Genomic DNA, 55319 nt, shown 5'->3' with positions numbered 1-55319 from the left:
CTTAACATAATTTTTATTTTTATTTTTCAATGGTCAAATCCAAAATCTTTAATTTATGGTGAAGAAATATCTATCCCACCACAATCATCTAAGTAGTACTTTGATCCCTTCGCCTTAAAATAAGTACTTATTACCTTAACAAAATTCACGTCCATTAAGAAATTATTAAATTCAATGTGTACTTCATTAAACCATCTTCGTCTAATAAATGTCCTTAACATAATGCTTGTTATTGTCAAAATGACACTTATTTTGAAACAGAAGAGTAATATTTTCCAACCGAAAAATATATTTTGTTTGCACAACATATGTCATGCCGGTTAAGACCATTTGTTCCTTGTCTTAATTTTATTAAAGGTAATTAAAGATTGAGTAGAAATTTAGATTAACAGGAGAAAGGGATAGCTAACTAGCTAGCTTGTGAAGCGAGCAAACAAAGAATTAGCCTTCTTAACTAATCATTTAGAAGTCAATATATGCTATTCTTTAATTAGATTACCAAGTCTTCCAATATTAATTAGCAAGTAATTAATTGATGTTGAGATGTATATAATTATTAATATGAGTCAACCAGATGTGGTAAGCATGAATACTCATGAAGTCATGATATAATCGCCATATATCTCACCTTGTTCTGATTATGCGCATTAAGTTTTAATCAATTAAATGACATTAAACAAAGTGTATTAGTAATATTTATATTTGTAATGCTTGTATTAGTTATTCTTACAATAGTTATTGAGAGATTATTTCTTATACATTGTTTGATTTGGTGAATTAAAAATAACATGCATCAGGACTCTTTGCTAAGAAAATATATTTAATTGCGAAAATACACTCCACAAATATGATGGAAAAGATGTAGATTTTTTTTAAAGGTAGTTGTATTTTAGCCATGCTAATGCATGCATTAAAGCTTTTGCATTACTAATATCATACCATGAATTTTCATGTATTTATAATACACGCCTTAATATACATAAATTGAAAAAATATACCAAATACGATACTACTAATACATAAAGCTAACACATGCATTATTTTCTTAATTCACTCCTACCAAGTATGCAAATTGTTTACATTATGAGTGTATTATTATTTTATTCATATTTTTAATTTCTTCGTGCAATTTATGAGAAACTAAAGCAATTCAAGATTTATTTCTATACCACAGAAGGACGTATAATAAATTAGGTTACTTTTTTTTAAATTGGATATCTCAATTTTGAGCTAAACATAAAAAATTTCTTTCAGGAAGCGCAATCTGAAATTGAATTTTTATACGGATATCCAATTCCTAAAAACAAAAAAGGATTTATTTCTGTAAACATAAAATTCAACGGTCCAAAAACTATAATTACTGAAGTCGTTCAATTATCACTCTGATTCTCCTACTCTAGACTTATTCCGCACGGCATATCATGCACCCACGCGCACGATTCTCATCTTTTGACACACGCCCACGCAGAACTGTAGAAAGTTTTTGTTTAAAAAAAATTCATTTGATATTCGGAGTCTGAAACTCCGGCTAAAATAAAATCACGCATCACAGGGCCATTCAAAAATATTGCTCATAATAAAATTTTCTTTCATATTTAAAATTTAAAATTTAAATTCAAAAGTTCTAAAAGCTCCACCAGTGCACTAGACCCCATTTTGGTGTGTTGAAAGTTATTCCCACTTCCACCCCAATTAACATTCCCATCTAGAATTGACTTTCCTAAAATACCCCTACTCACTCCTTAAATACAAAGATGCAGTTTTCTCCCAATCACAGCAAACTAATTTCTTCTCACCAAAAATTCCAAAGAGAGAAGAATGAAAGCTGGTGGCTATTCGTTCTCGTTCAAGAGGCTAAACAAGAAGAGTGTCGCCGGAACTGTTGGTTCTGAAGTAGGTACTGATGCCGGAGACCATCATGATCCCTTAACTCAGCTGCCGCCGCAGCAGCATCGGCAGTCGTCGTGGCGGTGGCGATTCAAAAATCTGTCTTCTGGATTGAGATGGAAGAGTAAAAGGCTTTACAAATTGCGATACTGGTTCATTGATTGCTTCCTATTCAAGATTGTTTCTGCATTTGAAGCCATTTTTCTCGTCTCCGCTTTGGCTTTCTTCTACCTCTGCTTCGGCTGCCATATCTAAATTCTTCCATAACTCAAAAAACAGCAATTGATAGAGTAAATTAACAGTTAGGAAGTGGAATTCTGAAGAAAAGTTGAAATCTTTGAGATCATTGGAGGAGCTTAATTGCTAATTAATGCTTTAATGGTGTGAAATTTATCATTAGATTTATTTTTCTTACTTTTTTTGTTGAGGTTTTTGTAAAGATTAATCGTATAGAGAAAGTTAGTGGACTTATTTGCATTACTAACTTAGAGATTCTTTTATAATGTAATCTTAATTATTACTCTATTCTTTTCTTCAATTAGTCCTAGATTTCTTCTCCTGGTTTTTGTGCTTCCCGTCTCTTTCGATCACGATACAATGCTTATTGGAATAGTTTGGTACATGGAGAAAATTTCATATATTTAATACATGAAACCACGATGTATATATATATAATCAAATTTTACAATTTATTTAATATAATATAGATAAAAATAATTTAAAATGGACAACATTCTAGACAAGTTCAAGTGAAATTGGAAAGAAAAAATTGGAATTAACGGAATTTGGTTTCCCCCTATGATGAGATGGATATCCGGTAGATGATTAGATATGACATGATGTAAATTCTGGTTAATGAGAATATGACCAAGGTAGTGAAAGGTTGTTCGTCCCCTTTGAGGTAGATTTGGTGCATGGTAGATAGTATTAATACTATTATTTTAGTTTCTTCTTATTCTTTGATTATCATATTATTTTACTTTTATGGTGTATTACACTTTCTCTATTATTCGCTATACCTTGTTCTACCGATGCATCATCTTTTTCAAAGTTGTCTTGTTATAGAATCAATCCTTTTGATCAAATCATACAAATACTATGAGTATTCTATTGCTAGGTTTTCCCTCCTCTTGTTCCCTTTTTAAATAAATTTTGCAGCTGTTTTTTTTGGGGGTTGGGGGGTTGGGGGTGGGGTTGGTTTCAGCTGACCCTTGCATCTCCAATGAAATATACTGTGCTTTACATATACACGTTTATTGTTATGTCATAAGCACCGGATTAGATAGTAATATAATATAATTTCGTGAAGGAGTCTAACATCAACTAAAAATACAGTTTTGTATTAATAAATGCAGACAATGAACAACACTTCGTGCGAGGATGTTCTATGTTGGAAATCTCAGTGGAGAAAGAAAAAAGAGGGTCATAAGTTCCAAAATGCTTAGTAAAACAAAATAAAATCCATGTCTTTTGAATTAAAACTTATAAAACCTTTTTAACAACCAACCAAGTAAATATATAAAATCAAGAAGACAGTCCTATGGTGTATATAAATATATATATATATATATATATATATATATATATATATATATATATAATTAAGGTATTAATTCATCATTGAAATCAATAGACACCACTACCATCTAGTTTCAAGATTACCATAGGTTTTTCCTGACAAGCAAAACTACGTACATTTATAAATATATATTTTTGAACTGTAATATTATCGTGCTAGATACATATAACGAATAAGCAAGGAAAAATGGTCCAATAAGTATATAATTTTGCATAGTTTCTAACATAATTTCCAATTAACCCCCATAAAATAAACTTAGAAATATTGAATTGAAGTCGTTAATTTTGAGTAGCCATGAAAGTAGTTTCTCCGAAATGGTAATATGTTTGAGACAAAATTCACTTTATAAGTTTCTTTAAAAGGAGACTAATGAGCTATCTTAGACCAGTTCAATTCAGATGCCATGCATATTTTTTACAATTTTTTCTAATGATATATGTGGGGTTTACATTACAACTAGTCCAATTATTGATGAACGGACATATGCTTTATAGACTACAGGAGTAACAAACATGACATTTTATGGTCCAACGGCCATCTACAAAAAGAGCAAATGGCTCTTTATATGACAGCTAACTATGACTTAGAATGTGTCTCCGACGGATCTAGAGATTAAAGATCATAAATTTATGTGAACTTAATAATTTCTATTGAAAACACATGTATGGCACACGTGCATAAGAAATTCACCAAATTATACATTTGATTATAAATTTTGTTATTGTTATATTGTTAGTCTAAAATTATTATAAAAAAAACTTTAAATTTTGAATATGTTAGTCTAAAATTATTATTAAAAAACTTTCAATTTTGAATATGTCACTAACTCATGATCTCGTATATGGTCCTCTTATTATGTTGTGTTTTCGTTTTAGAATACGTACGTATTAATTTGACCGGCTCAGCAAGTTATTAAATCCCTTTTATAATCAAGTCATATGTTGTGTAATCACTTCTTGGGATAAAGTTCTTAGATATATGTTCACTGTTTCATATATCTAATTAGTAGATGTTGCTTAATCCTGTTGTTGTATATATTAAAATGAGGATTAGTATTATTTATTTACTAAATGGTCTGGTAGTTGGTGGAAAGATTTAATTGGACTGACCGAGTCCAAGAAGACTGTTATATCCGTTGAGGACATATATTTTGTTAATCCAATTGGACAGTAATTAGTGCTTAATTAGAATAGTGAAAAATTATTTTGTACCCATTAAAGAAGCTGCAAGAGATTAGATTATCAAAGTACAGTTGCCCCCTTCAAATTTAGTCCACGCTCAATTTTGATCAAATAATGAAATGAAGCTCTTATTTGGCCATAAATTTTGAGAGTAGATTTTTAAAATAAATAAATTGAAAAATATTGTTTGATCATGAATTTGGTCAGATTTTTTTAAAAATAAATAAATATCTCTTCAGGAATTTCAAATTCCAAAAATTGGCCAATTGTTGGATGAAATTTCATCTTCACTCACAAAATTTTGATTTCCCCCAAATAAAATTTATGATCAAACATAACTTGAAATTTCAAAAATTATATTCGAACACAATATTAAAAACTCATTTTTCAAGTTTCAACAATCTCTGACGAAATGCAGGCAAAGTATTTTTAAAAATACCTTCTAAGTTGAAAAATAATGTAGAATTGACTAGTCCTTGTTAAATTTTAATTTCATATAATTTATTGGATATATTAGCAAATGAGTGAATGGTTGATGACATAACTCGTACTTCGAGCTAAACTTCTTAAGTTTTATAATTACATAAAGTCAAAGTGTATATGATTGATAGCTTTGGAAGGTATCCATCTTCTTATACGAAAAAATTTACTGTGTGAGGGATAAATATGATGTCGCAGATAAAAGTTGTGTGAGGCTCCATTCATATTATGCCAAATAGATTTTTGGGTCCCATTTTCAGAAAAAGGAACAAAGTCCCCTCTCCTTACCTTTTTTAGTTTTTATTCTTTGGTTCAACTTTTCCATCTGTTCTTTTTGTAATTGTTTCAAAATTTACCTATTTTTCACACCTTAATATTTTATTTCTAGAAAATGTGAAATTTAATATTTCTGTCATGCCCCAAAAGGGTACCCTAAAAGTGGTCGGTATTTGGAGATTATTGTTGGCTCCAAGCGAACTACTTGGTCCAATCACTCATTCAATCATTCAGCGGAAGATTCAAGTCAATATAAATTTAATTCAAGTGGGCATTTAAAACATCTTCATCAATAAGTAAATAATAGATTTAAAATACTCAAAGTATAATGTACTCAATGTCATAAACTTAATAATAAAAATTATTGTCTAAAAACAGATTTTGAAAGAATCCTTCTACTCAACTCTACTCTATCTATGAAGCCTCTAACTGACTCATACGCAGGTGCTGAGACAAGTCCACGGCTACCTCAAAAAACTACTAAATAATAAAGGAATGACCGGAAAGAAAGGAGCTCCTTTGAATGTAAGGATGTCTCATCAAAACTGGAGAAGTAGATTCTCAATGATGCGTCTGTTGATGATCTCAAATACCTACGTCTGCATCATAAAACGATGCAGGCCAAATGACGTCCGTACGTGAAATGTATAAGTATGCAAGATAGCTGAAAAGAAACTTACACAAAGATACTCAACTCAACTCTGAAAATAACTTAACTCAATAAAGATGCAAGTTCAAAATATGCAATGTCTTTCAATTGACTCCATCATAGTTTTTCAAATCGACTCAATTGTATGCAATCTCAATCAAATCAAATCATTCATTTTGTATTATTATTATGGAGTTTCTCTAACCGACAACCATCACCATATGAGAGAGTGATGTACAACGAAGTGATGTCGTTGCCACACCCGTCCAATACTTTGAAGGTAAGGGACGAATCACTATCATTGGATCCATAATCAATCAAAGTCTATCATTTTGGGACTTAAGACGTTTAATCCTCCATCATACGCTGACTATGTAGTTCATGAGATTTGAGTTATGTATACTCTTACTCAAATCAGTGCTCAATACTACTCCCAAAATATATGATGCTCATATTTATCAGGTAAAATATTCAAATCATCTCATCTGGTCTCATTGGACCCTTTTCAAAACTCATTCTTATCTCAAATCATCATACTTCTTCATATTAAAAAAAATATGCTATCAAGCTCAATCAAATATCCTGAAAACTGTATCTCAAACAATCATTTATACTCAAAATACTCATGTCCGAAATAATATAAGTTTATGAACCTTTCAAACTCAACTCATGCTCGACTCGTGCATATTTAAGACATTCACAAATCATGCTTTAATACTTAATAAAATCATGAATGACTCAAGAACTCAATTCATATGAAAACTCAAACTCATTTAAAATCAATGTTCATGCCCAAATCATCAAGTTCTTTTAGTAAAATATATTTTCAAAATCATTCACATCTCTTCAAAACTCATTCTCGATTTCAATTTATCATGTTTGAAAATAGACATCAAAAGACTCCTTCATTTCAATAAAATACTCACATCATTTATATTCAACAATTCTCATTCTCAAAATAGTGATTAGAGACTTCTTAACTCATACTCAAAATAATAGTTAAGAAACTTGTCAAAATAATGCTCAAAAAACTCATCAAACTCATGCTCAAACTCAATAAAGTATACATAGACTCAGTTTAAAATCATACTTCGTTTAATGCATGTAAACCATTCTCATCAACTCAAAATAAATGTTTGTTAATATAATGATCATCAACTCAACTAGGATTCATGTGAATGAAATCATGAACAACAATCTCCAGAATTCAAGGCGTAGAAACAAGAATAATCTCAATGCATAATTATATAGAACTCAATGAACGAAGAAATTACTCATTCGGAATTCAAAGAAACTAGGGCTAAAACTCAACTCAACTATTTAACGATAGAATTTAGATGTAGGGCGCGTGGACGAACTCAATCCAACGCTATGATTAGCCTTACATACCTAGAAGATTGATATTACAATCGAAACTCGAAAACACTAGCTTGTCTCGAAGGAAACCTTTGATCTTGAAATCTTTGTGCTTGATCTCGAGAAAAGAAACTCTTTTATCAAGTTCTTAGAGTGGAAGAACTTGAGAAAACTTTGTATGAAAATTGTCTTCGTATCTTGAATTTTTCAACTTGAAAGCCTTGGGTTCTTGATAAAGAAGAGGAACCCTAGGTTAGTTTTGAGAGAGTTTTCTTGAGACTAGATTATTTAGATTGATGATATGAGAGGAAAACTAGTTAGTTGGATGATATACTTAGTAAAAACACTAAAAAATGACTTAGAATAGGGCTAAAAAGCTTGGAAAAGGACCAAAATAGCCCTGGAGAACATGCAGGACTTTTCTGAGGATTTGACTCATACGGCTCGTAGAAAACTCTATGGGTAGTAGAGTTGAGTCGTAACTCTTTTGGGTTCTGACAGCCTCTAGTAAAACGGTCATAACTTTTTACTCCAAATTTGGAATGAAGTAAATTTGGTGGCGTTGGAAAGAGGACTCAAATACATTTAATTTGATAGGTGATAGGCCACCTACTTCTTTATATTCTAAGAGATATGATCATTTGAAGTTGACCCAAGTAAAATCTTTTACTGAAACTCAATCGGTAAGAAAACTTTCAACTCGACTTTGTGGTAGAGGATCCTTATGACCTTAATTCATCTCCAAATCTATTTTCACACTATAGAATGAACCTTCACACATGTACACAATTATGAATCATTTGGTACAACCCCATACCCTTATGAAGGATGGCTCGGTCTTTGCTAAAAAAATAATTGGGGTGTTACAATTTGTTGCCTAATTCATCCTATTTTTAATATTTTGACATCATTACCTCAATTCCATATTACATTACTAAAAATAATTATTTAAAATTATATATTAATCTATAAAATTAAGATATACTAATAAATCAAATCATTACCATTGTCTCTTATAATTAGTTTTTCTTGAAAGTGTAAATAAGATTTATAAAGTTGCGAAAGAAAAAGTTAATAACTAGTATAAAAAAAATCAAAGGGGGTATAAAATTATTTTATTTTATTGTTCTCTCAATAATTAAATAATTTCAAATTCATTATATTAACACGATAAAATTGCAACTCGAAGTATTTTTCATATTTTAATATCTAAATTAAATTTTAAAATAATCGAAATCAACTTCGAAGATCAATTAGTGAATTTTGATAAGCAAAAAAAAAAAAGACATGAATCAAAATCAATTTATGTAAAAAATAATTATGAGATTTTCACCTAGACATTTTTTATATTTTCTATAAAATATATTCACCTAATTAAAGCTTATAGATTTCAAGACATTTTTCATAATTCAAGAAAATTATAGTCACCATAATAAAAAATTGATCCAACCCAATATATGAACAGTTGTACTCAAATTCATAAATTAATCACATAAAAAATCGATCAAAATTCCCTGCATAAAAAAAGGAAAAAGAGAAGGCCTACAACTAATTGGATCGGCTAGCCAATACCCTCAAAAACCATTCTCCAAAAACAATACGGTACGATATGATACAATACAATATGATACATTATAAAATAATACATAATAACCATCCAAACAAAGTTTTTGTGAGAAGTTAATTGAGGTAGAGTAATAATAAGTCATCAAATTCAGCAATTAGTTACTTTGGGTGGTAAAGTTAGTTATGTGAATTCAAGTAAGGCGTCAATTTGTTAGATTTGGGCAGTTGATGATCACTGAGATCATATTTTTATCTCGGAATAAGTCTCTCTACCCTATAAAAATAATAGGTATAAAATTTGCATACCCCAAACTCTATTTGTGGAGCTACCGTTGGGATTTTATTGTCTTAGTATATTTATAAAAGTTATACTATTGAACATGTGATTCCATGTTCGTTGTTAGATGTTTTTTAATAGTTGTTTAGTAATTAACTTTTCTTGCAACTTATGAACTTTTGAATCACAATTTAAAGATTTTTTTTTGTATAAATTAAAATTTATTTGAGAAAACATTAGATCACTTTTAAAAAATTAAGTTATTGCGGATGTAAGAATGACATCTAATATCTTGTCTGTAAGATTAAATAATATATAACTAAATATTAACATGAGTTTGACAATTGTCCTTGAGAATAAAAGACATAAGACAAATCCTAATAAAATCCACAAGTGGATATGGACTAAAAGGATACCATTCAAAAAGACTCTTATGAGTTGAAGACTATGGAAGTTTAATGATAGAGTGAGAAGATGGGGTATTGAAGGGCCACTAAGATTCTGATGTTGTGAACACCGCGATCAGGAGAGGATGTCTCATGTGTTCCTCAAATCAGATTTTACTAACATGACATGCTTCTATTTTTGTTCCTTTGCAGGTTTGAATATAGCAGGATTGCCACTGAGAGAAGTTATAATGTTGTGGTGGGGAGCAAATAGCAAACCAAGTATGAAATCATACAATAGAGCAATACCAAGTTTTTAGTAAGCGTTTAGCCCCAAGTTTCCACATATTCTTGTTAAGTTATTTTTGGGTGAAATTTTATCATGTGTTTGGCTATAAATTTTTTAAAATTTTGGTGAAGTTTCAAAAAATATATTTTTTACCCATAAGTTCTAAAAATTATTAAAAATACTCATAAGTTTGTGTTATTATTTTATAATGAACATGTTCCGTTAAAAAAAACTTATAACATAATTGATAACTATCAACGGAATAACAATATAGACAAGAACAATACATTAATCGAATTAAAATAAATGGTTCTTTTTTCCCAATCTTGTCACTCAAACTATTTTTTTCGGAGAAGGTAATAATGAACTATTCTTTTATAAAATCTTCTCACATTCTGCGAACAAGACCCTACCACCTTTCATTTCTAAATCAGATGACCGAGAAGACAAAGAAATATTGTTACTCTGAGTCGATTGTTCATCATTTTCATCAACGATCATATTATCACTTTCATATTCAGTGAATATTTTATCACTGCTTTGATTTTCACCCAAATTATTATGTACTACGGCACAAGCAACTATTATTTTCACCTGCATATCTAAGTCATAGTTGTTCATGCCTTGTCGTAATATTCTGAATCTACTTTTTCATCCACCAAATGTTCTTTCAATTACATTACGCAAAGAGGCATGTCTATAGTTAAATAACTCTTTGCCATTCTTAGGCTCTCTTTCACTTCCCTTGTAGTCTTGCAAATAATATCACACTCCTTTATACAGGGCAAGAAATTCTTTTGTGTTTCAAAGACCGGCGTTAATAACGTAATATTTTTCTACAATTTTTTTTAAAAAGTAATTCAGATCATACTTATGTTTTTCTTGATTTCTTCCTTTCTAAAATACTAAAAAAATGAAATTACTAATTTACATATCATGTGGTGGAAAATGGAAGTTATTCAAAAATAAATAGTCTGATTATTTATTAATAGATAGAGATATTATTTAATGGTGTTGGTTGGCCACATTAATGGAATAAGTTGGTAGATAAATATTGGTCGGAATTAATAAATAATGGGTGTTTATAAAATATAAAAGTTTAGATAATTTTTAAATTTTTAAAACTTCCCAAATTCTAGGTAGCGTTTGGCCTCAACTAGTTTTTGAAAAAAACTTAAAAAATATTTGGGAACTTGTGTTTGTCCATACAATTTGTCATTACTTGGCAAATATTTTTGGCAAAATCCCCAAGTTCTCAAGTTCTAAAAAAAAGTAGAACTTGGGAACTTGGGAAGTTTTAAAAATTTAAAAATAACCCAAAACTTTTATATTTTATAAAAATATCAATCATTTATTAATTCCAACTAAATATTTATCTATCAATTTACTCCACTAATATGATCAACCAATACCATTAATCCCTCTTAAATAAAACTTATCTATAAAAATATTCACCGACCCTCTTAATTCTTGATCATTAAGTACATGTCAAATAAAACGATTAATGTATTATATATAATGTTATTTTGTTGTTGTTGATTGTTATCAATTATGCTATAAAGTATTTTTTTAACGGAACATGATCATTATAAAATGATAACACAAATTTATGGGTGTTTTTAATAATTTCTAAAACTTATAGGTACAAAATAATGTTTTTTTGAAATTTCACTAAAACTTGAGAAAACTTGGGGTCAAACACATGGTGCAATTTCACCAAAATTTCTACCAAAAATATTTGGGAACTTGAGGCCAAACGGTGCCCTAGTTTTTTCTAGAACTTTGGATGTTAGCCAAATATATTTGACAAATTACATGGACAAACACTAATTCCCAATGTTTTTCATGTTTTTCTCAAAAACTATTTGTGGACAAACGGTATAATATGGTTTCAAAAACTCAAGTCTCCTTGTCCTATGCGCCATCTATGTTAGTAGAGACCATGTCAAGTTTAATATGCTTTTCTGCATTATTAGACTTGTACTCAGATTTCTTTTCTATATGTTGAGATTGCTATTAAGACTTATCTTCCGCATTTAAGTTTATTTTCGATTGTTTTGAATCTTAAGTTATGCTAAAAGCCTTGTTTAAGGTCCCTCAAGATCCTATTTACCGTATCACGTATAGAGTGTAATTTGGACCGTGATAATATGAGTCTAGTTTAGAAAATCCTAAAATTAAGGGAAGTGTTTACGAGGACAACGACTCGGGCATTGTCTAGCTTTGTTTATTTTTTATTCTGTTATGTTTAATGAATTTGGGCAATAGGCCCAAATGAGTTATGTAATATTTGTTGAGTTCAATCAATAAAAGCCTGAAAGTTTGATTATATTTTTGGGGAAACTTACATAAATATGGTATATTAAGAAAATATTTATCATTTATAGCAATAATAATTTTTTTCACTTGACACTTATAATACAGTTTTAATACAATTTTAATACATATTAGCGAGAATAATTTATAAAACTCATATAATACAAGTTTTATTCATGGATAATGTATTTATCACACACTTTAATACACTTATAATACATTGCGTTAATTTTTTATCAAACAAGTATAATATATTTTAAAACACTTATAATACATTTATATTGCATGCATAATTCACTTTTAATACATGACAGATATATCATAATATTGCAATGTATTGGTATAGATGGTAATAAATAAAAAATATCGCTAAAAGCAGTAATTATTTATTAAAAAGTATTCTTCCTAATAATTTTTTTTTAAAAAAGGATTCTATAAGCCCCAAAAATGTCCCAGAGGATTACATTTAAGGGCTATAATTGCCATTGACAATTTTTAAATATATAGACAAAATCTAAATGGTGGTTAAAAATGGGACATTTGTGTAAATCATCATTTCTCTAGTCATATATATATATATATATATATATATATATATATATTTTATTTTTTTTTGTTTTCCACCTACATTGGAGCCCAATCAATCTAGATTTGCACCGTGTAGAGCTCTATTTGGGGAGAAGCTCACCCTATCAAGGATTTCTCAATACACATAAATCGAATCCGAAACCTCTGATTAAGAGAGGAGTGGCCTCACTCTCATCCACAACACTACGTCTATTGATGGTCTCAGGTATATTGTTTCTTCTTGTAAGTTGTTTCTTTCGGAATTCAGACCCTTTCCACCTATTAACCCATTCTAAAAGAATAGCCCAAAGTAGTCCACTCAAAATAGCCCACAAAATAGTGTGTGAGGCGAAACTAGCCCAAGTCCCCTTCACTTTCTCAACTATTTATAGTTAAGGGAAAATGACACGAATTAGCAAATATATACTAATTAATTAATATACATAGCTATAATTTACGCTAATTTCCACTTGTGGGAAACCCTTTTCATTAATTAATATACATAGTTACAATTTTCCAGAATTTGTATAATTAAGTTTCCAATTGTATGAATTTAGAATTTATTTGTATAAATTCATAATTTCCTAATTGAATAAATTTAGATTTTCTATATATTTATCCTACAATGTATATAATTATAATATTGATGTATTTGATTTGTATAAATTCTGAAAAATTTCTAAAATGTATAAATACATAATTATTATATATTTACCCTGTTTGTATATTGCCAGTTAATTATACAAATGAATTTGTATATTCGCAGCGAATTATACAAACAACTGCTGTAACTATATTTACAGAATATAATTAACTAAATTATAATTATTTCAGCCTATTAAGATTTTTATAATCGCTATTTGTAAAATTTTCAGTATAGTTAATGATGAAAATTAGCATAATGCTATAGGGTTAATAAGTTAAATCACATACAAGTATGGAGAAGAAATCAGGAATCATAATTAATCAGGTTATAACATGAGGAGGAAACTCAAGGTTGACCTTTGGTATGCATTTGAACTAAATTTAAGTTAAATCTAAATGACGAATCAATTCTAATTGTATTTAGATTTTTTATTTTATTTTTTAAAAAAAGAATACACACAGTCGAAAATTATTGAGAAGTTGCAACAATGACAAACCCATTTTCCCATTAATAATGTACTTTCCAAACAAAGGATTAATCTGGTAATTAATTACTGTATTAATTAATGTGAAAGATTCCCATAACCTGGTCGTCGTTAAACGAAGACCCGACAAGTAAACCCACTCCAAAACTCCCTGCAAAACCCTAATCATATATTTTCCCCAATTTTTCCCGCTTCAATCATCCACAGCTCTCATACTTGGTCTTCACTCTCAATCTGATGGTCTTCCTTGGTTTGCATTTTTCACCTGAAAATGTTGCACTTTCTTTCCCTCCTCCTCCTCCTTCTTCTTCTTCTACTACCACTGTCTTCTCCTTTTCCGGCGACTGGTCCTCACATTGCCGATGTCAACATACTCTTGCCTCCCAAAATGACACACCCAGTTGAGTATAGACTTCAAGGAAGTGATGGTTGCTTCAAATGGTATGTGTTTAATTCCAATACTCTATGGAAGTTCGAGTCAGTTTGCTTGCACCTCGACTAACTCATCCTTCCAAATGTAACTTAAGCATATATGAGAAGATATCAGTTAGCTGTAAGAGTATAGGTGGTATGTTTGAAGGAACTATTGAGCTTAGTTTGGTGTGCGATGATAGGTTTCAATCAACTTTTGAGCTATGTAGGCAGTCTCTTAGCTATGTTCTCTGCTTAGTTCTTGAAGTTTATGCTGGTGTTTTTGTCTGTTGCTGATTGTTATCTTGTCTTGCTTTCTTTTCGGAGCTGAGGTTTTGAGTAGGCAACTAATAGCAAGTTCTTGGGTGTTTCAAGAGCCATGATAAGTGAAGTTTGAATAGTTTATGGTTACACAGGATATCAATAGTAATCAGTAACCTATATTACTGTGTGTTTACTTTATTATTAAGGAAGGGTATTAGATGCAAAAGCAAAAGCTCTAGTTCCCCAAAATAAACCTGAAAGTTTCAGGCTTGAATAATGTTTTTCTTTTTCTTTTTTATGATCTATGTTTCATAGAACAAATCTCATGCCATTATAAGCTTATTAAACACTTTAAAGTCATGATTCATCACCTGATTTTCTATTGTCAAGTTATACTCAGACATCTTAAATTGTGAAAAGTTGATGCGGGTATAACTTTTAAGTAACTTTTCTTATGGATTTGTACTAATAATTTCTCTCTGTTTTCCGTGTGTCTGCTTTTTGGGTTTAGGACATGGGATCATCATGATATTTTAGCGGTGCTGCCTGAGTACAATGTCAGTAGTCAATGCTCTACAAGTGCCCGCTTGAAATCAATTGCCCCTTATAGTGGTCGAAAGGAGACTGCTGTCTATGCGACAGATGTGCACAGTGGAGCTGTTATCCGATGCAAAGTTTACATTGACATCTTCTCTAGGATCCAGATATTCCATAGTTCTGTCAAACTTGACCTTGATGGCCTGGCTACTCTACGTGTCCGTGCCTTCGATACTGAAGGTACTTTTCTGCTCTAATAGCTTATCTCTATTAGTTTTAATTATTACCGTAGTTCTTGGATAGAAAGACAATCATTTGATTTCCTATGAATAAAAGTGTGCTAGATTTCATAATTTTAAATAGCATTTGAAACAAAGAAGACAGTCATTTTCTAGCTTATTAGAGTGTATATTTCTCTCGTCTTGTTCTTCAAAGCCATCATTTAAAATTGCACTTATACTGTGCAATTCCCTTCCCAATGCATAACAGTCTTTGGTTGTTACCCTACTCTTTCGATAACCTTAGATGTTTTTAGAAATTTTGTCTCAGACTCTTCAACTAAACATAACTTTTTGCTACTTTAGGCTGGGATCTTCAGTTCATGTTTTTTACAAGTGACTGATCTTCATATTTATACCGGAACCATATCCTGAACCAAAAAAATTGTTTTATATCTGATATGCATTGTGTGGTTTCACTTTGTTCCTATCAGCTTTCGCCTTGTCTAAAAGTAACTCGTATTCTTCCCTGTTTTAAAGAGGCTTGTTTCTTATTGTTTGATGTGTTCCTAAATTCTAAAAGGGAAAAACACGAGATGAGGTGTAAGCTATATGTGTCCTGATTATCGCTGGAAAATTTGAAGTACAAAAGAAAAACTAATTATACAGAACTAAATTATATATTGTATGTTATCATAATTTTTTTATATATATTATCTATATGAAAAAGTACATAATGCATTCTGGATCATAAAAAGTGGAAAATCACCTCCAAATCCTATTCTTTTTGTCATTTGACTTAAAATTCTTAAGGATCAAAGGGTCCTACTTTTGCCAACTAGTTCCTAAGATGTTCTGAAACTAATGGGGGGAGCCCGATGCACTAAAGCTCCCGCTATGCGCAGGGTCCGGGGAAAGGCCCGACCTCAAGGGTCTATTGCACGCAGCCTTACCTTGCATTTCTGCCAGAGGCTGTTTACAAGGCTTGAACACGTGACCTCCTGGTCACACGGCAACAACTTTACCAGTTACCCTTTTTTCCTTCTTTTATCTGGTGGGTAGATTAGACAAACATTAAAAACCAAGGGTTTGAAACAGTGCTGCAGACACATCTAGTAAAGCAACCAAAAAGCTCATAGAAGTACCTGTAGGTAGTAAATGTACAAGTTTTCTCCCAATTTTTTTTATGTGAGCATGTTGAGCAACAATAATATCTTATTCTCCGATGAATCTCCATACAAGTGTTATTACTATTTTATTTTCTCTTTTTAGTGGTAATAATCCTGATTGTTTAATATGCATTTGCTGAATTTTCAGAGAATGTTTTCTCGTCTTTGGTGGGCATTCAATTCACGTGGGACCTAATGCCTGATACTGATGGATTGCCTCATCACCTGAATCATATCCCTTTGAAGGACTCTCCATTGAGTGATTGTGGTGGATTATGTGGTGACCTTGATATCCAAATAAAGCTTGAAAATAGTGGTGTATTTTCTGATCTTTATGTTGTAAAGGGGACAGAAATTGGCCATGAAATAGTGTCTGTTCATTTGGCTGAACCATCAGTTAAATATATGGGAGATAAAATTGTCCTAACTGTGGCAGAAGCTATATCACTGGAGCCTCCTTCACCGGTTTGTGTCCTTATTGGTGCAGTTGTTCATTATAGTCTTAAAGTTATCCGTGGGAATATGCCACAACTTGTAACCTTGCCTTCTGCCTTTCACCGATGGTCTGTTTCAAACTCCTCAGTTGCTCAGGTAGACAGGATGGTGGGTACTGCTAAGGCTTTGAACTTGGGAATGACAACAGTCACTGTTGAAGATACTAGGGTGGTTGGTCATACACAAGTGTCTTCTTTCCATGTTATCCTCCCAGATTCCTTATCATTGTATATATTACCTCTATCACTTTCTGGTGATCATATAGAGGGAATTGAACCAATACCCTCTGTGGCACGCTGGTATGTAGTTTCTGGTCGGGAATATCTCATTCAAGTAAGGATTTTCTCGAAAGGAACATGGGCACAACAAGAAGTTTACATTACAGAAAATGATGACGTTAACTTACATGATGACCCATCAGAAATCTGGAGTATAATTCCTTCATCCAATCGCGTTGGAGAGAAGGGGATGTCCAGAATCCTAAAAGCTCTCTCATATGGTCTGGGAAAATTGACAGCGACTCTCACATATAGCACTGGACATGAAGAAACAAGGGAAGTTCTCAAGGTTGTTCAAGAAGTTATGGTTTGTGACCAGGTGAAGTTCAGCATGGAAGGTGTCTCCGGCAGTATTACTCTTCCTTGGGCACCTGGTGTTTATCAGGAGTTGGAGCTAAAGGTTACTGGGGGCTGTGCAATGGTGTCTGGTGACTACAAATGGTTCTCTTCGGACATGGCTATTGTGTCAGTATCTACTTTTGGAATCGTCCAGGCAAAAAGACCTGGAAAAGTTACTATAAAGGCAGTTTCAGTTTTTGATTCTCTAAATTATGATGAGATAGTTGTTGAAGTGAGTTTGCCTTCTTCAATGATAGTACTGCCTAATTTTCCGGTGGAGACTCCTGTAGGTTCATATCTTCGAGCTGCTGTGACATTGAAAACATTGGATGGTGACTTATTCGACAAATGTGATGCTTTTACCTCATCGATCAAGTGGATAACTGGAAATGACGCTTTCATTGTTGTGGATGCTGGTGAGACCTTCATTTCTGAAAAGCAAGAAAATCTTCCAATTGGTTTTGAGAAATATGGCCCTGCATGTGCATGGACCTATGTCTATGCTGCTAATTCCGGTCAGACGATGCTACATGCAACATTGTCAAAAGAATTTGAACATTATGATCACTCTGCCGGTGGTTCTGTTGTTCTGCAAGCAACCTCACGTATTGCAGCATTCGTACCACTCATTCTGCACCCTGCAAGTGATGGAAACCAGTTCGGTGGTTATTGGTTTAATTTGGTTCAGGCTGAAGCTGATAACCGCTTAGAGAATATGGAGCATCTATATCTTACCCCTGGTACATCTTTTGAAGTGATGCTTCGTGGTGGACCTAATCGATGGGACCAGGGAGTTAAATTTGTTGAATCCGTGGAAAGTGAAAGTTTGGATGACCACAATCTTATGGTTCTAAATGGGTCTCTAGTTAATCAAGAATTTACCAGCTATGGGAGCACATACAAAATCAAGTGCCAAGATGTTGGGATCTTTAGGCTTCTTTTCAAACGTGGGAATTTAATTGGAGAGGGGCATCCTCTGCCTGTTGTATCTGATGTGCAATTGTCACTCACATGTGGTTTCCCATCATCTATAGCATTAATAGCTGATGAAACTGTTAACTCCGTTGAAGTGATCCAGTCTGCAGCTCAGGCTGACCGTGGCAGTGGAAGGATTCGTACTACCCCTGTCACAATAGCAAACGGGCGCACAGTTCGACTATCAGCTGTTGGCATTAGTGAGACTGGAATAGCTTTTGGAAATTCATCTTCTCTTACTTTGAAGTGGGAGCTTAAAGATTGTGATGATCTGGCATTTTGGGATGATATCCACAACTTAGCGATGCTATCAACTTGGGAGAAGTACTTAGTCTTGGCAAATGCAACTGGACTGTGTGTTGTACGAGCAACAGTTACTGGATCTGTTGATTCTGTTAGCCATCGTCACTCTCTTAAACATTTTCTAGGCTCTGAACATGATCTTACAGATGCTATACGTTTGCAACTTGTTTCATCCCTAAGGGTCTATCCAGAATTCAGCTTGTTGTATTTCAATCATGATGCAAAGTTGAATCTGTCAATTACTGGAGGAAGTTGTTTCATTGATGCTGCAGTAAATGATACACAAGTTGTGGATATAATTCAGCCTGCTTCAGGCTTACAGTGTGTACAACTACTGGTGGCTCCTAAAAAGTTGGGAACTGCCCTTGTGTTGGTTCGAGATGTTGGGCTTGCTCCACCTCTTTCCGCTTTCTCTGTGGTTCAAGTTGCAGATATGGAATGGATCAAGATTACATCTGGAGAAGAAATGAGTATTATGGAAGGGAGTTCACTATCCATCAATTTTCTTGCTGGTGTAAATGATGGAAATACTTTTGATTCTTCGCAGTATGTTTACATGAATATTCGTGTTCACATTGAGGATCATATAATTGAACTCATCAATGAAGATGATCTTTCCTGTTGTGATGATGGATATGTGAATGTGCCTAACTTCAGAATACGGGCAATACGCCTTGGAATTACCACACTGTATGTCAGTGCAAAACAGCATACTGGACATGAGATACTGAGCCAGCCAATTAAGGTAGAAGTTTATGCACCACCTAGAATTGATCCTACTGATATTTTCCTTGTACCAGGAGCTTCTTACATGCTTACTGTCAGAGGAGGCCCAAAAACTGGTGCATATATCGAGTTTGTCAGTATGGATAATGAGGTTGCAAAGGTCCACACAGCCACAGGACGAGTTTCTGCAACATCACCGGGAAACACTACCATAGTTGCCAAGATGTACAGGAATGGAGATATCTTTATTTGTCAGGCATATGGCGAAGTTAAAGTAGGTGTTCCTTCTTCAGCAATGTTAACTGTTCAAAGCGAGCAGCTAGCTGTTGGCCGTCAAATACCAATATTTCCCTCCCTGTCCGAGGGAAATTTATTTTCATTTTATGAACTTTGCAGAAATTATAAGTGGATTATTAGTGATGAAGAGGTGTTGAGTTTCCAAGCAGAAGACAGCTTACATGGTAGAAATCATAGAATGCATTTGTCCAGTGAAAAAGGCAATGGGCTGACAGGATATGTGGGTGACAATGACCTTGGTTTTATTCAAGTATTGCATGGAAGATCTGCGGGGCAGACGGATGTTACAGTTTCTTTCTCCTGTGATTTTGTTGCTTACAAATCTTTTTCAGAGTCAAGATCATATACTGCATCTATTTCCTTGTCGGTGGTGTCCGAGCTTCCACTTTCTCTTGGATCCCCAATTACTTGGATTCTCCCTCCACATTATACCACGTCTGCTCTTTTGCCTTCAGCTTCTAATACTTTCAGTAAAGGGGTTCCAGGTATAGGTAAGGTTACTTATTCTATATTGGGAGACTGTAGAAGAAAAGCTGAAATGGAGGAAGATGATCCTATACTCATTGATGGGAGCAGAATAAGAACAAAAGAGAGTGGCAATCTTGCATGTATTCAAGCAAAAAATAGGTCAAATGGAAGAGTTGAGGTAGCCTCTTGTGTGAAGGTTGCTGAAGTGACTCAAATACGTTTCATGGCAGAAAAGTTGCTGGTTCACACATTAGCAATTGGTGCTGAAATTGATGTTCCAATCAAATATTATGATGTGCTTGGAAATCCTTTCCTTGAGGCTCATGATGTTATTCCTTTTGGAGTTGAAACTAACTACCATGATGTCATCTCTGTTGAGGATGCAGTTGATGGAAATGGAAATGTCCATCTCAAAGCAATCAGTTCTGGTAGAGCTCTTGTGCGAGTAGGTTTTGCCAGTGAACCAAAGAAATCTGATTATGTGGTGATTCTTGTTGGTGCTCATTTGCATCCTCAGAATCCAATCCTTCACCCAGGGAGTGGTCTTAACTTCAGCATAGAAGGTCTAAGTGATCAAGTATCTGGTCAGTGGCTTACTAGTAATGCAAGCATTGTGTCTGTGGACCAGCTATCTGGACATGCCAAGGCAATAGGGGAAGGTTCTGTACAAATTATCTTTGAGAGTTCGAATATGAAAGTGCAAACTACAGTTACTGTGTCACAGCCAGAGATGATATCTGTTGATGCTCCCAGAGAAATCCTGACAAATGTGCCGCGTCCCGCAGATGGATATAGCTTTCTTGTAAAACTGAATGATGCTCTTGGCCACAAGAATAAATCTGCTAAAAACAGGGCAATTTTCTTGTTTGATTGCGTGGTTGATCCACCTTATGTTGGATACGTGAAGCCGTGGGTTGATCTTGATACTGGTAATTCATATTGCCTTTTCTTCCCTCACTCTCCAGAACGTTTGGTACTCGCCACTCCAAAGTCAGGAGACATTAAACAGGATTTAGCTGTTACCATCAAGGCATCACTCATAGGAGAGCAGAATATCTCAGGATCTGCGTCAGCACTTTTTGTTGGAGGTTTCATCATTCTGGGAAAAGAAGGAGATTCATTGCAGTTAAATCTAACCCCACAATTTAACAGGAGTGTCCTAACTGTTGTAGGAAACACAGATGTGAATATCTACTGGCATGATCGGGAGCGGCTAGCTATCAGACCCATACATGGAGAAGATTCTCAAGGAGGAAGTCGTGCACATTATGAGGTCAGAATTCGCAGAGCAGAGAAGTTTAAAGACAAACTGATTTTTACGCTCCCAGCAACTGGTCAGATTATGGAAGTTAATGTTAACTATGAACCCGAAGAGAGAGGAGCAACAACTGCTAATCTTAATTTATGGGCTACTGCAGCAGCTTGTTTCATTCTGCTGATAGTCACAGCTACTATATTCATTTCTTACTTGGACCAACCTGTGAGATCCAGACCATCTGCTCCTCCTGGCACACCAAGTGTAGCAGCACCTGCAACTCCTGAGCGGAGCAGTCCTGCTGTAGTAAGCGATCATTCCCCTCGGACACCTCAGCCTTTCTTGGACTATGTTAGGAGGACGATTGATGAAACTCCATACTACAGACAAGACTTTAGGAGGAGGGCTAATCCTCAGAACACTTACTAGCGTACTGGGGGGCATATTCTCCCCTTCCTCCTCCCCTTTTTTCCTTGCCAGATATGCCAAATGATTTCTCAGGTAATTGCCAAGGTCTTGAATCTGGCTGCAGACTTTACAATGATAGTGGTGTAGTTTTGTTGGTGTGATTTGTGTAAGTATTGCAAACTGTCATTGGACTTTCGTTAGGACAGGGATATTATATTATGCCTATGGAAACTTTCCTGAGAAACAGCCTCATCTGCCAAAGAATTCTTATCTCAGTGTAATTATTTTGATAATTGCACGGAGTCTATGACTATGCCCGAGGATTTCTTCACCATCTGTTTCTTTTTATTGATACTTTTGTAACTGGAAGGAAGTAAAGCAACACTGTAAAGCTACATCAATTATGCAAGTATTCCCTGCTTTATTTTAACCATGTATGTACGGATGCAAAATTCAATAGTAGTAGTGTAAATTACATAGGGGTGAAATTGTGTCTGACCCAAATTTTGTAATTTCATTTGTTTTTAAAAAGATTGTAAAAAACTTTTAAGCACAACTGGAATTCACTTATTTAATGAAATCTTACCTTTAAAAAATTCAGTTGAGTAGTATAGTCTATGTAGCAAAATTTACACGAGGAACCAATTAAGTTCAAAAAAACTTGTAGTGCTCGTAACTCTATTACAATCAGGACCACCAATACTTATTCACCATGCATATCACCACAAATCATGTAACTTTAGTGTAGTCGAGTGAGTTAATGAGGTAAGAATATATGTTGAGTGCTAAAAGTTCACGAATATGCACAAATCAATATTTATTAATTTGATATAAACATCGAGTGCGGATAAATTTTTAGCTGATGTTATCCAACATTTAGTACAAAAATATCTTGGTACACTTTTTGTTGTTTTCTCATTTGGTTTTTATCTTTTCTATGAAATATCTACAGCTTGCTTAAAGCTGCTAACTTTCTTATCTTCTGGCCAGAAATTCACTCCATAGACAAGAAAGAAGAAGAAGATGAGCATCTCAATCCACACACCAGTTTCTCCCAAAAACCAATTAGTATTTTTGAAACCAAATCAGAATCCCCTTCTACTGGGTGATTCTGTTCTTCGAAAACGTGTTTCATTTGCTAGAAGAAGATGTACCACAAGGGCTCTGCTTTCATATTCCAAAGATGCAGTCTTGAAAGAATTTCATGAGAAAAAAGCACTAAAGGTATCATTTGAACTAAGGACCTACTCTTCCATTTGTTTATGGTATCATAATTATGCAAAAAGTACTCTTCTTTTAGGCAGTTTAGAATATCTCCAGAAAATCCCATATGTAAAGAAGGTTTTTTTAAAAGAGTTCAACACTTGTTAAAAATCTCTATTAGCTGAGCTCTATCTTGTTCTTTTAGGTATTACATGTTCTGAAGAGCTTCTGTAATGGTAAAAAAAAACAATTACTTTTTCGCAAATTTCATATCCTATTGTTCCCTTTTCCTTACGTGAACTATCACATCTATGTATTAAAACACACCTCAGCTATTAGTTGTTCTCTTTTCTTACCTGAATTATCACCATTGTTCATGTAGGAAAAGGAAAGGACTGATAGTTGAGGTGTGCTTTGATACATAGATGGTGATGTGATAGTTCAGTGAGGAAAAAAGAACAACTGATGGCGTGTGGAAAAGCTATGGGTGAAGGACAATCATGCTAAAATTACTAATGATTCATTGTTCTGCTTCAGATTATCGCAGGATTGCAGAATCTGGACAAAGAGAATGTGGCTTCTGTTGTTACTGCTGCAGATAAGGTTTGGTCTTATACTTAGCCTCTGTATTCTTTCACAAAGATAGATCTAATGTTTTACAATTTCGCTTCTTCAAAAGAAAAAAATAGGTATTTTGATTGTATGTTCTTTTCAACATTCATCAGTTCTTTGTTCTTTTGTTATTTTATAGTTTAACAACTAAAACATGTTACTGAAGTACCCACAAAATGAGTGTTATTCTTCATTGTGCATAATGTGTATAGTAATTGAAAATCTAAAGCATTTTTGTCAAGGATTATATAGCAATTGCAATTGTTAGGATTCACTGTTGTGGAGTTTTGAAATTCCATTGTATGTACTAAGATCAACTCTTTGATCTTCTTACAGGGAGGAGCAACCCATATAGATATAGCTTGTGACCCCGAGCTGGTGAAGCTTGCTATAAGCCTAACTTCCCTTCCGGTAAATCCTTTCTGTCTAAATTTGTTTGATTTTTCCTTTAGCACTGCATCATGTAGATTACCTTGGACGAACTCTTAAATTTAACATAGACAACTGATTTACTGTTTCAACCTTTATCGTGAATTTGTCCTTAGGCTACATTCAAATGATGGGAAGACTTCTCAGGTCTAAATTCGGTTCTTTTTGTGAAAATATGCATGCCTAATGTGCCTTAAGCTTTATCTTATACTCCATCAGTTAATTGCAATTTTTAATTTCTCTGTTATCTCTGAACATTCTGGTTGAATCATGTATATACGTTGGCCCTTACTTCCATAAATCATATACAATCCGAGGATGACAACAATTTGACTTTACGTCTTCCTTGCACGGAGTGCTTTGAGCATGTCAGTTTAAAAATCTTTCCATTTTAGGCATTTACATCCTCAACCAGTACCTCTTTTAGTTGCTGGATTAGTTTGTTTAATATATGACGCAATACTAAAAACATGAAGGGCTATCTCAATTCTCAAGCACTATAATTGTACATATCTATCCGCTTAAATCTGGTGTCACATGCTTGCAGGTTTGTGTTTCTTCTGTGGATCCCGCAGCATTTCCAGCTGCTGTGGAAGCAGGAGCTTTAATGGTATGACTTTTTCTCATAATTTTTCCATTCCGTTCGAACACCATAAGCAAGAATATGAAATAGTTCAACATCATGATTACATAACCTCAAGTTCAGTTTCATTGAAAGGAGTAACAGTTCCTTTTCGTAGCTCATCATAAAGAAAAGTTATGTGGTGCAGGTCGAGATCGGAAACTATGACTCGTTCTATGAGAAGGGATTGGTGTTCTCTCCTGAGCAGGTATGTAGAATTACTTTTCAGTGCCATAATGTCAAATTGAACGGAAGACTTAAGAAACTAGGAACAATTAGGAATTTAACCTGTTCACATATGCATATGAATTTCCAGAACAGGTTGGTGGTATGAAAAGTAGGATACTGTACTAAAATATATGATTTGATTGATTACTTGGACTTGCATGCATAAAGGGCTATCCCGCTTGAAAAAACCTTACCCTGATTCCACTCTTTTTTGGTGTTCCAACTTCGTGGAAGGAAACTATTCAAATGGATTTTGGTTCTGCATCTTTGTCGATGGTGTCCATTACTTCTCACTGGGGTAATAAATTGCATGCACAAAGGGCAATCCAGCTTGAAAAAAACTTAGCCTGATTCCCTTTTTTTTTTTTTTTGGTATTCCAACTCCGTGGACGGAGACAATTCAAATGGATTTTGGTTCTGCATATTTGTGGATGGTGTCCATTACTTCTCACTGTGCTGTTAATGCTTTTCAGATTCTGAACCTAACGAAGGAGACAAAGAGGTTGCTTCCATCAGTTATATTATCAGTCACTGTGCCTCACACGCTAAGCCTTCCTGATCAGGTCTCAAAGAGCATTTTCCTATGACATGCTAAGTTCAAATTGAAGAAAAGTCACTTTCTTATCAATCTTCATCTCATATCCACAGGTCAAGCTGGCCGAGCAATTAGAACTGGAAGGTGTTGACATCATCCAAACAGAAGGAGGAAAATGTTCTACTCCATCAAAAGCTGGTGTCCTCGGATTAATCGAGAAGGTAACACAACACATTTGTAGTCTATTACTAATAAGTATTAATCTATCTGCTGAATCTGTTGATACTCTGTAAGCATATTGATTGATCTACTAATTGAAAGTCAAAAAGGCAAATATTTATGACTAAGCAAGTTTTGCTATTTCGTTGAAGTTATTTCCATCCTCATGGTTATCGATGATTTCTTGTATTAACTTCATTTTGATATTGTTCATCTACATAGGCAACACCAACACTAGCAGCTGCTTATTCGATTTCAAGGGCAGTCAATATCCCTGTCATGTGTTCATCTGGATTGAGTGCAGTCACGGCACCAATGGCAATCATAGCTGGAGCTGCTGGCGTGGTATGCCTAACATTATCTTTAGTCTTAGCAAAATATTATGGTATCTCAACCAAATCACTGAACTTGCTGTGTGAATGTTGAACTCAGGGCGTTGGCTCAGCCATCAACAAGCTCAACGATCAGGTGGCAATGATCGCGGAAGTCAAATCCATAGCTCATTCATTAGGATTGTCAACCAAGAAACAGAATTTAGTTGAAGGAAGCAATTTGAGACTGTAATCCAATCTAATGTAGTAGACTAGTAGGTCAAAACCTGAAGCAGTTAGAAATTATTATGAAATTAATAAAGATTTTCTAGCTTTAGTTTTTCTATTTTGTCCTCTCAGTATCATTTTACATTAGTTAATTTAATCATAAATGAGTAAACTACAATATCATTTTGTTCCCAAACACACAAATGAAAGAATATGAATCTAAAAGCCAACCAATTAAACAACTTTAATTAGATAAACTCTCTTAAGACTTTATCGACTATAAAAAGTTTGCTGAATTGGTTTTGATTAGGTATATATGACAGAAAACAGATGGGTCTTTGGTTAGAAAATTTTCTGAAAGGGTTTATATGCTATCAATATGTAGTTGCTAGTCGATGCTAAAATTTCACAAAGAGATTTTAATATCTACTACTACAATATATATTAACATAAAATAAATTTGACCACTATATTTTATCCCTCTAGCTCTGCCTCTGCTTGTAGTGTTCTATCTATGTTATATTAATATTAGTGGTATTATTTATTCAAATTGTCAGCGTTCAAAACTTCAAATCAATTACGTTTCACCATAATATTTGAGGTAAAAAGGATGTAATATAATTAAGCTCGAATATTGTGATTACTAGCACACTAATTTTATGTTTCCTCCAAGGTGAAGCACTTGAGTTCAAGAATATTCAACTTATACTTCCTCCGTTTCACTTTACTTGTCGTCCTTACTTAAAAATAGATGATCCATATTACTTACTATCATTTTAGAAAACCAAGACATAATTAGTTTTTTGTTTCCATCGTCTTCATAAATATGGAGAGGAGTAATAAATGAGTCAAATTATCGTCTAGTTAATGTTTTATGCAAAACAAAACATGACAAGTAAAATGAAACGGGAAATATGAATTAGTCAAAGAGTTAGATAAGGCAGTTAGGTGTATTGGTAGCTTTAACTGCTTTTTGCCTCACTCAATATGTTTGTGACAACCCCTAGCTGGATCATCATATCAGCAATAGAATTTGATTGGATTAAACAAAATAGATTACCTTAAATTTTATATTAATGTTGTACCATTAATATGTTGGTAAAGTTTTTGAGTTTCATGTATACTTATTTTAATCATCTATACTTAATATGTTTCATCAACATGTTAATTGAAACAAAAGTAAGGTTCTTTTATTTATCAAAATGCATGTAATTCAACCCATTGACTGTTGCCTTGAATAACCAAATCATTCTATCTGAATATTGGTTCTATCATATCTATAACATTTTAGTATGAGACATCTAGACAGAAATGAGAAAGTTAGGTTTGCTATCCATTTCAGCCTTTATTATGTAGTAATGGCATTTCAATGAGGAGCACCTAAATTTTGGTGCACCAATATCTTCAACTTGTCTCTTAAAATCTTAAGACATTTGACTATGCCTATGTGGGGGTTAGTTTAGTTGAACTGGCCAAAGTGTATGCATGCCTATCACACTTATTTACATGCCTAAATATAGTAATATCTTTTATTTTTAATATAAAAAATTAGAAGAAAAAACAAGTAAAAATGAAGAGACGAAAGGTATTATTACCGCTTTGTTTACTATTGCGGAATCTAAAAAAATTGAAAGAAGAAGAAAGAAGAAAGAGATTGAGAAACTTTTTGTTCAATTTACACGTATAATCTTAACCTACTTGTTTTGCTTTCTAGTAATAATTGTAATTTTTTAATATTTTTTTCTTTACCATTTTTCATTTAATTTGAAAATAAAATTTGGAGAAAAAATGGTGATGCAAGAGTGTTATGGAAATATTGGGTTGGGAGATATAAATAAGTTGCGTTGGTGAAAAAGAGTAGAGAGAAAAAGAGGACAAAAAAGGTGATGAAAAATGAAGCTTGAGAGACATTCTTTTGGGGTTTTAGGGTAATTTTGGAATGAAGGAGTGTCAAGAAGAGGCGACAACAACAATAGCGATTTGTTGAAGTCGTGGGATGTAGAAATGTATTGATAGAAAAGCATTATGCATAATGAAAAATAGAAATATTCAGTGATTTAAAAAATAATTTTTTCATTATTCAGAGACTTATAATAATGAATATTCAATTTTATAACTTGATTATATTCATCTTCCTAATATACTAGATGTTATAAACACAGGGGTGTATGTACATGGAGGGTGTGGGTTCACATCACCCATCCTCTCCTCCTTCCATGTATAGCACTGTTAATTTTCTAATTGAGTTCTTAAATTTGTATAGGTGAAACCATGAACAAGTGAGCACTACTTCAATGTATTGATTAAATATGTACAAATAAGGAGTGCACAACTTGTAGTTTTGGAGATATGCCTCTGTATACCATATAATTATACTCATCTGATGGGCAACTTTTCAAGGATTTGTTTTGATTTTAGGTTTAACAAAAATGAGAATGATGTATTATGATTTTATGTGATGACTTGACGTATGGATGTTTATATTTTGGCTAAGTTAAAAAGATGTTATTTCAAGGATTCATTTTATTTTTAGGCTACTAAAAATAACAATAACGTGTTGTGATTTCATTTGATGACATGTAATTTAATTTTGTGCAATGTGAAAAATTATGATGCAAGAGGTATTTAAAACACATATTTTGATCAACTAGAGTTATTTAATTAGAAAATGTTTTTTTCTTTAAATGAGTATAAAAAGTCACAGGCTAGTAATTAAATGTATCAATTAATGCCTTGTAACTTTTGATAAACTTCGCTGTAATGACATAAATTTTATTGCAAAGTGGATATGCAAATCCACATGGCTGCAATGGTTTTTGTACGCACAATTTATTTCCTCCCCCTAAAGAAAAATATTGCACATTATATTAAGGAAAATGGATCGAAAATACCCTTCTTTCATCTTTCGATCCAAGAATATCTTTAACTTATTAAAAATGACTCAAAATACCCCCTCTTCCACCTTTCGATCTAAAAATACCCCACTTTTGTTTTTGGTTTAAAGATACCCTCCTTCCATCTTTTGGTCTAAAATTACTCTTAAATTAAATTAAATTAAATTAAATTCTTTTTACTAATTAGTTAATTTTTTATTTATTCTAAAAGATAATTTTTTATTTATTCAAATTCTTAATATTAGTTCATCCCAATATGTTTAAGTCAAACATAAAATAAAATAAAAAATTTATTATGTAAAAATGAAGAATAAAATCTTATTCTTATAACGCAATAAAATTCTATAAAATTTAACTTTTAAAATTGTAAGTTTTCAATACTGATTTTTCTTCAACTTTTCCACATCTTTCAGTAGCTATTATTTGTTGAAAATTTATTTTCTCCTGCAATTTGATTCCCCCCTCTCCAAACTCAATTTAGCAAACTGGTTATTTTTGAAATCGTTTTGAGTTTAACATTTGAATTGATTTGAGAGAGGGAAAGAGAGGTAAATATTTAATTTGAGATTTTTAAGACGAAAGATGTTTACATTCAAAGTTGGGTTAAACAAAAAAACAAAATGTCGTTTTACATTGGTTACGACTTACAAGGCACCAGAGGTTTGCCTTTTAAGTGTACTACCCCTTTTTCATGAAATTTTGTTTTTTGGAGATAAGAAAATAGTGTCTTGTCTTGTCTTTTTTTTTTCGCTTTTGTTTATTTATAAAATTCTATTGTGTTATTTTAATAATATGAGTAAGAATTTTAAGAATTTTATTCTTCATTTTTACACAATACTTTTTAAATTTTATATTACGTTATACTTAAATATATTGAGATGAGCTAATATTAGGAATTTGAATAAATAAAAAATTATCTTTTAGAACAAATAAAAAAATAACTAATTAGTAAAAGAGTTAAATTAAATTAAATTTGGTTTGAGAGTAATTTTAGACCAAAAAATGTAAGGAGGGTATCTTTGAACCCAAAACAAAGATGGGGTATTTTTAGATCAAAAAATAGAAAAAGAGTATTTTTGAGTCATTTTCAATAGTTTAGTAATATTCTTAGCCAATTTTCCTTATATTAATAGTAACAACACTATATTCGTGATAAAAGGTGATAGTAATTTTGGTTAACTAGTACAATTTGAAAGCACTATAATTTATACGTTAAGTTAATTGCGTTACAAAACTAGTATCAATTTGGTTGTTACTAGTTTTGGTTATGTTGTTCAATGTTTAATCATACATAAATACAGATTCTTTTATTCCTTTTTCTATAATTATTTCTTGACATTAAACAAACAAATAAAGTGATAAGTTTTTTATGAGGCAAATGTAACATCATTTCGTTAAAACATACTCATAACAAGTTAAATATATTTAATTATTTAGTGTCTTAAGGTTTCTATTGTGAATGCATTGAGTATATGATAATTTTGTGTAAGCTAAAATACTATAAAATTAAAGATTCCTGAAACTTTATCTTTTCTGTTGCACAAGAGAAATTGACTAATCCTTATTAAAGAAAAAAAGTGTAATTAGTTCGTAAATTTCATGGAAATTTCACTTACTTTAAAAAGCTACATATAAATTAGAACCCAAAAGAAACTACAAATGAAACTTATGCTTGTTCAAATTTTTTTTAGAATAACTACTGATACACATAAATCAAATCTACTCACTCCATTTCGATGGCCGAGTGGTTTAAGGCGTAGCATTGACCGACTACTTTAGTAGAGCAAGACCTAAAAAAGTTTTTAATTGTCAAATTTTGAGTTGGCACGCCTATTAAAAAAATAATGATTGATATAGCAAATTTACTATTTTACCCATATTAATTGATAAGATTTTGAACATATTTACTCTCTACATTTTTTCAAAGACATTAACTTAATGTTAATAAATTAAGGGTATAATAAAAAAAAATTGTCTTTTCTTGATTTGTCAAAATTGACAAGTAAAAAGAGAAATCAAATTAAGAAATATTTGCCAAGTAAATAAGAACGGAGGGAGTACTTAAAATCTAAATCAGACATGCTTCACTTCAGAATTAATAGAAAAATTATAAGTCGAAAAAAAAAATTGACCAAAAAAAAGAGTATTGTAATTTGCTGGTTCAATTTATATATTTTTGAATTTTTTAATTAAAATTAAAACTAAATTAAATAATATTTACTCTTAAAATTTTAAAATCGAATCCAAAAAATAACAATTTAATTTAATTTTTGATTTGAATGGATTTTTAATCACATCAGAAGTTCCTGGTTATGAGTAAGAGCCCGTTTGGATTGGCTTTAAGTTGGTCAAAACCAACTTAAAGCCCCTTTTTAGCTTTTGGACGTGTTTGTCTAATGCTGACTTTAAGCCATAAAGTTCTTAAAGTCAGTAAAAAATGAAAAGTTAGGATTCCTAACTTTTTTTTCCAAAGTGTTTAAAGTCATTTTCTTTGACCATGGAAATTACTTTTATATCCCTTATATTTTAACTAAATTCCCAAACTACCTTTTTTTATTCTTTTAATCCTAAAATTCACATCATAAGCACTTTTATCCAAACACTCAACTGCTTATTTATAAAAATAACTTTCAGCACTTCAAAATTCAATAATAACTTCATACATAAAAGTTATTTTTTTTAAGCCCATCCAAACGGGCTCTAACACATAAAACTTGCCACCAAAAAATGTAGTACAATGGATAGAAACTACTTCTAAGTCAAAGGTTCTAATTTGAAGCTTGAATATAAAAAACATTCTTAATAGCGCTACAAGACCCTATTCGATATGAGAACCGAACGTAAGACTTTATTTAAGTAGTTACACACATTTTGGTTGTGACTTGGTCTCTCTCTCGTTGTTGAAGCACAGAACACATTCCCCCCCCCCCCCCCCCCTCTCTCTCTCTCTAAATAGTAATATAATCACATCGTTCACATCGAAAAGCTTCTCTTGTTCTTCTTCTTGCTCCGCCACCTCTAATCGCAAAACCCATCTCAGATAACAATGGAAGCAATCCAATCTCTATCATTTCGTCCATCTCCACTCGACCCTCTTCGAAAAAATATCCCCCAATTCACCAATGTGAGGCCATTGGGTGCTAAAAGAGTGCCCTTTATTATATCAGCTTCTGCATCCACTGTTTCTGCTCCCAAAAGAGAGAAAGACCCTAAGAAAAGGGTTGTTATAACTGGGACGGGTCTTGTTTCTGTGTTTGGGAATGATGTCGATACTTACTATGACAGACTTTTGGCTGGTGAAAGTGGGATTTCGCTTATTGATCGTTTTGATGCTTCTAAGTTTCCTACGAGATTTGGGGGACAAATTCGTGGGTTTAAATCTGAAGGGTATATTGATGGAAAGAATGATAGGAGGCTTGATGATTGTCTAAGGTATGCCATTGTTGCTGGCAAGAAAGCTTTGGAAAATGCAGATCTTGGTGGTGATAGATTAGAAAAGGTTCAGCTTTTTTTCATTCTTTTGCTATTTGGATTTGGTAAAATCTGTCGAGATTTTCTGTTTTTCTTTTTGTTGGTATGATGAATTTGCATGATGTGCTTTTGGCTCGTGTTGTTTTGTTCATTTATTTTATTTTATTTGGAGATGTGGAGAATTTGGAGAAAATTGCTGGATGATTGTGTTTATTTTGGCTTACAAATTACATGTTTTGTTATTTTGGTAATTTTTTTAGCTGGGTTATATTGCATTTATTGCTTGTATTTCATTCCTATTGTCACCAAAATACTGGAATTGGGCTTTAATGACTGTCTTAGAGACCATAACTGTGTAAAAGTCTGAGTCTTGCCAGTGCATTTTAAGATACCAGAAACAATCAAAACTAGATTTGTCATAGTGCATTTGAAAAGCATGGATGTGAATATTTAGCATAGCTACTTGTTCAGCCTTCATTTTTTTTCTAGATTTGTTTCTTTTCTGCAGTACATGACTCTAGGTTATTAATTTATTTTCTTCCTGCAGATTGATAAGGAGCGAGCAGGTGTTCTTGTAGGAACAGGAATGGGTGGTCTTACGGTTTTCTCAGATGGCGTCCAAAACCTAATCGAAAAGGGTCACAGGAAAATTACTCCATTTTTTATACCATATGCTATAACAAACATGGGTTCTGCTTTGCTTGGTATTGATCTTGGTTTTATGGGACCAAACTACTCAATCTCAACAGCTTGTGCTACCTCCAATTATTGTTTTTATGCTGCCGCAAATCACATCCGCAGAGGTGAAGCTGATTTGATGCTTGCTGGTGGAACTGAAGCTGCCATAATACCTATTGGTTTAGGAGGTTTTGTGGCATGCAGAGCTTTGTCTCAAAGGAATGATGATCCACAAACTGCTTCCAGGCCATGGGACAAAGAAAGAGATGGATTTGTTATGGGCGAGGGGGCTGGAGTCTTGGTGAGCTTCCTTAAAGTGATTATTATATTTTGGTCATAGGAAGTGCATCTAAGCTACTTTGAGCAAGTTATGTGTGGTCCAGTGTAGTTTAGAGCAATCTACTTACCATTTGGAAAATTATTATGAAAACTGAATGACATGCTTGGCAGGTGATGGAAAGTTTGGAGCATGCAATGAAACGGGGAGCGCCAATAATTGCAGAGTATTTGGGTGGTGCAGTTAATTGTGATGCTTATCACATGACTGACCCCCGAGCCGATGGTCTTGGTGTTTCTTCATGTATTCTTAGCAGCCTTGAAGATGCTGGAGTGTCACCAGAAGAGGTATTTGCTTCTCTCTCCAATCAGTTGAGTTTATACTATCATTGCCTACTCAATAGTCAAAGAGGGGTAAAATAAATGCTGGAAAGAGCAATTGCTCTAGATGTTTTCCATTAAAAGTTTGGAAACTTATCAAATGGTTATCATGGGGCTACCAAAAGATCCGTCATTTCTCATACTTTTGCTACTCAGAATTCTTCTGTTGTTGGGGAAAGGTTACAGTGGAGATTGTAACCTATTGACATGAAAGAAATTTCTTATCATGATACATGGGCGTTGTTGTAGGACATTTTGTGTGTGTTTGTTTTAGGCTGAATGGGGGATCTTGTGCGACAAGTGAATCTTCATTCTTTAATAATTAAAAAAAAAGTACTTGTGGCATCATAGTCTATTCCATGTCGATTTATGCCCATAGACTCTCTTATTCATGTCCTGTTGTCTCTTTGAGAAAAAATGCTACCTCTCATATGTGGTTTATTCTAAATTCCAGATTCCAAGACTTCCTTCCCTCTTTACTATATAAAGAAATCCCTTATTGAGAGTAAAGGAAAGGTGACTATTCAATTTTAATCGTCAAAGCTTATGTTCGCGATCAGGAAAAAATGGATTCTTTCACCATTAACCACAATGTACCTAAAGTGCTTGGAGAATTCGTCCTAGATACTAATCTCCCTCTATGAAGGTGCTCCAAAAGGCCCAGTGAATCTTTTACCGTTCCCCCTAGCTGCTTCTTATAATTTATGCCTAATCATTTTTCTTTTCGAATCCACCTCCATTTTTCTGTATATCTACAAGACAACAACCAATCCATAAGTAGAGCTGTCGGAAACTTTAGCATTCCTCAGACCTGTTAGAAGTTGTACAACTAGCTAATTATGTAATTCAATTCTAGAAGGTGCTGTAGCTTAGCTTATTAGCAGGTTAAGTCGGCTAATCAGTTAGACTATTGGTTAGTTAGATATTTTTACTTTGTATATAATACAGTAGACGATCATTCCTTTTCCAGAAATGAAATGAGATCTTTCTCTCTGAAGCTTTTCTCTCTCGAGCTTTAATGTCTTCTTCTACGATCTAATTTTAGCAATACCAACCTTCTTCTTACCTCACCGTGTTATTTCTTTCCACACAACAAGGTGAAAGTTTGCCTCCAGATATATATCCACCCCACTAATCTCTCTTGGATCTTTGAACTGCCTGGTTTCGGTATGCTCTATCTTTACAAGTGGCAGGCAAGGCAATCACTGATGCTACGTGCTAACATTGTGGGCCAACCCACCTTGTTCTCAGCTTTTCCCACTACTGAACCTACATTTTATCTGTTGATCCTTAGTCATGACACTGACTTTGCTCAAACCGCTAGAAAATGCTCTAACATGCAGCAATTGTTTAGAATCAGCATGCTATCTGCAAAGGGTGAACTCTGTTGCCCTCATTTTGCTCTAAGAAAATCCAGACTTTCCTGTCCCACACTTCCTTGTTTATTCTTTACCATCTTTCGATGGAACTATTAGAACTGGCATTAAAAGGAATGGAGAGATTTAAGGTAGATATACAACCTTCTTCACTTTTCTCCAACCATTCTGTTGATGAATTTATAGAGTCAGACATTCACATTTCGATAGACCCGTAGAATTGTCCTTTCAGTAATCCTATTTAAGATGTTCAAGCAGAACGGCATATTGAGAATTCATATGGCCGGAAGCCGCTAGTTTGGATTGACCTTCTTTGTTGTTGTTATCGTTGATGAAGAAACAGCTGAAAGTGAAATCGTCTCTTTGTTTTGATCATCCAGAACTTTAGAACTAGTTTAAGTGGGTACTCGAAACATTCAGCTTTTGATCATGTGCTATATTCTTTGGTGAGGGTACAGAATGTGATGGGTAGATTTTGCTTAAAGTTAAAGTTGAGTTTGATTACTGAATTGATCTTCTCTTTTTTCTTTTTAGGTCAACTACATTAATGCTCATGCAACTTCCACCATTGTTGGTGATCTAGCCGAGATAAATGCTGTTAAGAAGGTTTTCAAGAACACCTCAGGAATCAAAATGAATGCAACCAAGGTAATTCTGTCTACATTGTAATGCATCTCTTCATTTATTCGAATTTATCAGTGTATTTGGCAGTATGTTCATCTTTCAAGTTTTTTCCCATATTGTTACAGTCTATGATAGGGCATTGCCTCGGTGCTGCTGGTGGTCTGGAAGCTATCGCAACAATTAAAGCTATTACAACCGGCTGGGTGCATCCTTCAATTAACCAATTCGTGAGTTCCATATTTTCAAACTTGCATATCAAATGTTGATAGTTATGTTCATTCTTCATTTGCAAATCTCTGATTGTAACGAATATTGCAGAATCCTGAGCCTTCAGTGGAGTTTGATACTGTTCCAAACAAAAAACAGCAGCATGAAGTGAATGTTGGTAAGATACACTTTAAATTGTTGCACCATACTATATTTTCACAAATAAACACTCTCATGAATAATTAAAAAACTTCCAACTACAAATAAATGCTCGAAGTTTAGCAAAATCATTTGTGTAAAGGGATAGACCTTTAATAACATCAATTTCTTTCATCTGCAGCAATCTCAAATTCCTTTGGTTTTGGTGGTCACAACTCTGTCGTCGCCTTTTCTGCATTCAAGCCTTAATTCAGCTCAGTTTAGCTAGAGCAATCTTCTGGCATAATATAGGGAATTACTGTGATACAGTGGCTGTTTCATCTCCGTGTAGGCAACTTTCTCGGCTCGATGAGATACGAACAATTTTCAATTCTTTTATGTACTAATAATTTTTAGCTTGTAGTTCATAGCAATGAACATTTTTACTTTTCACATGTGATTTCCCTCCTTAAATTAGCTTGGACCTTGACAGTTTGGTTAGACAACAACGCCATCAATTTTGAATTATGCAAGAGATTTGAACGATGCTATGGTCTTTTGAGATTAACAACTCTGTGATGCACCTGCTTAACTTTCCATTTGTGTTCGACAATTGGTTGGAGAACACTTATTAAACAACCTAGGCTTACTTTACGCGGGTAGAGATATTATTTCCGAGAGATTTTCCATTATACATACACACTAGCTAACCTGTAAGTTGTATCAACAGCCCTATTCACGACTATATTCATTTACTATACTTTCTCCAATTGGTCTCACCAAGTAGATGAGTACATTTATGAAGAAATTATTTCTGTGCAGCCCTTAACCATATGGATAGAATATAGATTCCAAATCTGAAATCCGATTATACCCTTTCCTCAAACGAATCAAACTTAATTATTCTACGTTTTGAAATTTTTTACATGCGTCCATTTTAGATGGCCGAATTTAAACTATACTCAAAATGACCCCCTATTTAATGGCTTCCATATCTAACAATGCCACACATGATATATACCAATTAGAGTAAAAACAATGAATAAATATTAGTCAATGAGGTGAAACCATAATAGTCTAGGTATAAATCCCAACAAAGAGACAATTGATGACTTTTTTCATTTGCTTAATTCCGTGGGTAGATTTATTCGATGCATGTAATAATAATAAAATATAAAATATATTTAGTGAAATAGTCAAAATATCATGTAATAGTAAAATACAAATGAAACTAATTTATACACCATTGTCATAGAAAAAAAATTGACTTAATAACTGAAATATGAATAATTAAAATTAAGAGCTTCATCAAATACAAACAAATGAAGCCTGATTGATTTGCCCTTGTCTTAAAAAAAACATTTTTCTTATTCTAAAAGGAATTGCATAATTCAAACTACAACGATAAACAAATGTTTGAATTCATAGAAAAAACGTCAATTTCTTATTTTTGAAATAAAACATATATTATTAAGAAATGCATAAAGCTATTATGAATCAAAACTGTTCACATTTAAAATACTTTGGAAAATGTTTAATTCTTAAAGTAGAAAAAAAATCATAACTTGCAGTTTGAACTTGTCTGAAAAATTTAATTACATATTAGAATTTCATGAATGTTTAAATACTTTGGATCATGTTTGAGTGAATTTTCCTCTCCTCCATGGCCTCAAACCTTTTCGAAGCTATTTGGGCTAAAGCGTACACGTTTTTTTTGTCATTTAAAAATATTATCACTAAATTACATGTGTTTAACATCAATTAGCTTCGAACTAATCTGGGCCCAAAAGGAGGAAAAGATTCACTTCAAATATATTTAGGGTGTTGATGAAAGTTTTGGAAAATTCAAGATATGATATTTTCCCCTTTTAAAATAGTGCGAGTACCAGTAGTAATAAACGATAATACTAATACACATTCTGTTGGACGGATAAAGTGAAAAGGAAGAAAAGATGAAGGGGTAACACAAAAGGCCTTCTTTCCCGCCAACCTCAACCCTTTATTTCCCGCCAAAGTCTGAACCCTAACTCCAAAAGTAGAGGCGAAAAATCCCCAATCTCGACAATCACCACTCTCTTTCTCTGTTCTCTCTCTCTCACACACACAGAGAGAGATTCACCCTTTCTCAATCAGCCATGGATCTAAGCGACGAGGTCAGGGCTTCGCACAAGCGAACTTTTCTCAAGTTCTTTGAACAGACTGTAAGATTTTCTCCCTTTTTTTTTCTTCACATGTTTTCTAGTTGATATACTTTGCTTAATTTGACGGACTCTGAGTTGTGTTTACTTATTTGTTTGTTTTTATTTTTGTTGATACATTTTCTTAATTTTTGTAGGAACTAGACACGGAGCTGAAGAAGGAATTTGAATCTATGATCAACAACAATAGGCGTCGTGTCATTATGGACCTATCTGATTTCTACAATGACAGAGAAGGCTCTGATTTGGCTCGCAGGTTTAAAGTTTAATCTTTTTCATGAATTTTAGTGATGTCATTTGGCTTGTATAATTTGACGAAAAAAAACAAGAGAGGTTTTGGGTTTGTGTTTTGAAATTGAACTTCTACCTAGGCTTGTTAGTTTGATTTTCCAGTTTGTTAGCTTTTCAGGTTCAATTTGAGGGGAAAATGTTGAAAAAGACAGTTTTTTTAGTAATATTTTCCAAGTATTGAGTCTACCTGGGGTTGTTGATATTAGTATTACAGTTAGTTAATTTCTTCTTTTATTGATTTGTGTAGGCTTCTACAGAATCCAAGTGAGTATATGCAACCGTTGGTTGATGCTTTAACCGATATGATCCGGACCCATAATCCCAAGTACCTTAAAGAAGGCGAGCAAGTCTTGGTTGGGTTTACTGGTCCTTTTGTTTCGAGGAGAGTAACTCCAAGAGAGCTGTTGTCCCGTTTCATTGGTTCCATGGTCTGCGTTGAAGGCATTGTTACCAAGTGTACGGCTTTTAAATTTGCTTATAGCTCTCATTTCTAGTTCATATCTACTTTGACTGTCATATTATGCCTGTGTATTATATAGATCTTAAATTAATCTTGTTTACTTTGGCATCAATAATTTAGCTAATGAAGTAATACCACTGAATTTATTTTTAATTGATGTGCCTTAGATTCACTTCATGAGAGTTGGAAGTTAATGAGTCAGTAGGAAGGCCTAATACGTTTATGAGTCATTTGGTAGTGCAATGCATTGGTGATTTAGGGTCTTTGGTGAAAACTTTGATGAATACTTTTTTTTTAAAAAAAATGCTTTTATAATGGTAAAACCAATGATGGGGAGCTATTTACCTGGTGTGGTAGTTGTTTTACGCCATGCCCCAAAGCTTTGGGTGTGATGATACAACTGATATGTGTTTGACAACTCTATGTTAGTAACAAATTTCCATTTGAAATGACCTATGAAACATATTCATGTCCATTTGACAGGGGAAGACATGTATATGTCCAGTGAATAAAGTTAAGGTGATTTAGTAGTTGCTACTAGTATTATATGGTTCAACTGATTAATTAAGAAGAATAATTGATTTCTAAATAGCTGGATTGGACATGAGATACCTATTCTATCCATTTTTATTGGTGATTACTATGTTCTTTGAATGCATCATGTTAGAAGCATTTGAGATGTATGGTAGTTTCAATAACTAGTGTGCAGTTTGCTGGTGTGAAACTGGGAAAAGATTGCCTGTCTTCTAGTGAGACTCGAAACAAAAATTCCCACTTTTGGTGGAAATTTCTTTTGATCTACCATACATCTCATACTTCCTATTCCAATTTATTGAGTCATGGATATTGAGCTCTTAGCACAAGTGTAGCATAAAGTACTGGACTTGTGCTTATCAGAATTGGTGCCATAGTGGTGCAATTTGCGCAACTGGAGTGTGGCCCTTGTTTCTTCTGTGATATATACTTATGCTTTTTTCTTCTGAATGGACTGTAAGGACAATAATTTGCAAGCTTCCTTCTTCCTGATGCGCATGTACTCGCGCCATTGCCAAGTATAGTACAAGAGTCGGAACTTTATCCAATTGTGCATATTTGTTTTCCAGAACTAAACCACTTTTATCCTTTAGCATCCTACATCACCAAATTAAATGATTAAGCATAGTTTGGCATATTCAAACTCATAAGCACATCAAAGGACAGTAAATACAGAGAATTGAAATCAAGCATAATAAAATATGCCAAACATCATTAATTGACTGTGCTGTCTTCTGTTGCTTTGTTTTATGATTAAATCCATTTTCTACTAGATTTTTCCTGCTCATATTTGCAATCTGAAGTATTTTCTAATATAAGACACATTCTTTGTTATTTCTTGTTGTTTATAACTAAATATGTTTCTAAATTCCATTCTCTTGTCAAAGAGAAACACGAGATATGGATGATGCTAGGCACATATTTCATCTGCCATCAGCTGAAGTTTTTGAGTTATGAATCATTTTCTTGTTCTATATTTAGTCTTTAGCTTGGATGCCACTTTTTGAGTTATAAATCATTTTCTTGTTTTATATTGAGCCTTACTTGTATGACACTTAGTAATTGACTGTTTCAATAAAATTTATTAATGAAAGCTCTGCTACTTTTAACATCTATAGGTTCTCTTGTGAGGCCAAAGGTTGTAAAGAGTGTCCACTTTTGCCCGACAACTGAGAAATTTACGGCCCGTGAATACAGAGATATCACGTCGAATGTTGGTCTGCCAACTGGTTCTGTGTACCCGACACGGGTAATGATGAACTGATTTAGGTTTCAGTTTTGACCTTTTCTTTTTGTTTAGCAAAACGAAATTTTACAAGAATGATTACGTTGCAGGATGATAATGGCAATTTGCTAGTTACTGAGTATGGTTTATGCACATATAAAGATCATCAAACTTTATCAATGCAAGAGGTGCCTGAAAACTCTGCTCCTGGTCAACTTCCTAGAACAGTGGATATAGTTGTGGAGGATGATCTTGTTGATTCATGCAAGCCTGGAGACCGTGTAGCAGTTGTTGGGGTATACAAAGCTCTTCCTAGTAAAAGCCAAGGAAGCATGAATGGGGTATTCAGGTATGTGTTTAAAGTAACATACTGCTTTGTTGCCCTTAGAATAGTTAAATGTTGTTTTCTGTATGTAATCCTGTCCATCGGTTTTGTTGTGCAGAACAATCCTCATAGGTAACAATGTGTCTCTCCTGAACAAGTCAGCAAATGCACCAAATTACACAGAGAAAGTCCTGAAAGATATCAAGAATATTTCTGTTAAAGATGATACTTTTGATCTTCTTGCTAATTCACTGGCACCATCTATTTATGGGCATTTGTGGATAAAGAAAGCAGTTATTCTGCTCATGCTCGGTGGAATTGAAAAGAACTTAAAAAATGGAACTCACTTAAGAGGGTAAGATAAACTGTTTTGCCTTTGGTCAGGTTACCTTTTGCTGTCCTTGGCACAAATGCAGACATTACTGCTTGACCATGTGAATGCAGTCTTTTTTTTCTCCAGTTCATTCAGCCAACTATCATAAATTTTTCCATACAGTAACTCCTCTATATGAGATTGATTCTTGAGGTCTCACAGCAACCATTTTTACTGTATTTAGTGATATAAACATGATGATGGTTGGTGATCCATCTGTTGCCAAGTCTCAGCTGCTGAGAGCAATTATGAATATTGCTCCATTAGCAATATCAACTACTGGTCGTGGTTCTTCCGGAGTTGGTTTGACAGCTGCAGTTACTTCTGATCAAGAAACAGGTAAATATTTTTCTAAAGCAGAATCTATGTTGTATGTGAAGTAAAACTGACAAATATGTACTTTGGAATAGGAGAAAGAAGGCTAGAAGCTGGTGCCATGGTACTTGCCGACAGAGGTGTTGTCTGCATTGATGAGTTTGATAAAATGAATGATCAAGATCGAGTTGCTATACATGAAGTTATGGAACAACAGACTGTAACCATTGCTAAAGCAGGAATCCATGCATCTTTGAATGCTCGATGCAGTGTAGTTGCAGCTGCAAATCCCATATATGGTTCTGTAAGTTTCTCGAAACAGTTCCACCTAAATGTGTAATAGCCTTAAGATATGTATCATTTAACTTTTCTATACCATCTCATTTTTTGACAGTACGACCGATCATTAACCCCAACGAAGAACATTGGACTTCCAGACTCTCTGCTCTCTCGTTTTGATTTGTTGTTTATTGTTCTGGATCAAATGGATCCTGGGGTTGATCGTCAAATTTCTGAGCATGTTTTGCGTATGCACCGGTATCGTTCTCCAATAGATGGAGGTAGGTTTGCAGTTATGTTTGAAAATCTTCATGCATTTCCTTCTCCTTTTGTGCATGAATGAAGTGAATCTATTTTACCTTTTAGGTAGCTCAACACTAGATAATGATTCAAGATATGAAGAGCAAAATGACAAGGACGAAATGCCTGTCTATGTTAAGTATAATCGGATGCTACATGGTAGAAATTCAAATCGGCGTAAAAAGGATACACTGACCATCCAGTTTCTCAAGACATACATTCATTATGCAAAAAACAGGATCCATCCTGAGCTGACTGATGAGGTAATTTAGTGTAACTTGTGCAATTTCATGATAACATCATTGCTTTTCCATGCTGGATAAACTTTTTTATGCCTTATGAATTTTAATTTTGAAATACTCTTTAAGATTAAGCTTTAATAACCCTTGGTCATATCTTAGCTTCATCTCACATGAACCTTGATTAATGTACTGCTCACATACTGATATTTGTAATGATAATCATTTATAGGCATCTGATAACATAGCTACTGCTTATGCCGAGCTTAGGAGTGCCAGTACAAATGCAAAGGTTGGTATTTTATGTCTGATATCCAGATAACTATCTTGTTATGTTCTTTGTGTGATGTAATTGATTTGTCTTAATTTCCAATAGACTGGGGGAGGAACACTTCCAATTACTGCCAGAACTTTGGAAACAATTATTCGGCTCTCAACTGCCCATGCCAAGCTGAAGTTGAGAAGACAGGTGAGAACTTATTTGATTACAAGTCTTATATAGGAAGATTGAAGTTCTCCATATATGCTGCTTAGGATTAGAGGGTCACTGAATATAAAAATCCATAATCAACAGAAATTGACCAGTTCTTGACTTTAATCAATGAATTTGGTAACTAACCAAAATCGAGTTTTGTGGTTTCATTCTTTCCATGGTTTTCTGCACTGAATGGATTTTCTTTTACTCAAAATTTGTTTCAATATCTTTTCTGGCAGGTTTTGAAGTCTGATGTAGAAGCTGCTCTTCAAGTTCTACATTTTGCCATATATCATCAAGAACTGACTGAGATGGAGGAACGTGAACAAGAGAGAGAAAAGGAATTGGGGAAGAAGCGCAGCACTGACCATGATGGCGTTAATAATGCTTCAGCTCATAAACGCAGGGCTGAGCATGATGCAGGTGATGAATCAGCTGATCATGAAGCCGGGGGTGTTGGGTGAGTTACTTGCTAAAATATACATGCTCCAGCTATTATCAATATTTTTAGTCTTGGGGATATATTGTTTATCTGCAGGTATGTTTTTTGGTAAGTGGTTTTCTGATAACTGATAAGTTCTGTCATCAAGTAAAGTGGATTGCAACTTCCTCACAATTAATTCCTTTGATGATCCATCTATTTGGTGTTTGTTTTATCTATTACGATGTTTCCTTCTAATGCTTTATGTTTCTAAAGTGCTCTTTTGTGTTCTTTTGGTAAAGTGGCAGTGAACCGATGGAAACTGATGATACTCCAGCAGCTGAAATCAGCATATCTCCTGAGAGGTCTGTGTTATTAACTAATTGATCATTGAATGCATTTCTTTGTTTTCCGGGGTTGATGTCAATTATGGAATCTAACATCTCTGAACTTGCAGATTGCAAGCATTCAGTGCAGCTCTCGGTAGGCACAGGAACTTACAACACGTGGAACAAATTCCAGTGGCTGATGTGGAGAATGTTGTCAACAATGGGGCTCCTATACCTTACTCAAAGGTGGAGATAGAGAAATTATTACAGGTATGCAAATCCTTTGATTACAAGTTTCTTTGATGTCCGAGTTCTAAATTTATGTGTGGATTACCTCTTTTTTCACAAGTAGGCAATACTGAAGTGTGTATCACTTGGATACACCATAGTTTTGAAGGTTAAACAACTAATAGTGGAAAGTGCTCTAATGTGCAGATGATGGAAGAAAAAGGCCAATTGTGGGTACACAGCGATACCAATGTAGTTTACTTCATGTAAATCAGTCCAATTGGAGCTCCAAGTGCAGTTGTCTCCTTTCTGATGGATTGTCCAAGCCCAACTACATGGGGGATACCATTTGTTATTGAACCATACCTTCTCTTATGTTTCTGATAGTAGCATGGTATTCCTCTACTTATCCCCACTTTGACATTCAGATGTAGATCTGATGAAAGCATATGCATCTTATTTTTCCTGCTTTAGGAAACCAAATGGGTAATGCATTATGTAATGTTCAATTTATGGTGACTAACAGCTATTTAGCTTTAACCGGAAGTTGTATCCTTGATTGAAAAGTTGCAATTGACGTTATTGGCTGAGTTAGGCTTAACTCCACTTGGTAATCCTCTTAATCATGAAGGTTAAAAAAAGAAACACAAGTAAAAGCAGAATACATGGAATGTTATAAAATGAGAGCAAACTAGAAATGTAAAGAGATAAAAGAGGAGATAGGAACTTTCTTATTTTTTTGATATTAAGTGTTTTCACATATACAAGTGTGTGCTATGTGATTTTGAATACCTCTATTCATAGGGTTATATTGAGGAACATCAAAGGGTAAAAAATGTGAGGTAGTAAAACTGTGGATATTACTACATGTAATGGTGAAAATTATAAACTAGAGGTTATGAGCATTCACAATCACATAACAATATATTATTTATAAGAAGATTGTATCATGAGCTAGTTTTTAACCTAAAAATTCTAATTAACTTTCATCTGTTCCACTCAAGCATGCATCAATGCTTTTTTCGTATAATCGTACATAAAAGTAAAGTTGATTAATTTCAAATATTGCAAAGATCACTTTGTATATATCTATGTGATAATAAGTTCAATGACAAGAACATCAAAAGGAGAAATTCTTTTCTTCCAAAATCTTTTAAGTAAACTCATGCTAAAATTTGAAATAAAAGTTAATTCAAATTTATCTAATGCAAACCCACATACATATTTATCATATACCCTGTCTATTACATTTTCATTCCAATAAATCAAAATAATACTTATAACATATATCCACTAAAAAATTCCGTTATTATTTAATCTTTTTATAATAGTTTCACATTATAATCCCATTGTAAGTTGTTCATAAATTAAATGATCGTAACTATATGTAGATGTATAGATGAAACAAGATATAATGAAAATAATTTCAGGACTTCCATGAAGAAATCTTTTACGAAAAAGGGCCTAAAATGCCCTCGAACTATTGAAAATGATATAAAAATGTCCCTCATCCATCTATTGGGCCTAAAATGCTCTTGACATACGTCTTTAGGTCCAAAAATGACATTTTATTTTAACAAAAAAGGCATTTTAGGCTCAATAGATGGATGAGGGGCATTTTTGTACTATTTTCAATAGTTCGAGGGCATTGTAGGCCATTTTCCGTAATTAAAATTCTGTTAAATAAATTTTGATTCATAATTAATTTTAAATAATTAAATTATAACCAATTGATGGCCGACACATGTTTACAAAAATTATTCAAATTATTTAATTAAAATTCTTTTAAATAAATTTTGATTTAAAATTAATTTTAAATAATTAAATTGTAACCACCACATGTTTAAAAAAATTATTTAATTAAAATTCTATTAAATAAATTTTGATTTATAACTAATTTTAAATAATTAAATTGTAACCAATATATGGACGCTATGTGTTTAAAAAATTATTCTAATTAATTAATTAAAATTCTGTTAAATAAATTTTGATTTTTATATAATTAAATTATAACCAATAGATGGCCGCCACGTGTTTAAAAAAATTATTCAATTAAAATTCTATTGAAAGGGCCTAAAATGTCCTCAAATTATTGAAAATAGTACAAAAATACTTCTCATTCAACTATTGAGCCTAAAATGCCTCTTAAAAAAATGTCAATTTTGGACCTAAAAATGAATGTCAAAGATATTTTAAGTCCAATAAATAAATAATAAATATTTTTATACATTTTCTAATAATTCAAGACATTTTAATTTTTAAGCCCTTTTCGAATGTTTTACTATAAAAATATGACTAATTAGTACCTTTCCATTTACTATTAACTGCAGCAACGTGAATAAAGGAAAAAAACTTTATTGAAAAAACAAAAACAAAAACAAAATAAGAACAGAAACACAAAGATAGAATGAAAGAAAAAAAAAGATAATGATTCACGGGACCAAACAAGTTGGAGAAGTATTATGACTGAAAATTTATGTTAATTGGCAGGAGCACAAGTTAGAAAAATCATGGCTACTGCCACTGGTCTCTTCTTCCTTAGAACCTCTGCCTTTTCTGTCAGCTCGAAACGGACCTCTGTTACTCTTTTTGTCAAAAAAGTTGAGTCTTTTCGTCTCAGAGCGGCAAATGTAAGTCTCTTCTCTGATATTCCAAGAAAATATACTTCTACTATTTGTGGGTAATTTATCATTTTGGTTTCGTATTTTGTTTGATTACAGATAGAAGGAAGTGAAATTGAAGGAAAAGAGGAAGTGGGTGATAGTGAAAAGAAGAAAATATTTGTTGCTGGTGCGACTGGGAACACTGGGAAGAGGATTGTTGAGCAGCTTCTGGCAAAGGGTTTTGCTGTTAAGGCTGGGGTTCTTGATGTTGATAAGGCTAAATCAACCTTACTGGGTCAAAATCCTGATCTTCAAATTGTGGGTTTGTTTTCATTTTTGTTATTTTGTGTTTAACTTTCTAGGAATTAATAGAAGTTAATTGCTCAATCAGTAGTTGATTATGCAGTAAAGTATGCTTCTTTAGGGTTAGAAGCAGTCACTAATCTTTGCATTAGGATAGACTATGTACATCATACTCCTTTGGGTGCGGCCCTTTATTAGACCCTGCTAATGTGGGATGCTTTGTGAACGGGTTGCCCTTTATGTAATTTTTTATTCTCTATGATTTCTTGCGTATACTCCTTCCCTCCACTTTAAGAGTTCGTTTTGGCTGGTTTATTCAGGTGTTACTTATTGTAGTTTAGATAGAAATGGATTACAAGTGGAGATTATGTCAAAACCTTTAAAATGTGATCATTTAGTATAAAAGTAATTAGATTTTATCTTTCCAACAAAATGCCTCTGCAAATGTACTGAAAAATCAGGGAAAAGCTCCTTTTGAATGTAAGTGAAGAGCTAAACTATGGAGTATAATGTCCACTTCCATTTTGTAAACCTTTGAGTTATTTTTACATGAAGTCAATTCTATTATGTTATTTCAGGTGAAAGCGGATGTCACAGAGGGATCAGCAAGACTAGCTGATGCCATTGGCAATGATTCAGATGCAGTAATATGTGCTACAGGTTTTCGGCGTTCACTGGATTTTTTGGCTCCATGGAAGGTTGGTTGCTACCTTGCCATCCTATTTTTCTTTTAACTTAGTAGTTTACTTATCATTTCTAAAATTTTATGATTATGTTTTCTCTTTTATCAAATACTGATTGATTCATTTGGATGATCTTCTTAATAACATGAATTGCAGGACAGGCAAACTTCTCAAAGGAAAAAGAAAAAAAGCCAAAAAATTTAATAAAATGAAAAAAGAAAGAAATGTTGATTAAGCTTGTTAAGAGTCCAAAACTAATTTCAGTTAGAGAAGCCTCTTTACATGATGACACCCTTTCCACGGTGCTACCCATGCACACATTCCTGGCATTGGAAAAATATTACGAAGTCTTTTTCTTCTTTTAAGACTCACATGGAGACTTTTGTGAGTATGCTACCCCAAGATACTGCTGAACTTCATATGGTAGATAGGGTCTTTCGAGTTAAAGAAACTTCATTCCCTTGAAGATTTGTCTACACTGCAGAAAAGTAAATGGAGGAATGAACAGTTTCATGTTACTAACACTGATTTTTTTTTCCGTTTATGGAGAACCTTTTCATTATTTTCTCAGAATCCAGGCGAGCAGGTGGTTACTACTAGCTAACAATTTTTTCTCTGGTGGGGTTGTTGGTGTCGATTGTTTTCTTTTTGTTTTTTGTTCGACTGGTGTTCCACCCTTGGTCTGCCATTTTAACTAATCTCAGGTTCATTTGAAGCAATTTCAAATTCAAACAGTTTAGCACTGCAATTTTGTCTTTAGGACCTTAGCTCCATAATAATGCCTGTTATATCGCTTGAAAAACAGGAATCAAGACTGACACGGTTAAGCAGGTTAAGGCCTACTAGGTTGAATTCAGAATGGACCTACTTTCGGAAGACCAAGTATTGTTGAAACTGCAATTCATGTTTCTGGTTTATGATAGAATTCCTTTTCCATTAAGTAAAACATCATTCTGTATTTCCTTCCCTAGCCTTTGACTGGATTGGACATTGGAGGACAATGTGATTGAGGTTCTGTAGATGCACATCAAACAAGCTAATGAAAGAAATGTAGTGGAATGAAAGAAATAACCGCTGGGAGCTTCAGTGAAAAGTTATTTTGTGTACTTATCTATCCATTCCTCAGATTAAGCAAACTTCATATAGGTTCTGATGTTTGCTTAGGTTTGAATGCTTAATACAATCGAAAAGTCGAGAAGGCTTCTCGAATGTTTTCAAGAAAGAAAAGTTCAGAGCAAGACTGGAAAATGTTCTAAAAATGTATTGGGTGCAAATATATATAATCTTATTTCCCTGGCTTGCTTTCACCTTAAATTTGTCTGGAAGTTCTATTGTGTTCCTTCTACGCGTTCAGTATGGTCAATAAGATCTTTGAGCCCTTCCGCGTAATTGATGCTGACTTGCTGGCCCACTATCCTAATTGTTGTTTTGGTGATTTTTGATAAATCATGATGTATTGTCCTTCCACTACTATTGTTTAATCCCTACTATACCATTCTTTCAGGTTGATAACTTTGGCACGGTAAACCTTGTTGAAGCATGCCGAACACTTGGTGTTAAAAGATTCCTCCTTGTTAGTTCCATTCTGGTCAATGGAGCTGCAATGGGCCAGTTGTTCAATCCAGCATATGTATTTCTCAATGTTCTTGGACTGACATTGATAGCAAAGCTCCAAGCTGAACAATATATTCGGAAATCTGGCATCAACTACACAATAATAAGGCCTGGTGGTCTAAAGAATGATCCACCTCAAGGAAACATCATAATGGAACAAGAGGTAGCAATATGCAGCTTATTCATTGTTTAGTTACGTACACGTGTGCCATATGATTTTCCTAAGATGCTCCTTGCTTTTCCTTCAAAATGTAGGATACCCTTTACGAAGGCTCAATATCTAGAGATCAGGTAGCCGCAGTAGCAGTTGAGGCATTACTCCATCCAGAATCTCATTACAAAGTCGTGGAGATAGTAGCTCGTACTGATTCCCCTAAACGTTCATTCAAGGAACTATTCGGTTCCATAAAACAGCACTAGCTTGTCAAGAGGATGTTTTCTATCTATGTTTATACGCATTATTTATAAATATAGTTACTTGAAGACCACAATGCAACAAATTTATATTGCATAATCCTTCTCTGCAATCTGCTCTCAGGTTCTTGTGGATTTTTCATATTGCAAGGAAACCTGAAACTTTGGAATAGTTGTCTCCTTGCAACATTTCCTAACACAAACTTTAATGGAAGTTAGAGGAAAAAAAGTTGGAAGTGAATCATTAAAAGAGAGCTTATTGAAGCCCCCTTTTACCTGTTTTTAAGGAAAATCTCATTTTTATCAAAGGCAGGCAGAAAACTTTATGCTGAAAAGGTGAAAAATATAACTGTAACTATAATAATGGGGATTTTTAGTAGTTTAATTGATTGATTATCTGAACTTACATCTTATTAGTAGGCTTCGATCTTTGCCTTTTAATTTCCTTTCCCAGTTCCCCTCCCCGAGATCCTGGCTATTTTAATTTTAACTTCATAGAAGTATTGCCTATGTTACCCTCTCAAGTATCAATTAGCCCTCAATAACACATATATTTTTATATTATGACATCTTTATTTTATTTGTCTATATGTGAGTTTTTTTCCTTTCAGAAACCATTATAAGGAGAATCAAACATTATTCATGGAGTCAAAAAAATTAATATATACTAACCAAACATATTCGTTAGTAATTTTAATTTATTAAATTTTTTGCTGCAAATTAGAAGTTTCTTTGTTTCCTGTCTAATGCACACATACTTTTACAAAAAGTGAAAATAAAATTGAGTGAGAGAGTTTCATTTTACCCCCCAAAAAAAAAGAAGAAAGAAAATATGTTTTTTTTTTTTTTTTTTTAACTATCTAGTGCACAAGGACAAGACTAAAGTTAATAGTCAAAATTAAAAATATTGGTATGTCTTGGACTCAAAATGGATGAATGAGCGAAGATTATTGCGGAATGAGAAACCAAAAGATAAAAAAGGAAAAGATATTTTGGAGAACGTTTTATGGCGGGTAATTAACTGAAATAAATTATCCAAGCTGGACCACTGTTTTTTCTTGCCCAGAACCCTTGTTCCCAACATTCCAATCCATTCTCTGTCCACACTAAAAAACACATTTTTCCATCTTAAACCAACAACTGTACGTCTCCGCAACAAGTTTTCACTTCCAAAATTCAAGAATTCCAGCAAGATTTCCCTTTGTGGGTAATGTATAATTGTGCTTTTTAACTTTTCATTTGATTACAGATGGAAGGAAGTGAAATTAAGGAGGAAAAAGAGGCAGGTATAGGTCAGAAGAAGAAAATATTTGTTGCTGGTGCAACTGGGAATACAGGGAAGAGGATTGTTGAGCAGCTTTTGACTAAGGGTTTTGCTGTTAAAGCTGGGGTTCGTGATGTTGATAAGGCTAAATCTGTCTTACCTGAAGGAAACCCTCTTCTTCAAATTGTGAGTACTCTTTGATTTCTTTAATTTGGGATTCTTGTTTGCTATAACTTCTGTTACTGAGGCTTTGGGTAGATAGCAAAGCTGAGGAGTTTTAGAGCTTTCAGAATCAAGTTGACAATTTAATAAAGTGGTTGTTGAATTAACTTTATAAATTATGGATAAACGAAACAGTAATAGCTTCTTAATATTACTATTAATTAAGAAATTTGTCCTTCTTACATGAAACCACACTTTGTTGAGCAATATTAATTAACTATGTTGCTCATACTCTTCAAAAATGTTAACAGTTGCATGTTGGATTCTCCAAAGTAGTTTATTTTTGGAGAATCCGACATGGGTGTTGTATCGAAATGAAGAGTCTGTGCAACTTAGCTAATAAAAAGTGAAATGCCAAATTGTTTATGAGAATGGAGTTGTTATTTGAAATATATACACATTTTACAGGAAAATCTGCTCAATTTGTGTGTACATATGGAAGCTGAAAAAATTGGAGCTCAGATAATCCAATTTTTTGTTTTGCTTACCAGCCAGAAGCTCTTCTTAAGTTTTCCATAAGAAACTATAAGCTGGTGCCGTCCTTCAGTGTCTTAAAGTTTTTAAGTGCATGAGACTTTGGTATATTCAGTTCAACCAATTAATATTACAACTTACAAGCTTAGGTCACAAAATTTTGTTATTTTGCCTCCATAAGAGTTTTGTTTTATGGGAGCTTCCATTCAGTTCATTTATAGGACAGCTTTCTCAAAACATTTCTAGAGAATCTAGGAACAAGTGACTATTTATGGCTTGGAGAGCCCCGCTTTCCAAACTAGAAAACCTCAAATTTGAGTGTGTAGATATACATTCTTACCCGCCTATGCATATTACATGTCTTGGCTTGTCATTTTTACTCAAGCTGTCAAATCTGTAATTAGTTTTGGAGATAAAATGAAAACCTTGTACCTTTTCTGTCAGAAATTTCAGTTTTTGAATATAACTATGTCTTTAACTTTCTAACTTTAGCCTACAATAAGTCTAAATTTCATTGTCAACATTTATAAGACTTGGTGCTACTTGAACACTGCAGCGTTCCAAGTTTATCTATTTGATATAGGTTAAGACAAACTGAATTACATTCTTCTGCAAATGGGAAAAATAGATAGTGAAGGAAACATATACCTTCTCTGGAAAGGACCAACTTGTTTATGAATACTCCCTGTGGGAATTCCATATTGTTCTCAGGTGAAAGCCGATGTGACAGAGGGATCAGCTAAATTAGCCGATGCCATTGGTGATGATTCTGATGCGGTAATATGTGCTACGGGTTTCCAGCCTTCGTGGAACTTGTTGACACCTTGGAAGGTTAGTCAACTTCAATCCACAAAATAGTAGTATTTACCAGATCCTTCACACCTGGTCTTGATGATCAGCAAAGTGAGATGATTTTGTGATAGGCTTGATGGGAGTTTCAGTCTCATTTTTATGCAATGCAATGCCTTTTCAGTACTGAAATTTTAGTCTTACCTGCAGCTTATAAGTTGTTTTAAATAAGCTAAGCCAAACAGATCAAATTATTTTTTTGGGGCTTATTTTAAGCACAAAATGTCTTTAAGTTGGCCAACCAAACACTCCAAAAAGCTGAAAGCAGCTTATAAACAACTTATAAGCCAATCCAAACGGGCTCTAAATTAGCTTGAAAATCACAGTGAAATGCACTTGTTAGTTTGCAACTGCAAGAACATGTTGGTGAATTCAATATGGAATACATGGTTTTTTGGAGAGTCCCCATCTTAAAAAGTTTCTCGATACCCAGAACAGGAAAATGTAAAAGGAGTGACCAACCTCATAGCAATTGAAGTTCAATTTTGTCGCTTAAATGAACATTCTAGTTACTGAATTGGCATTCAAGCATCCTCTTGAAGATAATAGTTGTTCTGGTGGTGGTAGTACTTATTGTCTTGTTTGTTTACTCCTTTTATTTTACTTTATTACACCTCCTCTTGACATCTTTTACCAAGTGCAGGGTAGTTGAGAGTAATTCAAACTCCAAAAGCTTTAATCTCAATTTTTCTGTTATGTTTACCGTCTTCTGGCATCAAGAGATTTATCTTCATCATTCGTTTGGTGGAAGAAAAAGAGAATAGTTGCATGTGGAGTGAAATCTTGAAAGCCTCCTTTTATTCTCTTACTTACTATTTTATTGTTTCCTTTTCAATTTCTTTGTTTACTCATCTGCAGATTTTAGAAAAATTCCTAGGACAACCATAACAAAAACACCATGAAACTTAATGTATTCCTTCCCATACATCAGCTACAGTGGACATCGTGTGATTGAGTTTTTGTAAAAGTAAGTTGTATGTTTCCAGTAGCTAAAAGTTAGTGCATTTGACAAGTTAATCTTTGGAACTTCCACTCTGGAGTTATGTTGAAGCAGAGATCACTGTATCAGCTCTTAGGCTCTACTCTCTTTAGCTTTCACTTAGGATCTAGAAGCATTAGTTGAAGAAATAAATATGGTGCTTGGCAATTCTATTCAAAGAAATGGTCCAGACGATACTGACTCTGAAGCATTTCATCTTTCACTTCTCTAATTTGCTTGTCAATGAATTAGCAGAGGTGTTAGATGTCCTTCATTAGCATTATCCATGTTCACATGCAGATGTCCTATGACTTTTCATCTCCCTTGTGCATTTCTTTGATTTTGAATATGATGAAAATCAGGGAATGTATCCTATCATTGTTTTATTCTTTCAGGTTGATAATTTTGGCACAGTGAACCTTGTGGATGCATGCCAAAAACTTGGCATTAATAGGTTTATCCTTATAAGTTCGATTCTCGTCAATGGAGCTGCAATGGGTCAGTTGTTCAATCCAGTTTATATAATCCTTAATGTTATGGGGCTCGTATTGGTAGCAAAGCTTCAAGCTGAGAGATACATTCGTAAATCTGGCATCAACTACACAATAATTCGGCCTGGTGGGCTAAAAAACGATCCTCCACAAGGAAATATAGTCATGCAACCAGAGGTAACATAATTTATAGCTTATTCCTGTAGTGTTCCACAAGTCCTTTTTTGCATCTAATGTTCCACACTCTCTGGTCCCTCAATTTAGGACACCCTTTTTCGAGGCTCAATATCTAGAGATCAGGTGGCTGAAGTTACAGTTGAGGCATTGCTCCATCCAGAATCTCATTACAAAGTCGTGGAGATAGTGGCTAGTACAGATGCTCCTAAACGTTCATTCGAGGAGCTCTTTGGTTCAATAGAACAACGTGACTTGTAAGCATGGAACTTTTATTTCGTCCACTACAATGTTTCTTTGATATATACCATATGCAACATTTTATCTTGTGTAAATGATGATGCTGTTGTGATCTGAACTGGGTAAAAGGTCCGTAAATGGTCACCTACGTTCCCTGGGAATAAGTTCTTGCACTAAAGAATTGCAATTAGTATTATTTCTAGAAATTTCCACTTTTCAATAGTGCGCATGTTTATGTTTGCTTGCTATTTTGGTCGCCAGGAACTTTTGGTAATAGAACTAGTGTTGAATTTGCTTTTAGTTACTGCAGTAGTTTTTAGCAAAATAAGTTGTTTAGTTTAAGATAAATTTGAATTTTGGATTTTAGTTAAGTTTGTTTGAGTTTTTGAGATATTTTAGGTTGTTTTAAATTTCAAATTATGCAGATTATGTGTTTTATGTTGGCTATTTAAAGCCATTCAATGCTTAATAGAATTATTGAAAGCAATTGAAAATCATTTCAA

At 33.6% G+C, this 55319-nt stretch overlaps 7 protein-coding genes across 8 annotated transcripts; all 7 read left to right on the top strand.

Moving 5' to 3' along the window:
• The first annotated feature begins 1772 nt into the window (after positions 1-1772).
• Positions 1773-2412, top strand: LOC129873953 (uncharacterized). Its single transcript, XM_055949154.1, has one exon. The coding sequence runs from the start codon at positions 1819-1821 to the stop codon at positions 2140-2142; it is 324 nt and encodes a 107-aa protein (XP_055805129.1). The 5' UTR covers positions 1773-1818; the 3' UTR covers positions 2143-2412.
• Positions 2413-13982: 11570 nt separating this feature from the next.
• On the top strand, positions 13983-23178 carry LOC129873129 (nuclear pore complex protein GP210). 2 transcript variants are annotated; one of them, XR_008762655.1, is made up of 4 exons: positions 13983-14380; positions 15126-15391; positions 16687-22175; positions 23073-23178. XR_008762655.1 is itself a non-coding variant. In XM_055948152.1 (3 exons), the coding sequence occupies exons 1-3, from the start codon at positions 14211-14213 to the stop codon at positions 22101-22103; spliced, it is 5853 nt and encodes a 1950-aa protein (XP_055804127.1). In that variant the 5' UTR covers positions 13983-14210; the 3' UTR covers positions 22104-22512. The 2 variants fall into 2 exon arrangements, 1 of the variants encoding a protein (XP_055804127.1); XM_055948152.1 differs by lacking the exon at positions 23073-23178 and having other exon boundaries at positions 16687-22512.
• On the top strand, positions 23009-26587 carry LOC129873130 (uncharacterized protein ycf23-like). Its single transcript, XM_055948153.1, has 9 exons — positions 23009-23306; positions 23823-23888; positions 24234-24308; positions 24874-24936; positions 25097-25156; positions 25650-25739; positions 25825-25932; positions 26153-26275; positions 26363-26587. Exons 1-9 carry the CDS (start codon positions 23106-23108, stop codon positions 26492-26494), a joined length of 918 nt encoding a protein of 305 aa, XP_055804128.1. The 5' UTR covers positions 23009-23105; the 3' UTR covers positions 26495-26587.
• A 5626-nt stretch (positions 26588-32213) lies between these two features.
• On the top strand, positions 32214-37060 carry LOC129873935 (3-oxoacyl-[acyl-carrier-protein] synthase I, chloroplastic). Its single transcript, XM_055949132.1, has 7 exons — positions 32214-32862; positions 33382-33813; positions 33963-34136; positions 36080-36193; positions 36295-36396; positions 36488-36554; positions 36717-37060. Exons 1-7 carry the CDS (start codon positions 32410-32412, stop codon positions 36782-36784), a joined length of 1410 nt encoding a protein of 469 aa, XP_055805107.1. The 5' UTR covers positions 32214-32409; the 3' UTR covers positions 36785-37060.
• Positions 37061-38433: 1373 nt separating this feature from the next.
• On the top strand, positions 38434-45100 carry LOC129873848 (DNA replication licensing factor MCM3 homolog 2). The gene is made up of 16 exons (XM_055949040.1): positions 38434-38715; positions 38850-38968; positions 39251-39459; positions 41116-41246; positions 41333-41571; positions 41666-41902; positions 42105-42259; positions 42331-42539; positions 42630-42799; positions 42885-43077; positions 43286-43345; positions 43430-43522; positions 43768-43988; positions 44252-44314; positions 44407-44548; positions 44714-45100. Exons 1-16 carry the CDS (start codon positions 38650-38652, stop codon positions 44774-44776), a joined length of 2370 nt encoding a protein of 789 aa, XP_055805015.1. The 5' UTR covers positions 38434-38649; the 3' UTR covers positions 44777-45100.
• A 1793-nt stretch (positions 45101-46893) lies between these two features.
• LOC129874684 (uncharacterized protein At2g34460, chloroplastic-like) lies at positions 46894-50209 on the top strand. The gene is made up of 5 exons (XM_055950008.1): positions 46894-47136; positions 47227-47427; positions 47991-48110; positions 49600-49872; positions 49965-50209. Exons 1-5 carry the CDS (start codon positions 47017-47019, stop codon positions 50127-50129), a joined length of 879 nt encoding a protein of 292 aa, XP_055805983.1. The 5' UTR covers positions 46894-47016; the 3' UTR covers positions 50130-50209.
• Positions 50210-51160: 951 nt separating this feature from the next.
• Positions 51161-55036, top strand: LOC129873812 (uncharacterized protein At2g34460, chloroplastic-like). Its single transcript, XM_055949001.1, has 4 exons — positions 51161-51573; positions 52795-52914; positions 54307-54579; positions 54667-55036. The coding sequence occupies exons 1-4, from the start codon at positions 51373-51375 to the stop codon at positions 54835-54837; spliced, it is 765 nt and encodes a 254-aa protein (XP_055804976.1). The 5' UTR covers positions 51161-51372; the 3' UTR covers positions 54838-55036.
• Positions 55037-55319: the final 283 nt, after the last annotated feature.

Source organism: Solanum dulcamara, chromosome 11 (assembly GCF_947179165.1).
Source record: "Solanum dulcamara chromosome 11, daSolDulc1.2, whole genome shotgun sequence".
Taxonomy (NCBI): domain Eukaryota; kingdom Viridiplantae; phylum Streptophyta; class Magnoliopsida; order Solanales; family Solanaceae; genus Solanum; species Solanum dulcamara.
The sequence above is the reverse complement of the archived record's forward strand: the minus strand, read 5'-3'. Positions and strand labels throughout refer to the sequence as shown.

What these genes read in the sequence shown, in the direction of transcription:
- LOC129873953 (XM_055949154.1), top strand. Translation starts at nt 1,819, where the DNA reads ATGAAAGCTGGTGGCTATTCGTTCTCGTTCAAGAGGCTAAACAAGAAG.
- LOC129873129 (XM_055948152.1), top strand. Translation starts at nt 14,211, where the DNA reads ATGTTGCACTTTCTTTCCCTCCTCCTCCTCCTTCTTCTTCTTCTACTA. An exon ending in AGTGATGGTTGCTTCAAATG is followed by an intron (nt 14,381 to 15,125) that starts GTATGTGTTTAA and finishes TTTTGGGTTTAG; the next exon opens with GACATGGGATCATCATGATA. An exon ending in CCGTGCCTTCGATACTGAAG is followed by an intron (nt 15,392 to 16,686) that starts GTACTTTTCTGC and finishes CTGAATTTTCAG; the next exon opens with AGAATGTTTTCTCGTCTTTG.
- LOC129873130 (XM_055948153.1), top strand. Translation starts at nt 23,106, where the DNA reads ATGAGCATCTCAATCCACACACCAGTTTCTCCCAAAAACCAATTAGTA. An exon ending in TTGTTACTGCTGCAGATAAG is followed by an intron (nt 23,889 to 24,233) that starts GTTTGGTCTTAT and finishes ATCTTCTTACAG; the next exon opens with GGAGGAGCAACCCATATAGA. An exon ending in TAAGCCTAACTTCCCTTCCG is followed by an intron (nt 24,309 to 24,873) that starts GTAAATCCTTTC and finishes ACATGCTTGCAG; the next exon opens with GTTTGTGTTTCTTCTGTGGA.
- LOC129873935 (XM_055949132.1), top strand. Translation starts at nt 32,410, where the DNA reads ATGGAAGCAATCCAATCTCTATCATTTCGTCCATCTCCACTCGACCCT. An exon ending in TCAAAATGAATGCAACCAAG is followed by an intron (nt 36,194 to 36,294) that starts GTAATTCTGTCT and finishes ATATTGTTACAG; the next exon opens with TCTATGATAGGGCATTGCCT. An exon ending in ATCCTTCAATTAACCAATTC is followed by an intron (nt 36,397 to 36,487) that starts GTGAGTTCCATA and finishes CGAATATTGCAG; the next exon opens with AATCCTGAGCCTTCAGTGGA.
- LOC129873848 (XM_055949040.1), top strand. Translation starts at nt 38,650, where the DNA reads ATGGATCTAAGCGACGAGGTCAGGGCTTCGCACAAGCGAACTTTTCTC. An exon ending in GGCTCTGATTTGGCTCGCAG is followed by an intron (nt 38,969 to 39,250) that starts GTTTAAAGTTTA and finishes TGATTTGTGTAG; the next exon opens with GCTTCTACAGAATCCAAGTG. An exon ending in CAAATCCCATATATGGTTCT is followed by an intron (nt 42,540 to 42,629) that starts GTAAGTTTCTCG and finishes ATTTTTTGACAG; the next exon opens with TACGACCGATCATTAACCCC.
- LOC129874684 (XM_055950008.1), top strand. Translation starts at nt 47,017, where the DNA reads ATGGCTACTGCCACTGGTCTCTTCTTCCTTAGAACCTCTGCCTTTTCT. An exon ending in AAAATCCTGATCTTCAAATT is followed by an intron (nt 47,428 to 47,990) that starts GTGGGTTTGTTT and finishes ATGTTATTTCAG; the next exon opens with GTGAAAGCGGATGTCACAGA. An exon ending in ATTTTTTGGCTCCATGGAAG is followed by an intron (nt 48,111 to 49,599) that starts GTTGGTTGCTAC and finishes CCATTCTTTCAG; the next exon opens with GTTGATAACTTTGGCACGGT.
- LOC129873812 (XM_055949001.1), top strand. Translation starts at nt 51,373, where the DNA reads ATGGAAGGAAGTGAAATTAAGGAGGAAAAAGAGGCAGGTATAGGTCAG. An exon ending in GAAACCCTCTTCTTCAAATT is followed by an intron (nt 51,574 to 52,794) that starts GTGAGTACTCTT and finishes TATTGTTCTCAG; the next exon opens with GTGAAAGCCGATGTGACAGA. An exon ending in ACTTGTTGACACCTTGGAAG is followed by an intron (nt 52,915 to 54,306) that starts GTTAGTCAACTT and finishes TTATTCTTTCAG; the next exon opens with GTTGATAATTTTGGCACAGT.